The 72,089-nt window shown below is 35.5% G+C and overlaps 1 long non-coding RNA gene across 3 annotated transcripts; it reads right to left on the bottom strand.

Moving 5' to 3' along the window:
- Window positions 1-18,214: 18,214 nt before the first annotated feature.
- On the bottom strand, window positions 18,215-48,285 carry LOC131148710 (uncharacterized). Of its 3 annotated transcripts, none has more exons than XR_009135059.1 (5): window positions 47,798-48,285; window positions 47,461-47,548; window positions 41,793-41,979; window positions 41,625-41,714; window positions 18,215-18,460 (listed from the first exon to the last, which is right to left on the bottom strand). It is a non-coding gene; the product is annotated as an uncharacterized LOC131148710 (long non-coding RNA). The 3 variants fall into 3 exon arrangements; XR_009135058.1 differs by having other exon boundaries at window positions 18,215-18,454; XR_009135057.1 differs by lacking the exon at window positions 18,215-18,460 and adding an exon at window positions 38,524-39,091 and having other exon boundaries at window positions 47,798-48,268.
- Between the last annotated feature and the right edge of the window lie 23,804 nt (window positions 48,286-72,089).

Genomic DNA, 72,089 nt, shown 5'->3' with positions numbered 1-72,089 from the left:
ATTAAGAATTCCTAATCTGACTCGAATTCATTATTAATACGTTATTTATAATTCATACCACTGAGGAATTATAATTGCACTCCCTGTCATATTCGAAATTAAATTTCGAGCTGCTGTTATGAAATGCTTATTTATCTCTCCACGTAAAGATTACAGATACTCGTCTATTAAATTAAATTACTGACAATTTAATTAATTGACATATTAATTCCCTGAGACCTTCTAGTTAACTTATTTGATGTGTTGGATTCAAAATCCACCTACAGGGTTTGACACAATCAAAACTTATAAGCTTCCTCAAAGGGGTAACATCAATCCCGATACTGGGATGTGGATTCCATCAATAATTAATGTTCATCATACATATACTGTCATCACCCAACTCACTGACTTTTTTGACACAAAAAGAATCTCACCCTTCTATGAATCAATGTAATAAACACTATATGCTCATGTCCAATAATCATATCAGGATTAAGAGCATAAACACTCATAATAACCATGAGGTATTAATTATTTTATATAGTCAGTATAAAAATAATTACCCCAACACGATCATGTTCAATACACACAAAGTATACTAGTACAAGGAGTTGGAACAATACATTCCTAATAGTCAAGACAGACCTATTAAAACCTTGTGCTACAGTCCTACCAATGGTGTGTCCAATTTCATTTAATACTGTGAACAATAAACTTATATTTTATAAGAACTGATGATCTAATCTTCTGTGTATAAGTCGTACTCTACACACTAGATCACCTACTAAATAGAATAAAAAACACACATGCATAATCATTAAATAAATAATGTTAGGCAAGCATTGCTCATAAAGATTTTCATTAAAATGGAATAACTGAAGTTAATAATAAATACTAACACCGATTACATGAAGCATGTCTTTCAGTATAAATGCCTAACAGCTTAGTCATGTGCATCACATGTTTTTATCATTAAAAAATACTATACATTCAAATACGAGATATGTCCACCTTGTCAACCAAGTAAAGACATTATAAATGTTCATAAATTTGTATAAAACTATATCAAAATACAATGAGTTGAGAATGGAATGAAATAAAAAATTATATGACGGGCATTTAAAAAAATAAGTACATACGAATATGCATTTCAATTAATTTTTTTGTACCAAATGTCAAACTATAACTTTTTTAGTTATAGCTTTATTTTTCAGGTCTAGAAACCAAAGTTTTACTTTTTAAAAAAATTATTGTTGATGTTTGTTCAACTTGAACACGAGCAGCGAAAGCACACAATCAATCACGAACACCAAAAATCACTAGTGCAATCACTTAATGATGAAATACAGTTAAGAAGCAATCAAACAATAATAAGAAGAATCAAAAATACAACTATAACACACAAGATTTACGTGGTTTAGCAATAGCCTATGTCCATGGGAGCAGCACTTGGGTTTTCACTATGATCAATGTTTCTTGCCCCAATAGAATTACATAATGATATTTATATGACATCTAATGCATACATAAGTGTTCTAGTAAACCTAAACTACATTTGTAGTGATCTCCTAGAGGAAAATCCTCTAGATAAGCCCAATCTACAAGCCCTCGATTGGAAAATACGTAATCTCTACTGACGGAAATCATCGACGGTTTGGTGGTGAGCAAAGGTCGTCATGCATACTGCCTGAAACCTTTTCTTATGCAATTGTCCCTCGCTTCACATAGCTCTCTCTAGTACATGTGATCCTCTCTGAATATGAGTCACATCCCCATGTTGGCGAATATTCACCACTTTAGAAATCCGAAAGCATAACCGCTACTCCACTCAAGCCTATAGATCGGGACCTGACTCACTCTAAAATGAGCAGTGCGAAGGCTATCCCAAATATAGGAGTTCTGTCGCATAATAATTAGTCCAAAAGGTCTAATCTTCTCCTCAGGGAATGCAAATTAATTTCAAACCCGCGTTAAAACAAACAAGATAAAATAAAAAAAAAATTAACTAAACACAGTTCAGATTCAATTTCTTGGGTTTTTAAAAGTTTGTAACTAAATTAAAACCCATCGAAGCCTAAACAAAAATAAGGCTAAATAAAAATAAACTACACTTAAACAAAGGTTTAAACAAAACTAAACAAACTTAAACGAAGTCTTAAACAAAAATAAACTCAACCAAATGCTTAAAATAAATCCACATTAAAATGAGCATAAATGAAAATCAATCCAACAAAAATAATGTTGGAATTGGTGTATTCCCAAAAGGGGGGTAAATTGGGTATTTTAAAAATTTCTTCCTATATTAAATAAGATAACAACAGTATATCACAACCTAGGATCTGTCTAAGTGAATACAAATTATCCAACAAGAATTTAACTGAGCAAATAATCAAAGTAAGTATAACAAGCTCAGTATTTCCCAATCATTCACAATACTTATTCCCAAGAGGGGGGTGAATTGGGTATTTTAAAAATTTCTTCCTAGGTTAAATCAGATAACAACAGTATTTTACAACCTAGGGTTTGTCTAAGTGAATACCAATTACCCAACAAGAATTTAACTGAGCAAATAATCAAAGCAAGTATAGCAGGCTCAGTAGTTTCCAATCATTCACAATACTTAAACCATGCACACATTCATAATTGATTAAATATAAGCATACATGTGCAGGAAATTAAAGTGCGAGAATTTAAAAGCAGACATAAGATATGTTATTGGGGTTCAGCTAATGCTGCCTACATCCCCACCTTAAGCTCACAAGCAAGAGGATTCACTACCTTTGCTCACTTACGGGTGGAGCGACACTGTTTACAACACCCTTTCCTTACTAGGCAAGGAAATACCCCAGGTCACATTATAGGGCTGACCCCAACCTTTAAGACCTCTCCTTCACATGATGGAGTACCTAGTTCTCCTAACTCGCTCTGAACCAGTCCAATACTTTCTTAACTGGGTCTAAGCAATCTGGTGCACATTATAGGCCAATGCAATCTTCTTCCGACCACACGTCGGGAATACAAAAATAATAATAATAATAATAAACATTTGTACAAAGAAGTGCTTCTCAAACTAAGCAGGAATGTACAACATGAAGCTCAATGCACTCACACAAGATATGAAATAAAAGCTCAAAGTGAGTATATGCGACAACTCTCAAAGATATGTGTGTGTGTGTGTGTGTGTGTGTGTGAGAGAGAGAGAGAGAGAGAGAGAGAGAGAGAGAGAGTATTATGAGAATAATCTTTGAACCAAAATGTATAATAATCACTAAGTGTATTTTCAAAGATCTTGATAACCCAAATAATATCTCAACAAATTTTTTTTTTTTTCAAATTTTAAGTATATGAGATATTTGGGATAATGCTTGCAAAAAATATTTTTCAAATACCACAATGCAAGCCTTTGAATCTTGCAATGAATGTGCAAGATTCACAAGCTAAGAAGAGTTTTCCCACAAACATTTATCAAGGAAAATGATATGGGAATAACTCAAAGATTACTCTCAAAATGATTTTCAAAAACAAAAGCTTAAGTGAGAGTAAAATGCATTTTAAAGGGAAGAATGATTGCCCAAATGAAATGCTCTCTTAAAAGTGATTTTGAAATGAAAAGGAGTAAGAGAGTATAAATTTAAAGCTTTGAAGATGAAAAATAGTAAAAATATTTTCAGAGAATTTTTGGGCTAATAATCTTGCTAATTGCACTAATGAAGGGGCTATTTATAGATTTTGAGAAAAATATGACCATTAGGGACGCGCTCGTCATTTTAGAAAAGATTATGTGAAAAATTAATGATAATTAGCGCTTAAAAACTAAGCCAACCCAAGAGGTTCAGTCAACTGTCCTCTCACAACACATTTTTGAAACTCAAAAGGGTTCGATCTGCCGAGCAAGGGGTCGGTTGGCTGACCTAGGGTGATTTTCCTTTCCTTCATGATTTCGATCGCCTGGCCTAAGGTTCAATCTGCCGATCTTCACACACCAATTGGCTGAGGCAAATTAGAACTAAAAGTTCGATCGCCCAGGGATGGTAGAGAAGCCAAGTTCGAAGGTCGGTCGACCGTGGAAGCTACGTTCATTTTCTGGTCTATTGGCCAAGGCTTTTTAATTAAGCCTAAAAAATGCAACATCGGTTGAACTTTGTAAATTTAATTTTGGCCCTATTTTTTTTACCCTAAATAATTTTCCTAAAAATTTATTGGTCACCTATGGTTAGTTTATGGTCATTTTGAGCTTTCAATCACATCATGCATGTCATGCATTATTACAAACCAAATTATAAAATAAAATGCTTTTACAAGATAAAATATATGTCTTCTTTCTTGCTCCTTTGATCCATGGAATATGCCAAGTGTTTGATACGAGTTTTCTACGCTTCATGGCTTCCATTTCCCTTTGTCTTATGTGCGTGCCAAATTAAAAACATGTTCAAGCACTCAACGCACAGATGAGACACTTGTACTTTGATAGCATCAAAATAGGGATCAGACTCAAAAAGTCAACAATCTTCCCCTTTTTAATGATGACAAACACATAAGAGCAAAATGGGGTTTAGCTTGAAAAGGTTCCCCCTAAGGATATGTATGAATTAAAACATAAGCATTCAAGATTAAGCATATCAAGAAGACAAAAAAATGCATTTTGTTTTAGCAATAAGGCGCAAATACATCATGCATGCAACTCAGATATTTTCCCATTAAAAAAATTTCCCTTTTTTGTAATTAAAAATTTTCTCATTTTGCTCATAAAAAATCTCTCCCTTTTGTCATCAGCAAAAGGGCTAAGTTATAAAATCATATAAGCATTAAAATAATTCTCCGTTTTAATATAAGATTTGGGCATTTAAAAAAAACTCTTAGCTTGAAAAAAGATATTATATTGTCATTACACAAAAATTTAAACAGAATAGCACATGTCATGAATCATTGAAGCACACATGTAAGAAACAAGATATGTCTCATTTTAAAACCATTTCTTGCTATATATATATATATCCCCCTTATGATTCACAATAACTACTGGGGATGATACTAATGTTTGCTGAAAAAGAAACATTAATTTGAAGATCAGGCAAGCAATGATATTCTGGTTAGGCATTTAAGCACTCTTCATAATATAACCAAAAATACCAACCATATGGACCCTAGGGATATCAACATTTTTTAAATGGGGATCATATGGCGAAACAGATGATTGTGGCTAAAACAACATATAAAATCAATACATTTTAGCACAAATCATAGTGGATTAATTCTTAGCAAAATCTAAGCTAAAGAATTGTAGGTAAGCATTATATGATAGGAATTTATGTTTAGATGCTCCCCCTGAATGATAGCCTAGATGCTTCCAAGTGCTTATACATATCAAAAATTACTTTCATTTAATAGGCCAAGTAGTATAAGCGGTTATTTAAAATCTTTTAACATAACTATACTGGATATTAATTAATTCATTTCAATCATTGCAACCAATATAGTCTCCCTAGAGCCTTCAAATGCATTAGAAGATATATATTAAGGCATGAAATAATGTTCATAACCTAGAGCAATTCATATCTATTTATAGACTTTTAAAAGTTGGATATGATGTTCAAGGTTTTTCAGAAGAGCCTAAATATTCAAAAAGTTAAATGTGATGGATGTGAGACTTTTATGCTCTTTCTCTTGGGATGGAGCTTAGCTCCTCTAGATGTTCGATGATTATGTAAGGATGAAGCTTAATATTAATATGATTTTCACTCATCCTTTCAAAAATATTTTATCATTAATTTTATCATACTCATCAAGTACATGGTTTTACGCTGAGAAAAGTTTAACGAACTTTTAGCAGCATGTCATCTGTAAATTGGATATTTTTCCATAAAACCTATACATGAAATCTAGTTGTTTTCAATAAATAAAACATATTAAGCATGCAACAAATTAAAATCCACTACTAACATGCAATTCACATCACTAAATCTGCCATGCCGGAGGCATTCAACACAGACATGAAATTAGATAACTCAAATAATAGTTCATATGAAATATAAATTATCCATAAGAGAAATTTAATCATTTGGTACATGATAAGCCCCTAAAATGCATGATTTTAGGCACTCAATTACCTTTGTTTTGTCTCTTTTTATTATTTATATGCCCTTTGTTAACATAGTTTGGAGTTATGCAAGATTTGCTCATATTTTAGGAAAAAACAGGTTAAAACCAAGGAGTTAAGAATTACGAGAAGCCAAAGGAGTATTTGGGATACTTAAAGCTCAATTCAACTGCTCAGCCAAGCTCTAGAGCCTCAATGTATCGAAAGAGGAGAAAAGACTTTGTTTAACCATGTGGTACGACCAGCTACCACAGGGGGGACCAAGTCTCAAGTTACAGACTCTCGGGTTTAAACTGAAGAAGAAATGCTGCAAGGTTCGACTAAGTGATCAACCAAGTGGCCCTCAAGGGCGACCAAGTCGAGATACCAAAGCCTACTGAGCCCAAAAATACTAAGAATCTCGACCAAGAATTCAACTAGGGAGACCTTAAGGGGTGACCAGGTCAAGTTCCTGAAGCTGAACTGAAGTTGAGATACTGTAAGTCTCGACCAGCAGCTCAACCAGCAATACCTTGAGGGGCGACTAAATCTAGGTCTCGATCATCAGCTAGACCAGCAAGACCTATAGGGGTGACCAGGTCTAGATCTCGACTAGCAACCTTGACCAGGTCGCGACCAAGGAAAAATAGGGTGCGACCAGGTTGAAACTGACGATCTTCTACGCGATATTTTTTCCAGAACTTTCCTATTTTGAAATTCAAACCTTGTAAACCCTAATGGGTATAAATATTAGCTACGAATATGTTCTTAGGGTTCCTCTTTGGCCTCTCTTAAGTTAGTGATAGACTTAAGATGTCATTGAGAGCCATTGTAGATTAGTTAGAGTTGATTTCAATTCCTGTTTCAGTTTCTATGTGAAGTGTCCGACGGCCCATGACAACCAGCAGCGTTCATATGCTCTCCGTGTATATTACACGATCACTCTCGTGTACCTTCTGGCGTTAGTGACAGACGTTTTGAATACTAAAGGGATGATCTTTTTACTTGTTTTCTCCTTTACTGCTTTCAATTTAGTGATTTCCATTTACTTGCTTTGATTTATTGTTGTGTGTGTGATGAAAGGTTGCATATAAGGATAAGCACTACTACGTCTCCATTAAAGGGAAACAGTTGGCTACGGATCCACGGAGGTGTTCGTGATCTTTGAGATAGGGTATACTCTAGTTCCCGACTGTGCTCCGGACGATTGGTGCACCCTTGTTACTCTGTGCCCTCGAATGACCCTCTCCCGCTTTGGCCTGAGATTCTTGGGTTAATACTTCTATCGAAGTTTGAAGGAGTGTAGTCAGAGGCATGATGTCCAACATCTGATTCAGACCTCAACATCGCTTTGTAGGAGTAGGGTAACGTAGACTTTAATTGTTTTCTTGTAATTGGTTAGATTTCACCCATTGCAAAATATCACTTTTTTACTCTTTTTCACACAAGGCTACAATAAACTGATTTGAAAGTGGTTTGATAACTGCGCTTTAAGTCCCTGAGGATCGACACTTGACTTCCCCACTTTCTACTGAACTTGGGATTAAGTTAGGTTTTATAAATTTTATCTTTGGTAGTTAAGGACCCAAACCTTGGCAAGCCTACCAGTACATTATGGATAGTTTGCTGCATTTCTGATCTCATAATGCACATAATCATAAAATATAATTATGAGAGCATTTAATTTGTATAGTCATGAAAGTTAAATGTTCTCCCTGAGTTATGCACTATCACCACCTTATGCCTTTCTTCCATCTTCAAGGTTTTTAGCCAATAGTTATAAGATTTTCAATGATTCAAGCTTAGCTTTGAAAGCATTGGCTTAAAGGAGCAAAAAGTCTCAATAAATAATTCTTTCGGGTCATAAGCCTATGTTTGCCTCTTTTCTTATGAACATTAATGTGTGAGAGGCATAAGTTAAGAATGACTTTGGATTTTTACTATTTGTACGTAAGTTTCTATGAATTTTATTCCATCATCTAGATCAAAACCTATAGCAATTATATTAGTCATTTAACTTGTTTCTAAGGATATGAAGCTCTAAATGATTTAATTTAAAGTTTGAGAGCTTATGGAGCGAGAGAGAATAAATAAATACTCTTAACAATTTGATTGACTTCAAGTTCAGAAGAGTATTCATGAGGATTTATGAATGGACAATGTCCAAGATGTATTCGTGGAAGAGAACATGTCCAAACAGATTGGGTAAAGAACATTTATGAGTATATCAATGTTGTGAACAATGCTCTTTGGGGATTGGAAGGTATCCTTAGGTATGATCACAATTTAAAGTAAGGATGCAAACCAATGAAAAAGTGAATCTTTACCGAATGTGATCATGGTGTAGTAAAGATTTCCTATGAAGGTGATAGGTAAATCAAGATTAGAGGATTTATATTATAGACTCAAAGAGAATAATTTGATTTAATCAATAAAGCATGAATCCCTTAGTAGATAACTCTAATGTTGATTATGAAAAGAATGTCTTTTTAAATAAACACTTAACATATTAGGAGTTTAGTGCTTATACCTAGGGTGATGACTGAATTTTGATTAAGGCATTTAAGACAAACAAGTGAGTTTAGGATTAAGTGATATATAGTATAAGATGGATCCCCTAAACCACGAACTTGTGTTATGGACAAAATGTGTTTAACTTAAGATATCCATTTTTAGGCATGGGTTAAGCATAAAGGATTATTCACCTAGCAAAAATGTCACGTCCATTTGGAAGTGGATGTGTATACTAAGTTTTTACATTTTAAGCCCGAACCACTTCCAAAGTCTTTTAGTCACCACTACCCCTCTATAGCTAATCCTATGTTTTAAGGAAGAATATAATAATTAGTTAGTTTCTATTGGAACCCATCCTTCTTGTAGTCCTAAGGGGATTGCCTTCATGATAACCCATTTCATTTCCTTATCATTGCCTTTGGCACCTTTAATTGGACAAATGAATTGAATGTGCCAATTTTTTCTACAATGTAAGCAAGTATTGTATGTGAGTGAATAATTTTGCTTATACGTCCAATTTCTAATGGATGAGGCATAACAACGGGATTCATATGATGACCCTGAATCCTTTTTGAAAAGATTTTTATTTTTAATTCCTAAGGATTTATCATCACTTATTTCTTCCTCCTTGCAAATAATTTTCAATATTTTTTTTAATCTTATACCTCTTTAGGATAGCATGATATTTTTTTAATTCTTTTAATTACTTTGCCATCCTATTAGTTTCATTTTTCAGAAATGTTTTCTTCTTAAACATCACAACTAGAATCTTATGCATTTTAAATGATTCACTTTCTAGTACTCTATGTGAAGGCATGCTTTCATTGTAAGATTCAATACATGATTCATCACAAGATTTAACACAAGAATTATCATATGAATCAGTGTATGAATTATTAACAGTATTATCACCAAAAACAATAGATGATTCATCATATGGAATATTAACAAATTCAGCACAATAATCATCACATGCAGCGTACAATGAAGGAGATTAAGATACATGTACCTCCTTATCGACTACTGTAGTTAAGCAACAAGCTACTTTCTCTTGATCATTTGCAGCCAAACCAAGTAGAGAATTGTTCTCATTTTCTTTGGATCCTCCATATTTCCTATTCAGCTCTTCCAAACATCTCTCGCATATTTACATGTCATAATCTCATGAAAGATATTAGAATCTAAAGCATAGTAAAACATATCCATGGTATAAGAATTTTTCACATTAAAATCACTTTCATTGATCAGTGCACAACTTCCTTTAACAATCATCTGTCAGACCCTCCAATCCATAGATTTTAAAAGTATTTTCATTTTGATTTTCCAGGTGATGTAATCGACACCACAAAATAATGAGGACTGGTAAATGACTGTCTCTCACTAAATAGGGATACACCAACAAGAGTCATTATGATCTTTAACACAAGCCATTAAACTTTTTACAACAATGCTCTGATACCAATTGTTGAAATTGGTGTATTCCCAAAAGGATGATGAACTGGATATTTTAAAATTTTCTTTAAATAAGATAACAATAGTATATCGCAACCTAGGTCTATCTAAGCGAATACCAATTACCCAACAAGAATTTAACTGAGCAAATAATCAAAGCAAGTATAGCAGACTTAGTATTTCCTAATCATTCACAATACTTAAACCATGCACACATTCATAATTGATTAAATATATGCTTACATGCATGTGTAGGAAATTGAAGTGCAGGAATTTAAGAGCAGACACAAGATATGTTATCGGGGTTCAGCCAATACTACCTACGTCCTTGCCTCAGGCTCACAAAAAATAGGATTTACTACCTTTGCTCACTTATGGGTGGAGCGTCACCGTTTACAACACCTTTTCCTTTCCTTACTGGGCAAGGGAATACCTCAGGTCACATTACAGGGCTAACCCCAACCTTTACAACATCTCCTTCAAAGCATGGAGTACCTAGTTTTCCTAACCGGGTCTAAACCAATCCGGTGTTTTCTTAACCGAGTCTAAGCAATCCAATGCACGTTACAAGCTAGTGCAATCCTCTTCCGACCACACAACAACAACAACAACAACAATAATAATAATAATAATAATAATAATAATAATAATAATAATAATGATAACAATAATAAATATTTGTACAAATAAGTGCTTCTCAAACTAAGCAAGGATGTACAATATAGAGTTCAATGCACTCACACAAGATATGAAATAAAAGCTCAAAGTATATGTGACAACTCTCAAAGATGTGTGTGTGTGTGTGTGTGTGTGTGTGTGTGTGTGTGTGTGTGAGAGAGAGAGAGAGAGAGAGAGAGAGAGTATTATGAGAATGATCTTTGAACCAAAATGTATAATAATCACTAAGTGTATTTTCAAAGATCTTGATAACCCAAATAATATCTCAACAAAAATTATTTTTTCAAATTTGAAGTATATGAGATATGTGGGATAATGCTTGCCAAAAATATTTTTCAAATACCACAATGCAAGCCTTTGAATCTTGCAATGAATGTGCAAGATTCACAAGCTAAGAAGAGTTTTCCCGACAAACATTTATCAAGGAAAATAATATGGGAATAACTCAAAGATTACTCTCAAAAGGATTTTCAAAAACAAAAGCTTAAGTGAGAGTAAAATGTATTATAAAGAGAAGAATAACTACCCAAATGAAATGCTCTCTTAAAAGTGATTTTGAAATGAAAAGGAGTAAAAGAGTATAAATTTAAAGGCTTTGAAGATGAAAAATATTAAATATATTTTCAGAGAATTTTTGGGCTAATCATCTTACTAATTGCACTAATGAAGGGGCTATTCATAGATTCTGGAAAAAATATGACCGTTGGGGACACGCTCGTCATTTTAAAAAAGATTAAGTGAAAAATTAATGACAATTAGCACTTAAAAAACAAGTCAACCCGAGAGGTTTGGTCGGCTGACCCTCAGTGTCGGTTGACTGTCCTCTCAAAGCACATTTTTGAATTTCAAAAGGGTTCAATCTACCGAGCAAGGGGTCGATTGGCTGACCTAGGGCGATTTTCCTTTCCTTCGTGATTTCAGTCGCCTGGCCTAAGGTTTGGCTTGCCAATCTTCAAAGACTGATCGGCCGAGACAAATTTGAACTAAAATTTCGGTCGCCCGAGGACAGTAGAGAAGCCAAGTTTGAATGTCGATCGACCGTGGAAGCTATGTTCATTTTTTGGTCGATCGGCCGAGGCACGATCAACTATTTGACTTTTGGCCTTAAGTGTGTTTAGTTGACCGAGGTGATTTAAACAGGAAGGGTTCGGTTGGCCAAGACTTTTTAATTAAGCCTAAAAAATGCAATGTCGATCGACCTTTGTAAATTTAATTTTGACCCTATTTTTTTACCCTAAATGATTTTCCTGAAAATTTGTTAGTCCCCTATGGTCAATCTATGGTCAATTTGAGCTTTCAACCGCATAATGCATGACATGCATTATTACAGACCAAATTATAAAACAAAATGTTTTTACAAGATAAAATATATGTCTTCTTTCTTACTATTTGGATCCATGGAATACGCCAAGTGTGTGATATAAGCTTTCTGTGCTTCATGGCTTTCATTTCTATTTGTCTTATGTGCATGCCAAATTAAAAACCTATTCAAGCACTCAACGCACAAATAAAACACTTGTACTTTGTCAGCATCAAAACAAAAATCAGACTCAAAGAGTCAAAGAGTCAACAAATAAGCTCCACTAAATATTAAAATGACATTGAAGTTTAAACAAAATAATTAAATAAAGAAACAAGAGAGAGAGAGAGAGAGAGAAAGAGAGAGAGAGAGATATGAAGAGATGGTCGTAAGTCTTCCACACAGCAACAATAACTGCTGCCTTCCTCCTCTGCCACAGTGCAACTCCCACCAAAAAAAACCCTCAGCTGTTGTATTCGGCTGCCTCCAAAAGCACACACCAAAAAGTAAACCCTATTCTCTCTTTTTAATCTAGGTCAACATATGGGACTCTATTCGGCTTGGCCTACTTCAACACAGCCCAGCCTCCTTGTATTTCATGCATGGGCCTTACGTGGCCTATGACTTCCTTTTGAAGCAAATAATGCATAGGCCTTCTCCAATTTTATTTCCAGCTCATGGGCTCCCATGAAATCCATGTCCTCATTCTTTTAATTTCAGCGCCCATCTCTTTAATCCACTCATTGGCCGAATTCTCATTGCTTCACTGCCCACCTCCTTTATTTAATTTCAGCCCTACGGCCCATGCAAATCAAATTTTGGGCTTTCAAACTTCACCCATGCACAATTGATGAAACAGGCGTAGCAATTTTAAGCTCGATTTCGACCTTGATGCAGTCAGTATTTCTCAAAACTCAAAACAGGAAAGTTGTAGAACATTTTATTGGCGTTCTATATCATCTTGAATCATCTCAATCAAAGTTTGGATGAGAAAGTTATTCCCAAATTACAAAAAAATGTTGAAACTGTCCATAATTGCCCAATTAGCTTCGCTTTGCATTTAATGCCTCCATTTGCATCATTTTGCATGGCCCGCTTCACTTCTTTAATTCTAAAAATACCTTACAATAATTAAATACAAAAACTCATAAATTTAAGGCAAATATAGGATAAAAAATTTAAATATTATAAATTGAACTCAATATTGAAATATTGGACATAATTAGGCATCTAAGTGAAATTGCAATCTTTAATTCATGATTTTAAATATCTAATTACGCAACTGTGATGCGTAATTAGGACCCATATCTCCTATAACACTTGGAGACGTAAACCAAGTCCAAGCCACGCTTGAACTTGATTGCGAGAACTTCACCTAACTGAACACCCAACTCCTTGAACGATCTTTTGAACCACATTGCTACCTTGGTAGCCTTAGCCTCTGCCAAGAACTTCGATCCAGTTGTAACCAGCGCACCCTGAGATTGTACCCCGAACTTCTAACAATTAGGCCTTCCCACAACATACCCCGTTGCAAGCATCCTGTCATCCAAGCCCCCTGTGTAGTCTCCATATGCGAACTTCACAACTAACGGAACCCTTTGTTGCCCGCTGAAGTACCCAACAACACTAGCGTAGGAACCCTTTGACATGACCTGAACATCACAGTTTGTCCTCAAGTACTGAGCGGTAAGACTATTCACTTAGATTCGCCAAAGGTGTATTGGTGACAATTTAACACTAACCATACTAAACCTCACCAACACCCGATCCCCAAAACCAGCCTGAGATAACCACAATCTCCATGTAGTTCTGTCCATACAGCCGCCCTAAGATAACACCAATCTCCCTGCAGCTACAAAGTCATCCTAAGATAATCCAAATCTCCCTGTAACTTTACTCTTACGAATCCCCAACCCAAGAATAATCTTTGCAGCACCCAATATCTTCATGTCAACTTCCTTTCTCAGCAAAGTCCCTGACTGATTTACCTTAGTCAGAACATTTCCAACAATCGGCTTGTCAATCACATAAAACCATAGAATACTTGCCCATTCACATCATATCTCCCTTTCCCCCTCTAGGAGCACCACCAACCCTCCCTTTTTGATTCTTATATAGTACCTCCATCTCCTCCACCATGGCGCCTATCCACTTACCCTTCTTTTGGTTGTGCACTACCTCCTGAAAGGTAGTAGGATCCTTCCTAGTAGTAATGGTTGCATAAGAAATTATATCACACCTAGGTGCTGGCCTAATAGTGCCTCTGAACCCACTGTGATCCTGCTGGTCTCCCAAACTTGAACTCCCTCCATCATAACCAACGTCATCTCTACCTTGAGTCTGAAACTTCACCTACATCACAATCTACTTTCTGCTCCAGTTTATCCTGTGATACTATAAGTCTACTGAGTTAGAACTCCCCGCACTTCTACCATGAGTCTCCAACTCCACCTGCACAACATGTTCATTATTGCTACTGCAACTTTCTAGCACTCATTTCTCTTCATCTATCTGAATACGTTGTCTCATAGCTTTAACACCTAAAACCATGTCTCCACCAATCGCCACCCTATTTGCCATTGGATCACCCTGTTGGAACCCATCTTTCTTATATACCAGAAAGATGCATTGTCCGAATATAACTCTAAGCCTAGATCCCACCTCACTAGAAACGTGTAGAAATGGACCTCCAAAGTCTACCATATAACCAGTCCAAACCTCTACTGTAACTCTTCCATCTAATGATACCTTTGGCAAACTTCACCAAGAAGTCCCTTGCAAGCCTTGCAAATACTATGCCCTATTCACAAAACTCCTTGAATGTCAACGCACTCAGAACCAACATTTGACCTAGGGAACTCTTTTCTGATCTAGTACTCTACCTCAACCACAAGTTACACCTCAAACATCTCCAACTCGTGCCGCATGATATACCCCCAATCCTTTAGTGATAACCTCACGAAATACCCATGTCCAACCTATGATACTACCTTCATCAGTCCCCAAATATCCACACTAATGTAGTTAAGAATACCCACCATTTTGTGTGTTATACATTACACAAAACAATATTTCCTAACTCATAACTCTCAGCTGCAGCTCCACCTACAATTTTATTACCTTGCAGTGCATAGAGATTCTATGTTATCCTCTGTCCCTTCATCACCATCAATACACCATCACACACCATCATCGTCCTATATTTGTACTTGTAACTATACTCGTCACAATCCAAAGCACCCAATGATTTCATGTTCTTCCTTAGATCGGGTACATGCCTTACCCCACATAACGACCTTACGACACCGTCATACATCTTGATCCTGATATCCCCCATTCCGATAACATTACAAACCACACTATGTCCCATCAGATTGGAACCAAGACTCACCAATCTATAAGCAGTGAACTAGGCTTTGTTGGGCGTCATGTGAAAAAAACATTCTGAGTCTAAGATCTAAGAACCCGTGAGGCGTTTTGAGCCTAATGAAACAGTAAGCATCTCACCATCACTACTCCCCGAGTCTCTTTCTTCAACTACATTCAAGGATTTTGATGAACCCTCTTGAGCTTTTGCCTTTCCCTTCTCCCACTCTGGACATTCTGATTTTATATGCCCTAGTTTTCCGCACTTAAAACAACGAACATCATTATTCCTTCTGGACTAAGTTTTATTACCACTCGGTCCACTCCAAGATTTGCCTCTCCCACGATCCTGATTACCCTTCGCCATGAGTCCTTCACCCTGTGAACTGTCATCGCTAGCCTTCTTCCTTTGATGGAACCCCAACAATGCACTCGTGATGTCCTCCAACTCTAGGGTTTCTTTCTCTCAAGTCAGCGTCGTAACCATATTCTTGTAAGTAGGTGATGTAAGTAGGGAATTTAGCAGCATCAACGCCTTGTCCTCCTCGAACTTTACATCAACTCGACCCATATCACTAATGATCTTATTAAATATGTTGATGTGCTGAGTCAAGTCCGAACCCTCCTTAAGTCAATAAAGTTTTTTCTTAAGATACAGCTTGTTCGAAATCTACTTGGACATGCATCAACACTCTAGTTTCAGCCAAATGGCCACCGGCAAGTCCTCATCCATGACATGATACAACACATCATCGGCCAAACATAACTTGATCGTAGAAACTGCCTTTGGTTCAAGCTCCTTCCAACTTGCGCCGTTCATGTCGTCTAACTTCTTTTCATATAACGCCTTCGCCATCCTTTGCTACATTAGCAAGTCCTTCACCCTTCGTTGCCAAAGCCTGAAATTATCAAATCCATTGAACTTGTTCACATTGAATTTAATCAATGAGACCCCAGTCATTGTAGATCCAATAGCTTTGATACCACCTGTTGATGTTCGTTCAACTTGAACACATGTAACTAAAGCACACAATCACACACGAACACCAACAATCACTAATGCAATCACTTGATGATGAAATACACTCAAGAAGCAATCAACCAATAGTTAAAAGAATCAAAAACACAACTAGAACACACAAGATTTATGTGGTTCGACAATAGCCTATGTCCACAAGAGCAGTACTTGGGTTTTCACTATGATAAATGTCTCTCACCCCAATAGGGTTACATAATGATGTTTATATAACATCTAATGTGTACATAAGTGTTCTAGTAAACCTAAACTACATCTGTAGTGATCGCCCGGAGAAAAATCCTCCAAATAAACCCAATATACAAGCCTTCGATTTGAAAATACGTGATATGCGCTGACAGAAACCATCGATGGTTTGGTGCTGAACAAAGATCCTCCTACATACTGCCTGAAACCTCTTCTTATGCAATTGTCCCTCGCTTCACGAAACTCTCTCCAATACATGTGATCCGCTTTAAATTTGAGCCACATCCCCAAAAATTATGTTGATGGTTTATGTATTCCAAGTCAATTTAGTCCATTTGACTCCAAGCCAATAATGGAAAATACACCATGAGACGCTGGTTTTGATACAGACTTGATGTTGCAAAAGAAGTATTACATATATCTTCAAAGTCAACTTATTACTTCTGTCTCTGTATGTATATACACATTGTGTCTATGCTAAACAATTTTAACTTTTTATTTGAAAATTAAATTTTATTAAATTATTAAAATTTATTAAATTATTCATATGTCTATAATTTGTAAATATCATAATATATATATTTTTATATGATAATATCTCAAATTTGTTTGAACATTTACCAAGATAATGGATCCATTCCTTTTTTACCACTTAAATATCAAAGTTTTATTTTAATTGGAAAGCATAGTAGGCAAAGACTACCTTTTCTTGTCAATATTGTAATTATATGACAACTTATAAAGGTGAATGCATTTTAAGAATGATAAAAATTGATAATTGAAAGCTCCCCTCTTCACTTAATTAACATCTAGCCCTATGTTATTTTCAGTGTATGGAAATATTTTAAGAAGTTAAATGTCAAATTAATTTAACAATTATATATATATATATTAGAAGAGATGGAAAATGGTAGAGTAATTTTAAATTTTGTTTTCCCTAAAAATAAGGAATATTGTTTCTTTAAAAGAGGAAATAAATCTATAGATATGCCAATGTGCAACAACAATAAACCAAATCTTAAGTCCTACTAGATGAAGTAGGTTTCATAAATCTTTTCATCAATTTATATAAAAATTTATAAACTTACATATTTATTCTTATCTTGATGTCTTCATTATTATTTAAAAATATATATAATTTGATAGATATTGAATATTTTGCTCTTTCTTTTTCGTTTTTTTTTTTGGAAAGATCCATGAGTGAACTTTTTAAAGTTTGTTTAATTGTGCTCCACATCCTTAAATTTAGCAAATGAAGAATTTATGAGATGGGTAGTTTCTAAAAATGAATGAATTTTTCTATTATTAAACTTTTGGGAGGGTAAGAGATAAATGAGTGAATTTTTCTATTATTAAACTTTTGGGAGGGTAAGAGATAAATGAGTGGGAAAATGCAATAAGGTAAAATTTGTCACCTCTTCTCTTACTTCAATTTAAGGAAGTTGGGGGTTATAAAAAAGAGTAGTTTTTAAGAAATATTTGTGCTATGTTTGGAAGCAGATCTTGAATTTGAATTTGAATTTGGGTAGATTTTGAATAAATTTCAATACAATTTTATAATACTTATCAAAATTCAATACAACTCCAAATCTAAAGCATCTCCAAACATAGGTTTAGTTCACTATTTAACTATTATTAAACTTTTATTTTAAATAGTTGGGACACGTGCAAATTATTTTAAGTTAATGTCAATTTAAATATCAAACTTGCCTTATACAGGCCTAACATCCACATTTTTAAATATAACAAAAGTCTTTATAAAAATAATCTCAATAATTAAAAACAACTTCAACAATTATATTTGTTTCAATTATATACACGAATCATTCATTCTTTTCTCCACCTCCATCTGCAGCTCCTCCTACACCTCCAAAAAACAACATAAAGAATTAACACACAAATTAAGGCTTTGGCCGTTAATACATATACATTATATAGATACACATTATAGCATGCACGGATTTTAGATTTGAGACTCAAAGAATTAAGGAGAAATAAAATGCTCCTAGAAATATGAAAGGGTATTGTGGTTAAAATCTAATACAATTGAATGTTATTATATGTATAAAAGATGTTCCACTTGTTTCTTTAGATTGAACTTATTGGAGTAGGCCTTTGAATGATAGTTTCAGTGAGGAGAAGCGAACCCTAGTTACAGTCGGCGACGGCAACTGAACCTACAACGGCGACAAAGGTGACGGTGACGACGATGTATCCAACGGCGTCCTCGTTACGATGAATCGTCGGGAAGCTTCTGGGACAGCGACAACGACATAGCACGTCTACATATTCCAATAGAGGTTTCGGTTCTGCGAACCGACAGGAAGCTCTCGGTTTCTCTTCAAGAGTTAGGGCTGCAAAAGAGAACCTGAGACGACAATGACAAAGCTACGATGGTGAGTCTGCGACGACATACGGTGACAGCGACAACGTACTGTCCAACGACGTTATCGTTACTGTGAATCACCGAGAAAGGACACTGCACGCCAAGGAGTTTGCAAGCGCCATCGAAACTCAAGTTCCATTTTCTCTCCACAAAAGGTTGGTTTTTTATTTGTTGGTGTTCAATATGGAAAATAGGTAGCTGCTAGCCATGGCCGAGCCATCTCCGGTAGCTGTTACCAAAGGATTAAGGGGAGGTGTCGACAGTGGTTTACAGGTTGCAGGGAGTAGTTCGAGGGATGATACAATCGGAAAGAGGGAAGGTTTAGCTGGGGGAAAATCATTTGCAGAAGCATTGAAGAGGCTAATTCCTCTTCGAAATTCAAAATCCCTTTGAGGAAGCTGGAACTGATTAATGAGAAATTAGGTTTTATTTTCTCAGATGTGGAGATGGAAAAGACTGCTGAGGATCTGAAGTTTGCGTTGATACTTAAATTTCTTTCTGCAAAGTCGTTTATTGATGTCCTTCGGAGGCATATTATCCAATATTGGGATCTTTCTGAAGTTCCAATGATAAGTTTTATGAACAACTATCATATTTTGTTGCATTTGGTAAATGAAAAGGACTACATTCATGCATGGGCATGAGAAGAAAGATGAGTGGCAGGGTGTCAATTTCGGCTATTTAACTAGTCCGTGAATTTTCATGTCAACAAGGAGCCATCGATCACACTACAGTGGATTCTTTTACCAGGTTTGCCTTTACATTTATATAAACTGGACTGTTTACATTGTTTGACCACTAGATTTGGTAGATTTTTGGGTATGGATAATATCATATTATATAGAATACAAGCCACTAGTACAAGATTGTGTGTTAAAGTGGATTTGCAGAAGGATCCTGTGGAGGGTTTTCCATTGGTGGTAGGACAAAAGTAGAGTTGGCAAAGGGTAATATATGAGAAGAGGAGTTTCCATTGTAATAAATGTTGTAGGCAAGGTCACACTGATGTGGTATGCTGGTTTGGAGTAAAGCCTCAGGATAAAAGGAAGGTATGTATGAGGAAAGAGGGAGATGGGATGGTTTGGAAAGAAGTGGGTGAAAAAAAAAAAAAATGTGATAGTTGAAGAGGAAGGTCCTATTTTGCAGATTCAGGATTAGAGGGTGGAGGAGAAGAAGAATGGAGACGTAAGTGGTCCTTCGAATATAAATGAGAAAAATAAAGAAGTTGTGAATGAGGTTAGCAATGTGAGTACACATAAAGTGGATGAAGTAAACTTGGAAGAGAAGAATAGTGAAGAAAAAGCCGAATGCTCTCAAGATCATAAGTCATGGATGTTAGGAGTGCAGGTAGAACTGGGTGGTTGATCTAGGACTACCCAGGAAATTAGAGTTTTTGATGAAGGGGGGGAGAAGTTGAAAAGGATAAGGATGGGGAGGAGTCTCTGGTGGAGGAGGTGGATGAGAGAGAGAGAGAGAGAGGGACGAGGAGGGTGAGGTGTATAGGGATAATTATGATGTGTTATCTGAGGGAGATATGGAGGTTTGCATTGATACTCAAAAAAAATATTGCTCTAATCCAAGTAATGTGACAGTGGGTGGATCGGAAGGAATAATAAATAAAGAAGATGGGCAAGTGAGAAAGTCTAAAAGGGCTAAGACAGTGCCTTAAAAATTGAACTTATGATTGGTAAAGTTATGTTTTTGGAATATAAGAGGATTGGGCACGTCAAAGAGAAAATTGAAACAAATTGTGAAAGATCAGAAAGTTTTGATTTTGGCTATTTTTAAACCTTTTCAAGATGTGGAAAAGATACAAAGGTGGGCGGTGTATTTGCAATTTACTAATTTTTGTTCTAATGTAGAGGAAGGTGGAAAGATTTGGCTGTTCTGGAATGATGATGTTCAGGTTGATTGGGTGGGTGCTTTAAATCAATGTTTAACAGTTTTGTTAACAGAGAATAGAGGCTTTCTACTTTTTACCTTTGTATATACTAAATGATATCATATTCAAGGGATGTCGAGTTTTGAAGTGACTTGGGTTGTTATGTGAGATTTTAATGTAATTCGGTCAGATGAGGAAAGGGTGGGAGGTCAACCTTGCTTGGGTTCATCTATGGCCGAATTCAATGGTTGTATTAATAGATGTGGATTATTGGACCTCAGATTCAAAAGAAGTCAATTTTCCTAGTATAATGGCCATCGAGGATTAACGAGAAGTTGGGCGAAACTTGATAGGATGCTGATTAATATTGTTTTTTTCTGTAAAATACAATGAATCTAAGACATCATTGTTGAGAAAATATACTTCAGATCAATCTCCTATCATATTACAGCTAAGTGCGAGTATGGAGGGGTATGGGCTAGTGCCTTTTAGATTTTAGAACATGTGGACGTCGCATGAGGATTTTTTGAAAATGGTTGAATCATTTTGGAGAGAACATATTGTGACGGATTCAGGGTTTTGTAAATTGGCGGATAAATTGAAAAGGATAAAAAAAAAGCTTAGGGTGTGGAATAAACAGACTTTCGGTCGTGTTGGTGGTATCATTCAAGAGTTGAAGGAAAGGGTGGAGAAATATGAGATTTACTGCAGACAAAGTACTTAAAATCAGTTCAAGAAGAGATCCTTATTTCTAAGGCTAAATTGGAGGTATGGTATAGAAGGGAAAATACAAGGCTGGCGCAGCAAGCAAAGATGAAATGGTTGACTAAGGGTGATCAGAATTCAAAGTTTTTCCATGCGGTGATTGTGCAAAGGTGTAACTCTTGTGTGAACTCAATGGTGCTTCTTGATGGTTCAGTGCTGGAAAATATGCAGATGGTTCATGATGAGGTTGTGAATTATTTTGAGCAATTCTTGAGGTACAATAGTTCAGTGCAAAGATCAAATCTGGACAGTATTATCCAATTGGTGGTTCTTGAGGATTCTATAAGACAGTTGAAGGAAGAACTGACCAAGGAGGAAGTATTTGCAACTATTTCTTCTATTTTTGTGAACAGTAGCCTGGGTCCGGATGGTTTTGGGTCTTCTTTCTATATTATCTGTTGGAAGATTATTAAAAATGATATGATGAATGCAGTAAGGGAGTTCCTCAAAGGTGATATGTTGCCTCGGTACTTTTGTTCCTCTTATATAGTTCTTATTCCAAAAGTAAAAGATCTTCATTCTTTTGATAAATTTTGCCCGATAAGCTTTTGTAACGTAATCTATAAATTTTTCTCCAAAATCCTTATTGGCAAGCTATCGTTGGTGATTAGTGATTTAATATCTTTTGAGCAAAGTGTTTTTTTAAAAGGGATGAGTATTTTGAAAATATAATGATTTCTCAAGAAATGACAAAATTATTACATAGGCGGGTAAAAGGAGGTAATATGATGCTAAAACTTGACATGAGCAAAGCTTATAATCAAGTGGAGTGGTAGGTGGTAGATCAGATTTTCCATGCTCTTGGTTTTCTAGATTAGTTTTATAAGTTGACTCAGAATTGTATTTCTACTCTTTGGTATTCTGTTATGATGCATGGCACTTAGAGGAGTTTTTTCAAGTCAAAAAGGGGCTTGAGGTAGGGGGATCCGTTGTCCCCGTATATTTTCATCATCATGAAAGAAGTTTTTTCTAAATTAATTCAAAAAAAGTTGACAGAAGCGTATTTTACCGTTTGCGCATTCGAGTGGTGCACCTATTATATCGCAATTAATGTACACGGATAATGTTATATTTGTTAATGCTGGTAAAAAAATCTGTTAGACAGTTAATAGAGGTGATCAAAGAGTATGAAAGCTAAACTAGTCAAAGGGTGAATAAAGATAAATCAGCTATTTTTTTTCTTAAAAAAATTGGGTACTCAGAGAATGGGAAAAATTCTACAAGAGACTAGTTTTATTGAAGGTAAAATTTCCTTCTACGTATTTGGGAGTGCTGACCGTAGATGGTAAATTGAAGGGCTATCATTTTGACCCTTTAATTTAAAAAATTTGTAAGAAAATTGAGAGCTGAAAAAGTAGACTGTTATCTCAAGGAGGTCGTCTAGTTTTGTTGAGACATGTGCTTTCGAGCATGTCATTGCATCTGTTAGTTGTTCTAAATGCCCCGAAACTGGTGATAAAAAAGATACAAGGTATGTTTGCCTCTTTTTTCTGAGGATTTAAGGATGGAAAAGAAAAAATGAAATGGAAGGCTTGGAAGAAATTGTGTGATCCTATGGAGGAAGGGGGGCATAGGAGTAAGAGATATTTCGGAAGTGCAACGGTCATTATTTATTAAGTTTGGTTGGCAGTTATTAACACAAAATTCTTTATGGGCTAGATTTTTTAAAGCTAAATATGTTAAAGGATAACATATTGCTCTTGACAGGCCACATGAATCGAATTCTTCTTTTTGGAGAAAATTTCTGCAGTATATGCCTGAACTGTTAAGTAAATATAAGTGGAAGGTTAGAGAAGGAAATGTAAAATTGTAGTATGATAAGTTTCTAGATTCGGGACCTCTATTTTTAGAATGTCCAGATGGTGCACATTCACATAATAGATTAAAAGATTTGGTTATTAATAATGTGTGAGATGTGGAAAATTTGTAAAGGAATCTAGGATTTAAAAAAATGAAAAAAGTGATGGAAAGAGTTAGAAAACTTAGAAACTCTTCGGACATACTGTTATGGCTCTCCAAAAAGAATGATTTCTTTAATACAAAGTTGGCATGAGATGCTATCAGAGTTAGAGCTCCAAAGTTTGATTGAGCAAAATGAGTTTGGAACAAATGGTTACCGAAAAAAATTATTATATGTATGTGGAAAACTGCTTTTGAGTGCTTAAGCGTTGATGAAAAGGTGAGAAGGGTGGGGGTATCACTTGCTTTGACATATGATTGTTGTGAGATGAGGCAATCAGAAGATGTGGAGCATGTTTTAAATAAAGGAGATCTTGCTGCTGATGTATGGAGGAAGGTTCCGGTGGAGATAGGTGTACCTTTCCTTAGGCACCAAAGCTGAAAAGAAAGAGTCCAAATGTGGTTTAATAGGGCTTCCGGATACTCTCAATTGGGAACATTAATGGATTTGATTCCTTTTTAGTAGTTTGGAGGTTGTGCAGAAGGAGATGTGTGGCTAGAATGGAGGAGAAATTGGAAAGTAGTACAGATGTGTGACTGTCTATTAAGAATTGGGTGGGGGTTTTGAGTATGAACATGACAGTTATAGCTCAGTTAAAGGATGCTGATGTTCGGATATTGCAAAATATGAAAGTGCAAATTGTGAATAAAAGGAATAAAAATAAGCAATGTGAAATGGCTAAAACCAAGACAAGGGAGGTTGAAACTGAATTTGGATGGGAGCAGCTTGGGGAACCCATGGCCGGCAGGTGGTGGTGGCATCCTTAGAGACCATACAAGTTATTTTATTTTTGGTTTTTCAAAATATTTTGATTCGTGTTCTAATAATGAAACTGAATTGAGAGAAGTGGTGGAAGGAATAAAGTTTTTACAAACAATTGGGTCATACCAGTATTGACATTGAATGTGATTCGAAGAGTGTAGTAAATTGGATAAGATCCAGTAAATGCTCCTTGTGATATTTGTGGGATTTTTGTGAGCAGTTTATTGGTTTATTAGAGGGAGTAGACTTTTCTATAAATCACTTGTATAGAGAAGGGAATAAAGTGGCAGATGTTTTGACTCGACAAGATGCTATGGGAAGGAATAGTTTGTTTACAAATAACAATCAACTTCCTAGAATTATCAAAGGTTTATATAAACTGGATAAGATAGGTACGACTTATATGAGGTATGTTTAGTTGGTTTCCTTTTCTTTGATTTGATGCGTGGGGTGTGTTTATTGGTTGTTATGTTCTAGTTTAGCTTTGTTTGGATTGGTAATCCTATTTTGGTTGGATCTTGGTGTTGTTTTTTTGGGAGGCCTTTAATTTTTTATATTTGTAATCTCTCAATACTTGTCTTGTAACCACGGTATTCTTCCGCCAAAAGTAAGAGTATATCAATAAATAAATGGAGGTGCCGCCCTCCTTTAAAAAAAATGTATAAAAGATGTTGGAAAAATGAAGGGGTAAGACTATTGAAATTAATACTAAATGAATGTTATTATAGGAAAAAAATCTATTGAGAAAATGAAAGGGTAGATAGTTGAAATCTAACATAAAATGAATGTCATTATTGGAAAAAGAAAAAAAAAATGTCATTGATAAAATAGAGGGGTGTTACAAATGAAACCTAATAAAAATAAATGTTATTATAGGTCAAAAAGTTGCTATTAAGCAAATGAAAGGCTTTTTTTTTTTTTTTTTGAAAGAGCCGGAAGTCATTCACATAGCGGCCCCGTCCTAAGTTTATTAATAACCTTCACTTATGGCGAAGGAATACCATGGAAACAAAAGGACACTTGGGGTTTACATAATAACCAATAAAACACCTCATGCATCAAACCAAACAAAAGAAGAAAACAAACTTATACCAAAACTAATAGAAAACCAACTAAATATACTTCATATAAGTCGTACTCATCCTATCCAAACTATACAAACATTTGATAACTGTAAGAAGTTGACTATTATTTGTAAACAAATTATTCCTCCCCATAGCACCTTGTCGAGTCAAAGTATCTGCCACTTTATTCATTTCTCTATACAAATAATTTATAGAAAAATCTACTCCCTCCAATAAATCAATAAGTTGCTCCCAAAAATCTCACAAATACCATAAAGAGCATTTACTGGATCTTATCCAATTTACTACAATATTCGAATCATATTTAATGTCAATACTGGTATAACCCAATTGTTTGCAAAGCTTTATTTCATTATCACTGCTCTCAATTCAGCTTCATTATTAGAACAAGAACCAAAATATTTTGAAAAACCAACAATAAAAGAACATGTACAGTCTCTAACGATGCCACCACCACCCGCTGGCCCTGAGTTCCCTAAATTGCTCCCATCGAAATTTAGTTTTAACCTCCCTTACCTCAGTTTTAGCCATCTCACACCTTACATAACTTTATTCTTTTTATTCACAATCTGCACTTCCAGATTCTGTAATATCTGAACATCAACATCATTTAAATGAGTCATAATTGTCATGTTCTTACTCAAAACCCCTACCCAATTCTCAATGGACAACCACACATCTGTACTACTTTCCAATTTTTCCTCCATTCTAACCACACATCTCCTTCTTCACAACCTCCAAACTACTAAACAAGGAATCAAACCACTCAATGTTCTCAATTGAGAGTATCGGGAAATCCTATTAAACCACATTTAGACCCTTTCTTTCCAACTTTGGTGCCTAAGGAAAGGTACACCTACTTCCACCGAAACCTTACTCGATACATCAGTAGCAAGATCTCCCTTATTCAAAACATGATTCACATCTTCTGATTGCCTCATCTCACAATAATCACATGCCGAAGCAAGTGATACCCCCACCATTCTCACCTTTTCATCAACACTTAAGCACTCAAAAGCAGCCTTCCACATACATATAGCAATTTTCATTGGTAATCATTTGTTCCAAACCCACTTTACCCAATCAAACTTTGGAACTCTAACTTTGATAACATCTCATGCCGACTTTATATTTCTGGGAGCCATATCAGGATGTTCGAAGAGTTTCTAAGTTTTCCAACTCTTTCCATCACTTCTTCCGCTTTATTAAAACCCAAAATCCTTTGCAAATTTTTCACATCCCACACATTATTAATAACTAAATATTTTAATCTGATATGTGAATGTACACCATCTGAAAATTCTGAAAACAAAGGTCCTGAATTCAGAAACTTATCATATCACAATTTTACATCTCCTTCTATAACCTTCCACTTAGATTGACTTAACAGCTCAGGCATATACTGCAGAATTTTCCTCCAAAAAGAAGAATTCGATCCATGTGGCTTGCAAAGAACAATACGTCCTCCTTTAACATATTTAGTTTTAAAAATTTTAGCCCATAAAGAATTTTATGTTAATAACTGTCAACCAAACTTTATAAATAACGACCGTTGCACTTCCGAAATGTCCCTTACTCCTATACTCCCCCTGCTCCATAGGAACACAATTTTTTCCAAGCCCTCGATTTCATTTTTTCTTTCCCATCTTTAAATTCCCATAAAAAAGAGGCAAACATACCTTGTATCTTTTTTTATTACCAATTTCGAGGCATTTAGAACAGCTAACAGATACAATGACATGCTTGAAAACACATGTCTCAACAAAACTAGATGACCTCCTTGAGACAACAGTCTACTTTTCCAACCCTCAATTTTCTTACTGATTTTTTGAATTGAATGGTCAAAATGACACCCTTCAATTTACCATCCACAATCGACACTCCCAAATACATAAAAAGAAATTTACCTTCAATAAAACTAGTCTCTTGTAAAATTTCTCCCTTCCTCTGAGCACCCAACTTCTTTAAGAAAAAAAATAACTGATTTATCTTTATTCACTCTTTGGCCAGTCCAGCTTTCATACTCCTTGATCACCTCCATTAACTGTCTAACAGATTTTTTACTAGCATTAGCAAATATAACAACATCATCCGCGTACATTAAATGTGATATAATAGGAGTACCACTCGGATGCGCAAACAATAAAATCTGCTTCTCAGTCATCTTTTTTTGAATTAATCTAGAAAGAACTTCTTCTATGATGATGAAAATATACGGGGACAACGGATCCCCCTGTCTCAAACCCCTTTCTGACTTGAAAAAACCTTTGTAAGTATCATGCATCATAATAGAAAACCATGGAATAGAAATACAATTCTGAATCAACTTACAAAAACAATCTGGAAAACCAAGAGCATGGAAAATCTAATCTACCACCTGCTACTCCACTCGATCATACCCTTTGCTCATGTCAAGTTTTAACATCATATTACTTCCTCTCACCCGCCTATGTAATAATTTTATCATCTCTTAAGCAAGCGTTATATTTTCAAAAATACTTCTCCCTTTCAAAAATACTTCTCCCTTTCACAAAAGCACCTTACTCAAGTGATATTAAATCACTCATCACCAACAATAGCTTGTCAACAAGGATTTTGGAGAACATTTTATAAATTACGTTACACAGGCTAATTATCGGGCAAAATTTATCAAAATACTAATGATCCTTTACTTTTGGAATAAGAACTATATAAGAGGAACAAAAATAGCGAGGCAACATATCACCTTTGAAGAACGCCCTTACCGCTTCCATCACATTATTTTTAATAATCTTCCAGCAAACAAGATAGAAATAAGACCCAAAACCATCCGGTCTCAGGCTACTGTCCACAAAAATAAAAGAAATAGCTGTATATACCTCATCCTCAGTCGGTTCTTCCTTCAGTTGTCTTATAGAATCCTCAGAAACCACCAATTGGATAATATTATCCAGATTTGGCCTTTGCACTGAACTATTTTGCCCCCAAGAATTGCTCAAAATAATTCACAGCCTAATCATGAACCATCTGCATATTTTCCAGTACCGAACTATTAGGAAGCACTATTGAATTCACACAAGAATTATGTCTTCTTTGCGCAATCACCGCATGGAAAAACTTTGAATTTTGGTCACTATCAGTTAGTCATTTCTTCTTTGCTTGCTGCGCCTTGTCTCTTCCCTTCTATACCATATCTCCAATTCAACCTTAGAAACAAGGAACTCTTCTTCAACTGATTCTAAGTACTCTACCTATCGTAAATTCTCATATTTTTTACCCTTTCCTCCTACTCTTGTATGATACCACCAACACGACCATAAGTCTGTTTATTCCACACCCTAAGCCTTTGTTTTAACCTTTTCAATTTACATGTCAATTTACAAAACCATAAATACGCTACTATATGTTCTCTCCAAGATGTTTCAACCATTTTCAAAAAATCTCCATGCGACGTCCATATGTTCTATAAATCTAAAGGGCACTAGCCCATACCTCTTCATACTCACACCCAACTGTAATATAATAGGAAAATGATCTGAAGTATTTCTTTTCAACAATGATGTCTTAGTTTCACCGTATTTTACAGAAAAAACATTATTGATCATCACCATGTCAAGTTTCGTCCAACTTCTCGTCAATCATAGATGGCCATTACACTAGAAAAATTGACTTCCTTCAAATATGAGATCAAATAAACCACATCTATTAATACAACCATTGAATTCAGCCATAGACGAACCCAAGCTAGGTCGACCTCCCACCTTTTTCCTCATCTGACTGAATTACATTAAAATCTCTCATAACAACCCAAGCCACATCAAAACTCGAAATCCCCTTAAGTTGTTTCCATAATTATCCTCTCTCAATATGATAACATTTAGCATACACAAAGGTAAAAAGCAAATAACCTCTATCCTTTGTTAATAAAACTGTCAAACATTGATTTGAATCACCCACCCAATTAACCTCAACATCATCTTTCCAAAACAGCTAAATCTTCCCACCTTCCTCTACATTAAAACAAAAATTAGTAAATTGCAAATACACCGTCCACCTTCATATCTTCTCCACATCTTGAAAAGGTTCAGAAATAGTCCAAATCGAAACTTTCTGATCTTTCACAATTTGTTTTAATCTTCTCTTCGACGTGCACAACCCTCTTATATTCCAAAACATAACTTTATCAATTATAAGTTTAATTTTGGAGGCACTACCTTAGCCCCCTTAAACTTTCTCACTTGCACATCTTCTTTATTTCTTCCTTTCAATACATCCACTAGCACATTACCTAGATCAGAACAATATTCTTTTCGAGTATCAATGCAAACCTCCATATCTTCCTCAGATAACACATCATAATTATCCCTACACACCACACCCTCCTCTTTCGCCTCTCTCTCATCCACCTCCTCCACAATAAACTCCTCCTCATCCTTATCATTTTCAACTCCCCCTCCCCTTCATCAAAAACTCTGATTTCTTGGGAGTCCTAGAACAACCACCTACTTCTACCTACACCCCTAACTTTTGAAAAAATTCGGTTTTCTCTCCACTATTCTTCTCTATCAAGTTCACTTCATCCTCTTTTTGTGTACCTGCATTACTAACCTCATCCACAATTCTTTATTTTTCTCATTCACATTCAAAGGATCACTTACATCTTCATTATTTTTTTCCTCCACCCTCTGATCTTGAATCCGCAAAACAGAACCTTCTTTTTCTACTATCACATTTCCTTTTCTATCCACTTCTTTCCAAACCATCTCATCTCCCTCCTTCCTCATACCTACCTTCCTTTTATCCTTAGGCTTTACTCCAAACTAGCATACCACATCAGTGTGACCTTGTCTCCTAAGTTTTTCATTTCATGTATTAATTGCTAAAAATAAAAAATAAGTCTAAGTAATTTGGTAAAGATTTTGTATATACATCCAAAACACGCGCGCGCACACATAATAGAATGGTTACGATCTAACGATTCTAGCATGATTCTATTATGAAACTATATATTAATTTCACTTATTCTATTACAATCCTACTATATATCATCCTATCAATTTATTTTATTTTACGTATGATCGGGATCATTTTGGTTTAATTCAGGAATATATGTAAAAGCTATAGGATCCAAAAGTTATTAAAATGACCTAATATTGAACTTACATTACAAAAAAAAACTGGTTTTTAATGACTAAAGAGTATTAGTGACAATTTTTAACTAATACTGCACTTTTAGCGACGCAAATCAAAGCGTCACTAATACTTTCATCACTAAAAACCAGTTTTCTCGCTCAAACTATCACAGGAAACCACTTTTCGCACCCAAACTATCGCGGGAAAATATTAGCAACGTTTCTTGAGGTATTAGTAACAATTTCAAAGTGTCACTAATAGTGTATTATTAGAAATAGTTCTGATAAACCATCACTAATAATCTTGTATTAGTAACGATTTATAGAACCGACACTAATAATGTATTTGTTAACTGAGAAAAATATCAAAAATAATAGCGACGGTTCTCATAAACCATGACTAATAGTCTTGTATTAGTAACGGTTTAGAAAAACTATAACTAATAATCTTGTATTAATCACGGTTTGTAGAACCATCACTAATAATGCATTTGTTGACAAGGAAAAATGTCATGAATATTAGCGACGGTTCTCATGAACCGTGACTAATAGTCTTGTATTTGTAACGGTTTAGAAATATCATCTCTAATAGTCACTAATAGTCTTGGAGTGCATAGGGGATTGCCGTATTAGTAGCCAAGCACAGATCAAATGTATTAAAATGCCTAAATCAGCTTGCTTTCTCAGTAGGATGAGTCCTTTTCCCGATTAGTTCCTGCTTTTGTTTCATATTTGCTCAACTGAAGAACGAGTTTATTAAAGCTTGCCCCTTCATCAATTCATTCATCTATTCCTTAAGGATCTTAAGATCTTGACTAATCTCTTTTTTACTTTACTCTATCTTAGCCAAAAGATCTTTAATATGATCTCCCGTGATCTTTACTAAGTATTCTCCAATGACGAGGAATGACTTAATTGGCCAATATCCGAGGCAAACTGAACCAACTTCAAGAGAACCAATGGATTAGATGAACATGCATGCAAATGATAGGTATATGAAATGTATGTAAAATGACCAAGATTCTTAGACAAAGGTAAGCTAATTCATAGAGCGTGAATATCCTTATAGGCAAATGAGATGCACTCACAAATGAAACCTCCTAGAGAGCTTGGTAAGGGCTATAATTCTACTATGCACATGAATGATCACACAAGTGGGTGAATGAATGCCCGAATGCTTTCATGCAGAATGATTAGAAATTAAATAAGTACGCTTACATATTTGCATGAATAAAGGAAATATCTTCACATAACATGAGGAGAGGAATGTTGAGGAAGCCTATAAAGGGATGGGAGGTCAAGCCAAGGTCTATTCAAACCCATATATGGACAAATGGGCAAAGGGTCATACTTTGAATAGGCTTTCTCGAAAATGAATAGTAATAAAAGGATGTATGATGCCAAATGATGCAACTAGGTAATGCTTATCTACTCGATGAATGAGTGGCCAAAAGCTTTTAAGTAGAGCCTCGAGGCAATTTAAGGAGATTCTTGGAATTTAGGCCCACTTGTAAGGTGACGACAAGAGGTTTCCAAAATGAATGTTAGTTGGAATGTATACCACAGAATGGACAAGTATTTAAAGGCCCTTACACCAAAAAAGCAATGGTGATTGGATCAAATGAGAGCAAAGGGAGAAATTCACTCACATTGAAGGAAAGAATACCTTGATGATGGAGTTATTGATAGGCCCCCAAGATTGACGATGATTCCCGACCTAGAACTATCAGTAGACAGTAGGAATAAAACCACTTGTACAAACTAATAAGCAATCAAGGAGACTGAGTTTTGGACCTTATCCAGGGAGATGGGATAAAATGCAAGAAAAATGACTATGCCTGCCTTATTATAACATGCACAAATTGAAAAAACAAATGGCAAAAACTATACAACAATGAACTACATGATATACTATATAGAGGGATCTGGCAAGAAGGATGGAGCTCATGTCCCAGGTGCGTTTATTGATTATCCTAGGAGAGGAAACTAGAGTTAAGTATGTGTGGGCTAGGCTACATTCCTATCAACAAAAGGTCCCTAGAATGTCATCAATTCTTCCCCTTATATGGGTTAGAAAAAGACACAAACTGAGCAAAATGATTCGGGCGCCCCAAAAGACTCATCTCATAGAAGTTAACGCTACTACACCTGTATCTAATCCTAGGAGGGTAGAGTTCGGGTATAAGGCTTGTGAAAGTGTGTGTTTAGTGCAAATGAATAAATAAATGCAAATAAATAATGCAGGAAAATACGATAACTTTACTAAATAAAGGAATGGTCGACCTTAAAAAGGGGAACATACATAAATGCATAACAATAACGCATATATTTTACAAAATTCATAAGACATACAAAGCTAATGAAATAAATGTAATTATTCTCAACGAAAAAGTAGGAAGGCAACACATACAAGCAGCTTGACTCTCTTACATCCCCAGCGGAATTGCCAAGTTGTTGACACCGAGTTCTACCCAAGGTACCAACGAAGAGGCAATGGCGATTCCCAAACAAGAAGATGTTTCAATGAAAAAGGGTAAAATAGTTTTATACATATATATGAAAAAATAAAAACAGAGTCGTCGCCTTTTTTTTAACTCTGGGAAGAAAAAGAAAAATCCTACAAAAGGTCTACGAAAGTCAAAAAATGAGTTCGAGAGCACATCGTACAAGGGGAAGGTATTAGCATCTCTTACAACACCCGTTTATAAAATGGTTACCGCAATTACGTAGATACTACTTTCAAAAAGAAAAGAAAATTCAAGGGAGAAAAATCCCTTTTGGTCATCAATGACAAAATCATTGTCCAAGCACTCCAAGATGGCTTCATGAAGCTCCAAGTATTGCTCTAAAAGGGATTGGCCTCAAGACCCCTAGTTTTAGTGAAAGCGAGATGGTGGTGATGATGATGACTAATAAATACATTAAAACAATTGGTTTTGAAAATCTCAGACTTATATCGCTGACCTGGAAAACCAAAGCTTTAGAAAATGAAAACTAAACTTGTATTACCAATAAATGAAAGGGTGAATGAAATAATTGAGTTTTGAAAAGTGTTATTTGAAAAATGTGGTGAGATGCATTATTTAAAATCGAGAAAAATGCTACAAAAACACATTTTTGAGATTTTTCTACGATTTTACTTTTTATTTTTTGAATTTTCAATAAAAGCGAGATAAAATACACAGTAATACACACATACTAAAACACATAACACATACATACACTAATATATATTACTATACATACACATACTTGTATACATACACATTACTATATATATACTAACATACCAAATATGCCACAAACTATACACACACACACACACACACACACACACAAACAACATAACACACATGCAACATATAAAGTACAAACACAAATTAAAAAGTTGGCACATATTCATGCAATTCATGCAAATCATGCAATGGATAAGCCACACAACTCCTAAAAAAAGCCCAAAATTAAGTAAAAAAGGTCTCAAAATTTTTTAGAATTTTTCCTTTTTTTTGGGGGCCCGGGGGGGGGGGGGGGGGGTTAGTCATTTTAAAGAACTTTTCTTACTTTCTATTGATTTATTTTTTTTCTTTTTTTTTTTTTAGGATTTTACTTTTTTCCTTATAATTTCTCTTCTAATTCTTCTAATTTATGCTTTAAACCTTGAATTGATTTTCAAATCCCAAAAAATTCTGGACTCAAATATGATTTTCCATTGTGAGTCGATTTTTCTAACCCGAAATCAATTTTCAATTGCAAACTAGATGCTAGATCCAAAATTGTTTTTCAAACTAATTCCCAATCTCACAATCAATGCACCTATCGGGTTCCAAAGGATATTTTGAACCTACACTAATGTTGATCTTCAACACAAATAATTTTCCAACCCAATGCAATTTCAAATGATTTAAACATGAACTAATTTTCAACTTGGTTTGATTTTTAAGTGACAATAACATTTTCAGTATTCAGCCCAAGCTGTGTTCTCAAATGATTTAATTCATGTGATCCAACCAAATTGGTTTTTATGGATTAATATTGTAAATCTAAACACCCAAATTTCAACTAGAACTCTTTTCACAGACCAAGTCCAAATATGCTCTTAATCAACTAATTAATTTTGCAATAGAGTTTCTCAATATGTTACTCAAAATTTCAATCTAACAAAGCATTTTCAACTATAGAGGAGTGATTTAAGCTATACTGGAAACATTCAATTAAGAGTACAACAAACTGAACATCATTGTAGAGGTGATACCTACCTTCTGGATGAGGGAACCCAAGCTATTGCATCCTTCTTCTTCTATTGTAACTGGATCTCTCTTCTGAAATTAAGCAACCTCCATTTGATCCCCCTTTAATCTTCAACTCCTTCTCTTTTCATCTTTGTTTATGCTTCTTTTTTCTTCCTGCTCTTTCTGCTTCTTCTTCCTTCTCTGTCTCTCAGCAGCCCCTTGCTACTTCTTTCTTCTCTGAGAAACTTTTACTACTTGCTTCTTCTTTTCCTAACAGAGTTCTACCTATTTCTTTCAATCTCTCTACCCCACTTTTCTGTCTCTCTTTCTCAATACGAGAAATCAATCTTTCTTCCTTCCCCATGTCTCTTTTAGAAGCTCCTATTGATAGGCATGGGGGTAGAGCCAATTGGGGGGCAATTAATTTAATTGATTAGTCAATTGAGAATGATTGGTTTAATTGATTGATTGATTTCTTAACCAATTGAGAATGATTGGTTAGTTGATTGATTGATTGATTGATTGATTGATTTCTTAACCAATGTATTTTTTTTATTTTTTATTTCATTCATTATTCCTTCCCACCAATAATTGAAAATTTTTCCCTTTTCTTTTGTGCATGCAGGTAGAGACTTTGGGAGACTAGCCCACCAGAACTCTAGGGCCCCTAAAGCTACTTTTTTTTTTTCATGTATTCATTATTTATTTTTTATTGTGTTAATGAAAAATTATTATAAAATGATCTAATGTGTGCATGCTTGAACCAAGTGGTGAGGATGAGCGAAGCAAAAGACCGCGCCTAGGAGAAGACCTTAGAGGGCGTCAAAATTAAACCAAAAATAACTGAACAAAAAGAATCCTAAAGTTTTGCTATATAAAGTCTCAAACAAAATGGGGCATCTACCAGCACCACAGAGCTTTCCTACCCTTTCCGTTGCCAAATCGCATATAATAGTATAAAAATCCTTCAAGGCGGAGGGGCAAATTCAGTTTTCACCAAAAAGACCAAATGAGTTATTCCAATGAAATTAAGGGGCAATGAAGAAACAAATGTAAGCAAATGACTCCTCAAACAAAGGACACAACATCAGGGCCTCATTAGGCCTTCTCTGCTGAAACAAATCAGTGGTGTTGATTTTTTTAAGGATCACTATCCAAATAAAGGCTTTTATTTTTTAGTTTTAGATTTACAATGGAAGAATACAAGTCATTCCCCAAGTAGACAGTAAAATACTCGAGCAAACACTCAAGCAAACGGTCAGAAAGCCCAACAATCTGACTGTTTTAGCTTTTAAGAATGTATGAAAATTAGTAGCAACCATTCTAGAAAATGTTAATGTGAAAATTAGTTTACTGCTATTTTTTATGAATTATGTTCAGATATTTAAAGTGAAAATTCACAGAAATTTGGCAGAGCTGCTGATAACAATAAAAAGAACTGTGATATGCCTCTGAAAAATGCCTTATAATCATTTTTCCATGGGTTAATGACGAACTGATGGAGAGATAAATCAGGGAGAAGAAAAGAAAACAAGAGAAGAAAAAGAAAGCAAGGATACCTAATGATCTTACACGATCCAATTTATGTGGATGGTAAACAAACGAGAACTATTATTATCATTTCAACCTGATAAGAAAAGGAACTATTATGATCATTTCAATTTTAACTATAAATTTCCTAGTTTTTCGTTATTTTAAAAAACTTATTTAAGTTATTTGCATATTTTAATCTAAATATTAAAACTCTCTTCAAGGTTTCTGCCTAACATCTTATGGCTGATGATTTGCCTCAAGGTTAAAACGTCATGCCTTGCATTTTCACCTTTAGAACATTGACAGATGCAAACCAAAATGCATTACCTTTGACATTTTCTTAACCTTTGCATTACCTCACCATCTCCTATGCATTTCCAGACTTCAACAGATATGACATCTAGCCCCCAAAGCTTTTAACAAACACAAACCAGGCATCTTATATGCCTGTATCCAATGCTACCTCAATGGTTGTCCTATCCTTCTTCTAGTCCACCCTTTCAAGAGTGATGCCTTGAAGTAAGATCAATTTATTGTTTAGAGTAATGGAAAAGATTAGTCCTGCCTTAGAGGTTCTACTATTTTGCCACCCTTTTCCCATTTTTTTACTGAACTTTAATTTAAAAGGGGGATAGTTTAAGGTATTTCATATAAGAAAATATTAAAGAAAGCATGAAGAGAAAAATGAAGGAAAATGGATGAAAGAAAACCCATGTTACGATGTAAAAAAAATTCATTTTATAATGAAAACTTCACCCAAGCAATGCTGAACAAAAACAGAGACACCTCAACCTTTTAAAAAGAACCTAGATAAATGGCAAAGTCGCATCAAATTTCACCACTTTTGAAGACTGCAGTGATGGAATTTTTGGATACATGCTCATGTCTTTCAACAATCATAAGCTCAATTCTTGCTTGGCTGGGGAACAGTTTATTTTTAGATACAATTTACATGCTAATAGTAGTAGCATGTTTCTTAATAAGTAAAATGTCAAGCAGTCCCTGAGTAGTACCCACAATCTACAGAAAATCCAACTCAATCAATCTTATTAAATGTTAAAACAAACTTTAATTCATATAAAGATGACTATCACGACATTATTGGCAGCTTCATGCATATCAAATTGACCAAAACATTATATAAATGTCTGATGTTACATCGTGGTCGTAATTTTCCATTAAATGAAAAAAAACAAAAAACTATAGAGCATGCACATACAACAACAATGGATACAAAAATTAAGCATCTCCAACGGCTAGGATTCCAACCAAAAAGAGACCACCTCTAGAGAATGAATTTAGCTTCTCTATATCTAAGTGAATTTTAAGTGTATACAATCAGTCAGAGGATGAAAAGAACTAAAACGACCCACTACTGCCTGGTCATAAAAGAGACCAAAGTTTCAAACATTCCTAGTCTAAAAGCAGTGCAGGAGTATGTGATCAGTAGATTCAGCATTATGAAAACAGGGGAAGCACCTATCAACAAGGGACAGCCCCTAACTTTGATTTGTAATAGCATTTCCACATTGAACTTAACATAAGTGGGCATCAAGCATTCTAAAAAATATAAGAATGACATCAAGCATCCTATTTAAACATTTGCTTTAGACTTTAAATGATCAAAGATGTTCCATATTGTTTTCAAGAGAGAAGACCAGTTGAGATGAGATGACTCATTAGAATTCAGAAAATGGGACGTCATGCATGCTACAAAACATTGTTTAAGACTTTAAGTATAAAGGACATTTACTGTGGAACGTGGCTGGTTTTGTTGTTATATTTGTGCAAATTGTCATATCATCAATGTCATGCTCACTTCATACTCCTTCAAATGATCAGTTACGCTTAGCTTTCAACTTAATAGCCTCGTCTTTGAGAGCTGGACATAGGACACCTCTTACTCACTTTATAGCACAAACCTTTACAACAAAAATAACCTAATCTTTTTCAAAGTGCCTCATGTAGCATGTCATCTAAAGATGGATGGTATTTATTTTCCCCAACTGGACAATTCTCAATACAAATTAAATCATTCTATAAAAAAATAATGGAAAAAATAATAATTACGTATTATATACTAATAAGAACAAATAGAAGTTAAGTTTCATGTCTCACATGCATAAACCCTCTCAGATTCCAAATCATGCCATTTTTTCTAACCTTCATCTGTCACAAATTCATGTTCTACCATCCAAAGTTCAGGCACAGTCGGCATTTGACCTAACTCCTCATTGATCTATGACAATGAACATGTTGTCACAACTACATAATAATATAACATTAAATTACTTATTTATAATTATTTATTACTTATACATTCAAATTTACAATATTATATTCGACTTGAGAAAATGGAATGGGACCAATTGATGCTATAATCTTTTGATGTCCTCAATTTTCTGTATTTTTTTCACGCTCATAGCCTATAATATATGGGCATAGTAAATAAGTTATTTAATTAAGGAAAAAATAAGAAATTATTCATTGCGATAATGATAGGTACTACCAAAAAATCTTCATTCCTATAGACATCTAACATAGCCCTCTAGTAATCTAATGATAGCCCCACAGGAACATGTTGCAAGCCTTCTTCATCAATATCCCACTTGGAGTACTCATTGTGGAGGTGGTGCCTTCACTTCTAATACAAAACTCTCATCTCAAAGAAATAGTAATAATTGAACTTGTACTATTTCATCTCCGATGTATCTGGTTCAACGAGACTAGCTTCTTCTCTTAACTTCCATTTTAGAGGGATCTCATGACTAACCACAAAGTAATCCTATACAGAAGGAAAAAAAAAAAAAACAGAGATTTTCATGAAAATCTAATTTTAAATATCTAATTACAATATGAAATAAAACATTAAACTGATTAAAATTGTTGGCCTAACATGGCTCTCAAATCTTGCTTTGATGACAACAAATAAAGGATGATTTAATATGTGTTCGTTAGAATGATGATGTTTTAGGAAAGACAAAGTTCAAAAGAAAAGTAATGGGAAGCTCAAGATCACTAAGGACTCAAAAGCCTCATTTATATGTAGAGTGATCCAAAAGAAGCTCAAGCAACACCAACATGAGTAAAGCATATGTGAAAACTTAAAGCTAACTCAAGCTCAAGTCATAAGGGATATAAAGCAAAATACCATGGAAGACTTAAAGATTAGAGTTTTTAGGCTTTAAGATCAATGATGTAAGTACTTCATATCAAAATATCTTATGAAATATTTTGAAGCTCTTTAGAGGTTAATTATAAACTTAGAAACTTTATTTTAAACCCCGGAAAATGTTTATAAGTAATCAAAGTAAAAAAGTAAAAAGAATTTTTGAAAACTAAACTAAAAAATCAGAAAATGGACTGCCCAGACGACTGAAGTTTCACTTCAGAAGACTGGAGAAAAAGTTCAGTTTGCTGAAGAATTTCCTATTGAAAAACAGAAGAGGCAGTACACCCTCAGAAGACTGAAGTGGTCGGCCCAGTCAACTGAACCTGTTTCTAGTTCAAATTTTATGTGTTTTAAAGTACTTCAGAAGACTGAACCCGACACTTCAATCTACTGAACACTGTTAATGGCTAATTTTTTAAATGTTTTAAAATTTAGATTAAGGTTTCTTGTGCCCCAAATTTTATGAAAACTTGAGAAATACTCCAAGTAATCTTGGGCAACACGAAAATACTTTTAAGAACCTATAAATACATGTTTTTAGCAAATTAAACTCACCAATAAATTTAAAATCTGTTCATAAGTTGAAAGTCATCTTGCTCTCTCAAAAACTCTCTTGCTCACTCATTGCAAAACTGATTTGCTGAGAATACTGAAGTGCTGAAACATCTTACTCTGAGTTCTAATTGTTGATTCTCATCTGGAGAAGGAACTTGGTGAAATTATTCTTGAGCTTCAATCTATTTCAATTCGATATTTGAATATTGAAGTATATTAGTGCTTTTAAATTGTACTAATCAACTCTGTTGTGAGAGTGTATTTGTACACCATATTGTTTCTTGTCTTCTTGCAGTTCTTTGATGATTCCAGGTTATTGGATCGTTGGACCAAGTGTGGGGTATCGCTTGGAGAGGCGTTGCTCTAGCCTATTGGAGGAGTGACTAAGCGTGAGGTATCACTTGTAAAGGTTTGCTCCGCTCAGAAAGGAGTGTTCTAGTGGAATCCTTAAGTAATATTGGCCTAAGGCTCTCATAAGCTGAGGATAAGCCGAACCTCATAAAAATCTCAGTGTCTCTCTTTCCCTTCTATTTACTTTCAGCATACATACATACATATATATATATTGTGTGGAGTTTATGCAAAGTGCAGGTTGCTGAAAAACAAAACCGAGAATAAGAAGACTCTTAATATAAGAAAGTACGTTTTGATTAAACTTTTACGGAAACCCAAAAGGGAGTACATTGTTTAATCGTTTGCGGAAATCTTAGCTAAGAGAGTGCAAACAATTTCATTCAATACAGGGCTTATATATATTCACAGGGCCACAAACAAGCAAATATCTTGAGTTCTTGTAAAAGCTGAAATTTCCAAAGAGTTGCATACTATATCTTTGTTTGGTATTTTGTTGATTGATTACTTTGGTTGTATGATTGTTTGAGTTTTGTTTATTTGTGTTGTGATTGGTTGGTGGATTGATTAAAAAGCTTTGTTGTGTGTTTGATAAATTAACAAGAGGCTAAAGATTCTTGAAAAGAATACTAAGAAAATTTTAATAACCCAATTCACCCCCTCTTGGGCTAACTCCTTAACTTTCAAAAATGTATATTACCATTATCATATTCAATGAAGTAACAAAAAATCATTCTCGAACAAAATCCCATGGATGTAGAGGTGCTTTCATAATGGGCCTAATGCAATAGCTAGCCCAAGATGCTAATTTCCTATGGTTATCCCCAACAGGACGTCAATGTTTCTGGGTGGAAAATTGATAACCAACTTATTCCTCTTTCCATTGGTCAGCTTTTCTAAGTCAATGCCCTTATAAAGTCCTCTGCCTTAAGCATCAAGCTTTCTTATGGCTAAAAGAAACAACATGGTGAAATATGAAAATATAATACAGTTTAAAATATACAACCAGTTGTTAAATTAGTATATTTTAAGCACCTCGTCTATTTGATCAACTTGAGTGCTCACGGGACTGCTTTTCAAATTGAGATATGCTACCAATGCTTTCATTGGTTCCTACATGTGTTCTGTGTATACAAATTTATAGAGGAAACCAAAATGAATGGATACATTACTATGTTTGTATAAATTTAACAGCATACTACAGCATGCACAACTAACCATCTATGTTATTAATTATTACCTTGTGGAATTGCTCGATTAATCTGAACCATTTCTTCACTTTCATTTCGGCCCCTTGTTATGCTAGGGTTCGACCCTCCTATATTAGCTCCTACAACAAAATATATGCAATAAATAACTAAGATGGAAGGCTAAACAACAAAAAATAAAAGTAAAAAATAGCAGTTACCTTGTAAAATTGGTCCATTTTCAACTCTTTCTTCTTGATGTGTTCCACTTGAGTTGGAATGACCCTATGGAATCAAGTCCTCATAGGGTTGCTCTAATGAACTGCAGCAATTACCATTATCCCTCCTTAACATAGGAGGAACAAGTCTACATCGGGCTTTCTCTTTACCTGTACCTTAACCTGCCATCTAGCGAAAGAAATTAACAAGCAACATTAGTTAAAATCATCATGATATCATTACATAAAATTAGATGAAATTATGCAACTTCCGTGTCATTTTATTCCTATTAGCCACATAGTATATGTGATGCATTCATGCAACTTAGTGACCTACAAGCTCAAAACCAAATATTATTTTCATTTGATTTATCATCATTTAATACAATTGAATAATGCTTAGATATTTAAAGTAATTTATGACAAGCATACTCGCTCATAGAACTAAGGAGGTTTGAATTATATCACTATATGAACTCAATTTGACTAACTCTTGGAAAATAATTTCTATATTGCCAGTAAAAATAATCATGCAATCAATAAAATTTTAACAAGGCTCAAATTTCTTAAGTGAAAATACAATGAATGTAGTTATAATTAAGAAGCACTTACTCAACAAATAGTCATACTTCCTCACAATTATTAAGCACATATATATAGGTCTTCAGCCTCCATTCCTCGGTCAATGATTTATAATCACTCTTTCCTAACGGACGACCAATTCTTTCAAGTACTTCTAAACCATCATCACCCGTAGAAGAATCATCACAGTTGTCATCAATTGCGTGGGGTTTGATTGAATTTTGTATCAATCCCCTCCAAGTATCTTGAACAAAATGTTAAACACTCATCATCAATGTAAGCCTCTGCAATTGACCCTTTTGATCGTGCCTTGTTATAAAAACATATGACTCAAGATTTTGCAAAAACCTTTCAATTGGATACATCCATCTATATTGTACTGGTCAGCAATTCTGGCTTCTTGAGGTAAATGAACTAACAAGTGAACCATTATGTTAGAGAATGATGGTGGGAATATCATCTCCAACTTGCACAGTGTTAATATAATTTGACTTTCAAAGTGGTCCATTTCAGTTGAATTTGGAGTCTTACAGCACAAGTCCCTTAGGAAGGCTGATAATTTAATCAAGGGCTCACATATATCGTTTGGTAAGAAACTGTGTATTGCAAGAGGTAGAAGTCATTGTATGAATACATGGCGATCATGATTTCTTAATCTTCGATATATTGCACTCCTAGATATGTACAATCTTGATATTTTTGACAAGTATCTTTAAATCAACCAACATCTTACACAAGCCTTCCTTTTCCTTGTTAGATAGTGTGTAATGAGCAACTAAAATTGACACTTTGTTGCCATTTGGAAATGGGTAAAGCTCAAGTCATATTCCTTGTTGACCAAACCATATCAGGTATTTAAGGTGTCATTGGTCTTGCCCTTGATATTCATTATGGTTCCCAAAACATTGTCACAAACAATTTTCTCAATATGCATAACATCCAAATTGTGACGAACAAGAAGTGTTCTCCAATAATGTAGCTCAAATAGTATGTTTTTCTTCCTCCGATTGTCAAGATTATTTAATGAGTCATATCTCCTTTTAACACCCCTACCAAATGGCGTTTGAGTAAATTATGAAAGCTCCTTTAAAACATCATCCCCCGACAGTGTAATTGGCTTTTTCTTCATTTCTTTGGTACCATCAAAATGACTTGGTATTTCTATGCCATTTATGCTTCATACAAAAAAACCTACCATGGCCCATGTAACAAATTTTCCTCAAAGTTGGTAAATGTCTTGAGCTAGCATGCTTGTGACAAGAAGGACAATCTTTATAGCCTTCTGTTGATCACCCTAATAAATTAGCATATGCTGAGAAATCATTAAGGGTCCATAAAATAGTTGCATGTAATATGAAGTTCCTTTTTGCATAGGCATCATATATCTCTGTTCCCACCTCCCACAATTTCTCCAATTCTTCAATTAAAGGTAATATGTCGATACCCATTCCTAGACTATGTTAATCTAGTATAATCATTGACATAATCAAATATGGTTGTTTCATACACATCCATGGTGGCATGTTATAAGGAATAAGGATGATTGGCCAAATACTGTGTTGTGAACTTTGATTTCCAAAAGGTTGGAACCCAACAATTTCCAAACCAAGCCAAACATTTTGAGAGTCACTAGAAAATGATACATGTTGCTTGTCAAATGACTTTTATGCAAGTCCTGCCACATTATCCCATCATCTACTCTTTTCTCCATATGCCATCCCATGCCTAAGGCTACCTTGGTGGACATAAAAAGTCTTTGCAATCTAGGTTTTAAGGGAAAATATGGAAGCACATTGTGTAAAATACTTTTGCCCCTCTCGAACCCATCAACATTATCCCACCTACATAAGCCACAGATTCAGCTAGATGTAGCCTCGAAATTTGATCCCCAATACAGTGTACAATTGTTCTTGAAAACATCATACTTCACATAATCAAGCCCTAACTCAATAATGTATTTGCAAGCATTATTATGAGTCTAGTGGAAATTGCTTCCTGTTAGGAATAAGCTCTCTTAATAATGGCATCAATGCATCAAATGACTTGTTAGTCCAATGGTAAAAAATTTTCAAATGAAGCAATTTAACAATAATTTCCAACTTTGAGTGCTCACAGCCTTCATACATATTTTCCTTTGCCGCCTGTAACCGATGATAAAAAATGGCAGCTTCTTCGTTAGGTTCCTCTTCAATTGTTTCCTGACTTACACCACAAATATCATTAATCAACCCAATCATATCATCATATGGAGGCTCTTCACCATCATCATTACCATCACCATCTTCAACGTTGTTTTCTTCTCCAACCAACTCATCCCAAGTTTCCCTATGGAAATACCAGATGGTATAACTTTTAACAATTCCATTCTTCAATAAATGGCATTTAATCTCAGGTGCCTTCTTATAATTAACATTCCTACATTTTCTACATGGACACCGAAACATGTCTCCTTTTTCTGAATACTTAAATGCATATTCAATAAAACTATCAATCCCTTGTATATAATCAAGTCTCCGCCTATCCTCAACCTCCATCCAACACTTATCTAGAGTCATTTCCTGTAATTATCGCAAAACAAAAAATAAAGACTTAAGTTTGTTGAATTCCTAGATAAATAGAAATATTTAGAAAGCACCCAACTAGTAGGAGTAGTTATGGGAGTGTGCTCAGAAACAGAGCTCAACGTACTTGCTCAAACTACGGTAAATATCATCTTTTGCCATAACTAGGAAATGTGGCATCTACAATACCCACCCGCATATTTGACTCACATGCATAGAGCAAAAATCATTTAGGGAATTTTAACCATCTAAACTACCCATTGATTTTGAAAATTTGTAGATGAAAGAGGATATAAGTAAATGAAATATGTACTATTAATGCAAAAAGATGAATGCCCTTTATATTCACCTGTACATTGCTGACATGAATGAGTTAACAATGGCAAATGAAACATTTTTTAGATTTCTTATTCAGGAGAAATGCCTTTTTGGTGTTCCATCTTGCAGTACAATTGAATTGCCTCTGCTGCAAGTAGGCTTTAAGGAGGGCTTATGTTGAAGTTTTAGTGGCAAGTGACCAGAGCACCCAGTTGCATTGGACCATACCGCCAGGTATGTAAAATTCCAGATTTTTTATTCTTTAGTCAAGATGCTTGTGTCTTGTTTTTGAAAATTTCGATACATACAAGGATATAATGTGCTGCCATACCCACATCCAAATGAAAAATAAAAGTAAAATAGCAAACATAGAGAGTGGGAAATGAATTAGCAAACAACTAGAGATAAGGACAAGTTGAAGTTTAATAATTAATTTTGATATGGGCAATATGAAATTTTGTTTTTGTTGAATATTAATTTCTTATAGGGACAAATAGAGGTAGAAGTAGTTCGAGGATTGGCAAAAAGGATTGCAGCACCAGAACATCATCATTCTATTTCTTATTTAAGTTCTCTATTCTTTTTGGGCAACAAACAAGTCTTGATTTAAAAGCAGAGATCTCAGCAAAACTAGGGGTGGTTCAATTAGCACAAAATACCTAGCCAGTTGAGGAAAATACATTGTGCATCCCAGACTTAGAAACAAAATAAATGAAATTTGAGTTGCTAACTAATTAAATTAATTACGTCATTCACATGAGTGGGAATTATAAGCTAATACTTTGAAAGCTAGATATAGGATGAGGAAACATTGTCAAGAATTTCATAGAACACATAAATGGTCTGCCACTCGTTCTAACTTCTGAAAAACCCAACACTCAATTACAAAGAATTGATAATAAATCTTAATGATCATTGGTATAAAGATTTGATACTTCAGTATCCAGACAAGTCAGAAAACATATTCAATTGTCTGACACAAATAACATAATCGCAGCATGCTCAGATTATCTAAGGCAAGAACAAAATTTACGCAGAAAATGTGGCAGTTTCTGGAGCATGGCAACAAGGGCATGACAGCTACAACTATAAGATAGCTGCCATGTAAAGGATGCATAAGCTGGAAGCATCAGGCAATTACAAGGCATCTTGTAGCGCAAGGTGCTGGCTGAAATTAAGCATGCCTTGCAGTAAGATGCACCATTGTTTTATCAGCATACACAAAGCATTAGGGTATCAAGATATGCCATGGTACAATCAAAATATAATGGCCATGAGAGAAAAATAAGTTATAACTTCATTTTTAGCTTGTCACTCAAGTGACCAAGCATTAGAATTAAATGGTGGAAGCTTAAAGAAGGTTGCAGAAATTCTAATTTCAAAGAAAATAAATACATTCCAACCCATTAGTGGCATTATAGTCTGAAATAATGTGAAATATAAGTTATTAAAAATGCGGCATTACAACATCGTAAGAAAATCATTAGGGCAAAGAAGTACCTCGACAAAGAAATTCGAAATCTAAAAATTGATAGCTATCCATGCAAGAGACTTAACTATTTGCTTGGAACATAGAAATGTAATCAAATTTTTCATATTCTTGGTATTCTATATTTAATTTTTTATTCCATTCCGCCCAGACCAAACATGGTGAACTCCCTAGAAAAGGATGAGACACTCCACATTCTACATACCCAATGTTGCTCTTTGAGGTTTCAATAGTGTATGAAAATATTAGTTTTGGATTAATACAGCTTGGATTCTACTTTAGTTTGTGTTACCCCTAAGACCTGGCATTTATGGAGTCATTGAATTTTACTAATGGCCAAATCTTGTAAATATATTCAATTTCTCTTGAACAGAATCAAAATATCACTGCTGAGTTGGTTATTCTCACTAGCACTAGCATTCATCAATTTCCACGGGTAGATTTGAATTTGCAGCCAGTCACAAAAGGAAACATAAATGGGAAGTGAATGAGAATGAACAACAAACAAAAATCCAACCACAAAACATGAATGGGAGGTGAGAACGAACACCAAATGAACCTGAAAATTCAATCTGAACAAACTAAACCGTGTTATTGAAGTGAGAACGAACCTGAACAAATAGCACACAAAATTTATTTGTGTTCTTGAACCTCTAACCCAATGACCAACTAACATTTAAATTAAACTGACTTTTAATATGTAGAACTTAGGGCATCGCACCGTGGGGGCAGAGCCAGCACCACTGCAGGTATCCCCTTCAGAGTGTCACAGCTGGTAGGTTGCAGCGTCAGAGGGGTTGGCTAGGGGGCTTTACATGAAAAAAAAAAGGAAAAATTACAAAACATAGGGCTTCAATGGGGAGCTTTTTAATAGGACAGAAACTTTCTACTGAACACAATATAAATGCAAGAACGTTAACTAAAATAAAAAATACAACATAGAATTTTATTTAACAGGATTTATAGAGAAAAAAATTTAATAAAAAGTTTTAAAATTTTACAGAGAAAAAATTTTTATTCTGCCCAAACAGAGAGAGAGAGAGAGAGAGAGAGATTACCAGCGCTCGAGAGAGCTTTAGGTCGCTGGAGTGGACAGATTTGCGTGAGCAAGCACCGAAGCACACGTACAAATAATCGCAGCTGCGAAAATCCACCACTGTGTATAGCTCCCACTCACCGGCAGCATCGTGGCACCCGTACAACCAGCTCCTATGCTCACTTAAAGTTATCTTAAGCCGTCGAACCTCCCCGGAGTCCCACCACTAGCAGCTAAACTTCCCCGCTCAAATGGCTTTGCAGAAAACCTCCAACCTAGCGACGAACCTGAACCTCCAACCTAGCGATGAACAACAACCAGCCCGGTCGAAACCCTGGACACTTCAATCTGAAACGGTAGAAACCTCAATATGATTGCTGATTGGAAGTAAGAATATCGTCTGAGTAAGGGAAGAACTTTAAAAATGTTGGAGGGAAATTTTCAACACGGGGCACTCGATCAATTTCCAGTGCGAATTGAAAATGTCGTCCCCTAAAATTGTCTTAATATGAATTTGGGGGAGTCATTCCATATAATTCCATATAAATTGTACGACTTATAAGTTTAGGGATCTATTTTAATCATCGCTATTATTTTTTTTTTTATTAAATAGAAACTCCAACCACCAATGAACCCTTTGGACCCTATAACACAGCATCAAACCTGCGAATTAGCATCCTCCACCCCCAAATCTCGCTGATCAAGATAAAATCCAGATGCGGACATGACTTCTATGCATGAGTTAGACGTTCGACCAACCCGAATCTCATGACACATCTTCATTACCATCCACGGTTCCTGTTGGCTCACATAAAACTTTTACCATCCATGATCCCCACTAACTCACGGAGAGAACTCTCATCATACGATCCCCACTGGCTCACAGAGTAAACTTTCACTATCTTATCTACCTGAAATTGAACATCCGATACTCTTCTTAGTTGACAATATCTTTCCACCGCGTCATGCCTTGGGGCTTAATCATCGCTATTTTTGCTCTTGCTCAACATGGTCTCCTATGACCAATACAAGTAGTTGTCCCCTTGCTCCTCCCTAAATCCTCTTTTTTTATAGTGTTCTCAACTTTGTGATCACAAAATTTTGTCGTAGGACTATGCATAGTTAATTTCGTTATGAGACTGTTATTAATATATTATGATAATACTGTTATTGTTAGCTTTTCTCGAAACAACAAGAATTCTTATCGGTCGAAGTATATAAATTTCAAGTGCTTGTTTAATAGAGAAGAAATTAGGGATAGACAGACTCATTCAATATTAGGGATAGCAAATGATTGTAGATCTACTGATTAAGGCATTGACCTTAAACTTTTTAAAGATAGCAAATGATTGCAGAAATACTGATTAAGGCATTGACCTTAAAATTTTTAAAGATCATGTGACTAGCATGGGTATTGTTAAAACGCTTTGCTAATTTTAACTAGTAGGAGTGCATTATAATTATAGATGCTAATTATATATTTTTTGTTAATTACATTATTCTTTAGAATTATGTGAGTTGATTAATTTAATTGTTGCTTATTATAATGTGTGCACACTTATGTAAACTTTGATTATGACTTTTTATGAATTGTATATGTTGAAGCATTTTGTTTGGTCTCGTTTATAAAATTTTAAGATTTTTGTCTCATTTTGTTGCATTTAGAGACATTCTGATATAAATCTCAATTGATATTTTGATGTAGTCTCATTTGTGAAACGTAAAGACATTATGATTTAGTCTTATCATGGTATGTTTCAGAGAAATTTTGGTATTGGTCTCGATTGTCATATGTAAGAAGCATATGCATCATAATGGATGTTATTGACCTAAACAAGGCTTACACTCTTAATTTTGATGATAATAAAGTAAGGTTATTTAATATTCTTCAAAGTTGTGATATTTCAAGTAAAATAGATATTAAAGCCTAGCATACTTCATATGATCAAGGAACATCTTTTGAAAGCTCATATAAAATTCAAGTGATCAATATTGAAAGTTCAAGGATCAATGAAGCTCAGAATCAAAGATACCTTAAAGCAATAAAGATTTGAAATTCAGAAACAAAGAGAACTCAAAACAGTACTTTCAAGATTTCAAAGAGTTCAAGAAATGAAGAAAGTCAATAGGGCATATATTGTAAGTACTTCAAGTAGATTCATATATGAAATTTCTTTTTGAAGCTCATTAGGTATAAAGAGACTTAGAGACCTTATTTTAAAACTTGGAAGAGAAGCAAAGAGAGTGAATACAAAAATATTTTAAAAACCATATTTTTACCAAACAGGAGCCTGACTGAATCTTGTCAATTGGCTGCCAACTTAAGAGTTTTTAAAATACACAGACAGAAGGTCGTTAGGCTATTGTTTGGACCTTGACAGGCGCCTAATGGTGCAAAATGAGAAGCCTGATCAGGTTTCATCAGGCTATTGTCATCCTTCTGCCCATTTTTTTAAAAATACATAACTTCAGTGACAGGCGCCTGACCACAAGGTGACAGGCGACTGCCACCCTCCTGCATATGAAAATTAAATATGTAATTCATTGACAGGAGACTAACTAAAATCCCTTAGGCTACTACCACGCGGCAGATTTTAAATTTTATAACGGACATACTTTTGAAAAATAGATTGTTTGGGGCTCAAACTTGTTCAAAACTTGGACACACTCCAAGTAAACTTGGGGATCAAGTTAAATGCTTTTCTAACTCTATAAATACACCCAAGATAAATTAATTCATATACCAAGAATCAAATTCAACATTTAAACTCTCCCAATTGCTCTTAATACTCAAAGGCTCTCTCACACTCATCTTTTGCACAAAACCTACTGAAGTACTGCTGTCTTTCATCACTGAAATTGTGCATCAAGTTCTAAATCTTCTGTCCATTGAAAGAACCATTTGGTGATATACTCTTGGAGCTTCAATCTGAATTTCATATTTGAATTGCTTTGAAGTATATAGATTGAATTTGAACTAATCAGCTCTTTTGAGAGCATCTCGTACACCTTCTCTTAAATCTTGTCTTGTAGATTAATTGACGGTTCAGGTGCTTGAATTGTTGGACCGAATAAGGGGATATCGTTTGAAGAAGCGCGCTCTAGCCTAATTGAAGGAGTGACTGAGTGAGGGGTATCACTTGGAGAGGCGGGCTCTAGCCTACTGAAGGAGTGTGTAATGGTGTTATTCCGCCCGAAAAAAAAAAAACTAATATAGTGGAATCCTTTGGTGGTTTGCCAAAGGCGAGGACATAGGTTGGGGATAAGTTGAACCTCATAAAAACCCGATGTCTCTCTCCTTTCCTTACTCTCTTTTCTTTCAACATACATATAAACTGCGTGGATGTTTTAAATTTCTAATCATAAATACTACAGATTTTGGAAATTAAATAAATTTAAGTTTAAATTATTTTTGGGATTGCGAAAACCAAAAGAGAGTACGTTGGTTTATCCATACTTTGCGGAAACTGTAAGGAAGTACGTTGATTGGTTAAACACCCAAAGACTCTTTAACTAAAAGTTTATTTAAAGTCTAAAACTTTTGGAAAGAGTATTGAATTTTATATTGCACTTCATTTTGAGAAAGCAAAATCATATATACAGGGTTACAAACAAACAAAAGTTGAATCTCATATTATGGTTGATTGGTTGTTTACTTTATTGATTAAATAATTGTGTGACTGTGAATTGTGTCAAGGCTTAAGTTTTTGTTGTGTATTGAATAAATTAACAAGAAGTCAAGAATTCATTAAAAGAAGTAAAAGAGGTTAAGGAGTCTTAAAAGGAATTAAAAGAAAATTTTAAATCCAATTCAACCCCCTCTTGAGACTACACCTTAGTTTTCAGATGTTGAGGCTATTGGATACATTTTGGCCCAATCTAATTATGTGGTGTACCGAGACATTTTTTGTTTAGTCTCGATGAGCTTCTTTGAAGCTTTAGCATCTTAATCAAATGCTTAGACATTTGCAAAACAGACATATTGATCACATTTTGCCATGTTATTTTGACCACACTCCCATGTTACACAAACAGTCAAGGGATTGCAAATATTTTAATAGTGTAATGTTAGTACCCTTTTGGGTATGTATACTTACCTAGTTGGGTATGCATAATTTCATTATGAACCTATTGTTGGCCTAATAAGGCTTAATCTCGTTTTGAAGATAACAAATCAAGGTTACTAAATGTGTTTTTAAGTTAAGTTTCAGGACTCAAGTGCTTTATGAAGTCAAGTGATTATACTTGAAGAGGCTTGTTGAAACTTAAACTTAAAGCTACAAGTCATGAGGAACATGAAGTATATTGAAGACTTGATCAAAAGCTCACACAATTATTGAAGTTATAAAACATGAAGACTTAGGAACTTAGATGGTTTTATCTTGTTAAGTCTCATGTAAGTACTTCTGTTTTCAATATTACATTTGAAGCTCTTAGGATTCATTCTCGACTTAGAGACCTGATTTAGTACATGGAAAATATTTTTGTAAGGTCTAAATATGTTTTCCAAGTTAACAAAAACAAGTTTTGGAATTAAAATTTGAGAAACACTGAGTGGTATAGTGGTCAAGCGACTGATGGTTTTCTATTAGACGACTGATATGCTACTGCTAGTATTAATGAAAGAATAGAATAGAATCAAGCGGCTAAACCCTCGGGATTAGGCGACTCACTTGCTATTGCCTATTTTGGTGCGCTATTTGGAATAAGTTCAAGTGACTGACCTCATGGATCAGGCGACTAAAGTCGATGTTTTAAAATTCTAACAACGTGGATTTTCTTTCTAAATTTGAATGTTTGAGTTTCCAAACTTGGGAAAAATGGTAAGAAATTATTCTACTCTATATAAAGCTAATCTTTTTCTCAAATTAAGGCAACTAAAGTCTCACATACAATTCAAATTCGTGTTATACTCTTGCCATACCTTTTGAAAATCCGCTGAGAGTCTTTGCTGAAATCCCTAAGCTTATATTCTGATTAGTTTTTATTGAATATTCATTATACAATCAGAACACTTTAGATTTCTTGTGAGGTTTAATTTTATATTGATTATCTGAGTATATTGTGCTTTATTTTGTACAAATTCTACTCTAACTAAGAGTTATTATCTTGTACAAAATGTATATTGTTGTTTTGCAATTTTTTACGGTTCAGGATTGTTGAATCGTTGTCTAGCGAGAGGGTGTTATTGTTAGAGAGGGGTCTCCACCTTCCAACAGAGAGAGGGTTGCTTCACCTATTCAATGAAGTGGTAAAGGAAATCCTTACAGCGAGTTGCTTGAGGCAAGGACGTAGGCTGCTAGCCGAACCTTGTAAAAAAATCTTGTGTTCTACTATTCTTCCCTATCTCTTTAATTCTCGCAAATTATAATCTACGCGTATGATTTTAAATTCATTAGGGAACTTGCTTAATATTGAGATTTGATTGTGGTTTAATCAAGTTACTCTATTGAGTGCTGGTTTATGATATTGGATGAAAAATCAAACAAGTTTTGATATCTAAATTTAGTTGTGTTTGGTTGAGGTTAAGTTGGTGTGATTGATTATTTAATTGAAGCATAACCATTAAGATAACCTAAGTTGTATTACTGAATTTGTGTTTTGAGAATATCATTGATTATTGCTGAAAATCAGATTTGATATTTAACTAACTAAATATTGAATTAATTGAAGTTTAAAGTTGGTTTGTAATTTCAGCATTCATATTTATATCTAGGATTGTTGATTGGTATAGTACGGTCACTGATTAGATTATTGTGATTGATATTAGAATGTGGTTGTGGTGATTTAAATTAAAACATAAACTGAATTTCTGTAAAGTAATTTTTAAATACCCAATTCACCCCCCTCTTTGGATTACATCTTTAGTTTCACTTATGTGTATGATCACGAGGTTATGTTTTTTTATCATACAATGTTATTATCCCCATCAAATATGACTTTTAGTTGGGTGTGCATGATCTCATTCTGGATGATTATGTTGGAGGGTTCTTGCTCATATTCAATATTCTTTGTTATGCTATACCTTATGTATTTTAGTCTAGAGAATTTTTTGTTTTCTTTATAAAACTTTAGTTATGTAGTAGAAGTGGGAGAATTGTTAGAATTTTGTTGACTTGCATGGTTTTTATTTTTACAAAATTCGAATGAATATCAGACATTTTGATAGCATGTTGTTGTGTAAAATCGAATGCACAATGGAATAACACAAACATATAACACAACATTCAACGGTAAAAATACAGAACAGCACAATCACGCAGATTATATAAAAGCAACAACAAAAGACACAAAGGATTACATGGTTCGGCAATGCCTACATCCACGAGAGCAATCGACAGTATTTTCTTACTATCTTGCGTCAAAGACACCAACTCTGTTACAAATATATCATAATCAACGTATATATAAAGTTCTTAGAGGCTTTCCCTCCAAACCCCAACCAACAAAACGTCCTTATTCAAAATTTGAAAAATCTGCGTTGGGTTCTCGAGCCAAACCATCGACAGTTTGAAGACATACCATCGATGGTTTCAGATAGAGAGCAAACTCTCTCTGAAATTGGGTCAAACCATCGACGGTTACAGGACTACTGTCGACGATTTCCCCTAAAAATACCAGCATCTTAATTTCCACCATGTCTTCTCTTTGTTCATGCCTTCCACTCACAATATAAGCCACATATCACGACACATGTTATTAATGGGTCTTATGGTAAGTGATCACCATATTATGGTTATAAAACTAAAGTATGAATCCATGGTATTTTAGTATGTAAGGACCTTATTTGAAAAAAAGAGCCCATGATAGGTAAGATTTTTGTATGCTAGTATACATAAGCAACAATGAGAGGTCCTGCCTTTACCCTAGTTTTCAGTGTGGTTCCCCATCAAGTCGCATATATAGGAAAGGAAAAGGGTAGTAACTTCTCCTTAAACTCTACATACTCTTCGAACCTCAATAATAAAATCCATAATGCAACATACGTATTATGAAATCATTACCTATTTCATGTTCATATGCCTGTAATTGATTTGTATGATTGTTTTATTGTTCTAGTTTATTATTGAAAATTGAGAGGGTTCTTGTATTGATCTTGTAATTTGCACAAGAAGATAATGAATCCTTGTCGTTTGCTTCCGTGGATGTAGGCATTGCCAAACCACGTAATTCCTTGTGTCCTTGTGATTGTTTTTACTTTCATTAATTTGATGTGGTTGTGGATTGTTCTAGATTTTTCATCATTAAAGTTTTGCATTGTTTGTTTGATCCTTTTACACAAATATATTTTGTTGTGTTGTTTAGGGGTTTTACACAACAAATTGGTATCAGAGCATCACTGTAATGGCCTCTAGAACTTCATCTATAAAATTTGATGTTGTCAAATTTGATGAAACCGAAAACTTCGGTTTATGGCAAAGAATGGTGAAGGATTCTTGGTGCAGCAAGGCATGGTAAAGGCCTTATATGGAATACCAAAAAGACATGGATGAAGCAAGTTGGAATGAATTGGGAGCAACGAAAGTATCAACCGTCCGACGTTGTTTGGCTGAGGACATGTTGTATCATGTCATTGATGAGGATTCTCTGACATCAGTTTGGCGAAAATTGGAAAGCCGATATATGTCTATGGGTCCATCAAAATCTATAATGTAGTGGAAGGAGACTCAAATTGAAGTGATGGTGATATGTTATGTGTTTCATCAGGTTCAGAGTGCCTCACAGATGATTCTTGGATCCTAGATATTTGATGCTCTTATCACATGACAACAAATAGAAAATGGTTCAACACCTACAGGTCAGTTAATACTAGTTGTGTTTAAATGGGAAATGGTATTTCATGCAAAATAATTGGTATTGGAAATGTCAAAATTAAAATGTATGATGGTGTTATGAGAACTGTATATGATGTAAGGCATGTACCAAACCTAAGGAAGAACGTAATTTCATTAGGCACCTTAGATTGTAACGAATATAGTTACAAGTCTGAAGGTGGGGGAATGGAAGTGTGTGAAGGCGACTCAATTGTAATGAAAGGAGAAAAGGTAGCGGGAAATATCTATGCACTACAAGGTAATATGGTTGTAGGTGAGTTGCAACTGTTGAATTTGAGTCAGATGTTCTCTGTCATATGTGGTTAAGGCATATGGGTGACTACATGTATTCAAATATTTAGGGACCGGTGAGGATAGCATCACAGGGCAAACATATATTTTTCATGGGTGTATCACGAAAGGTATTGGTTTATCTCATGTGGTACAAGCTTGAAGTGTTTACCAAGTTTAACTTGTGGTTAAAGTGGAGAACCAGATCAAGAGAGAGATCCTAAGGTTAGACATTGGGACTGAGTATATGGGTTTTTTTTTAAGGAGTTTTGTGAACAGGGCAGGTTATATATAGGGCTTGCAAGGAACTTCTTGGTGAAGTCTGTGAGTATGGTGCATTTCTTATGTGACCGATTGCTGAAGGTATCACTAGATGGGAGAGTTGCAAGTGAATTATGGGTAGATTTTGCGGTAGACTACTCGGATGTGAGTGGATGTCCACTGGTGCACTATTCTAGTGATGGAAGATCTAGCTTTGGTGTTATGTTTGGACAGTACATCTTTCTAGGGTATAAGGAAGGTGGGTGCAAGATGGGTGATCCTGTGGCAAACAAAAAGGTGATCGAGGACATGACTTTTTGTGAGAAAGCCATGAGGCAACGTACTTAAGTAAAGGAAGATAAATAAATGCCAAAAGAAACTGCAGCAGTAGCAATAAACATGTTGTTTAGGTGGAGTTAGATACTCGAGGCAGAAATGTAGGGAGTTCTATCTCGGGTCAATAGTATCACAATAGAAATGGGCATGTGATGTAGATGGAGCTACAGACTCAGGGTAAAGATGAAATTGTTTCTATTGCAGGGAGTTTCAGCTCAGGAGACCAGTAGGATCACGGTGGGCCTAGGTGCATTATCAAACCACCACTCAGGTATAAATTTGACATTCTCGTGTTTTATACATTTATTACTACCAGTAGCAAGATTCCTACTATTTTTCAAGTTACAGTGCACAACAAAGGGAAAAATAGATGGACAAATGTTATGGTGGAAGAAATGAAAGTATTGCATAAGAGCTAGGTGTAGGAGTTGGTGAGGCTTCTAGTGGGGAAGAGGGTGATAGAATACAAGGGAGTGATGTATATGTTGTTTTTTAATGACATGTTATTGGCTGAGAAGGCTTTGACTGAGGCTAATTAGTTGGGAACTTCATTGAAAGGTTTTGACATGAAGGTTTTGGGTACGACCAAGAAGGGTCTTGGTTTGAAGATTCGCATACACAGAGCAATAGGGATATTAATGTTATCTCAGGGTGGCTTTGTGGACAAGGCTACAAGGAGATTGGTATTATCTTATGGTGGTTTTGTGGACAGAATTGCAAGGAGACTTGGTTTTCCATCTCAGGGGGGGGGGGGGGGGGGGTTCTATAGAGAATCAATATAAAATGTCTACTGCTCGGTACCCAAGGTTGGACGATGATGTTTGGGATATGTCAAAGGTCCCCCATGATAGTGCAATGGGGTGTTTCAGTAGGCAATAGAGTGGGCCGTCAATTGTGATATTTGTTGAAGACTGTACAGGGGGCTTTGGTGATAAAAGGTTTACAACAGCTTTTGTATTTACTATTGTGGGAAGACCTTGTTTGGAAGCCTAGGTTGAGTCTTCGGGTGTAACATCTACACCTGAATCGGGGTTCATGGCAGAATCCGAAGCTACCATAGGCAAGTTCAAGCCTTGCTTGGACTTGGTGTTTGTATCCAGTTGCTAGGTGGGAGGCGGTCTCAACCTAATGTCCCAAGGTCAAGGTGGGGCAGCGGGTTCATGTTTTCAGTTTCTTTTAAGAGGTATATGTTTGCCAAGGTGGAGATTGTTGTGAATTGTGGCTCACATTCTAAAGGAAAATCATAAAAGAAATCAAGGTGCAGCAATGTAAACTGTCGACAGTAGCCCTGTAACCATCGAAGGTTTGGGGCAATGTCTAAATGAATTTATATTCTGTCTGAAACCGCTAACGATTTGGCTCAGGATGCCCAGCGCAAATTTCAAATTTTAAAAGTTGGACGTTAATATGGTTGGGGTTTGGAGGGAAAACCTCCAGAAACTTTATATATATATGTTGTCTTAGATGCATATGTAAGGTTGGTTAAGAGTTGGTTGATGTTGGTTGTAAGAATTGAGAGGGTTCTTGTATTGCTCTTGTAATTTACACAGGAAGATAGTGAATCCTAGTCATTTGCTCCCATAGATGTAGGCATTGCCAAATCACGTAATTCCTTGTGTCCTTGTGATTGTTATTGTTTTCATTAATTTGTCGTGGTTGTGGATTGTTCTGTATTTTTCATCATTAAAGCGTTGCATTGTGTGTTTAATCCTTTTACACAAATATATTCCATTGTACTGTTTGTGGGGTTTACACAACAATTGTGTTTTGAAAAATTATTCTTGTATGGAGTCTAAGAAACTAAGGCACTCAAACCCAATCTCATCAACATGAAATGTTCACCATCATTGAGATCTAGGCAAGCAACTAATAAGGGTGATTCTTGGATACACATGTATCCTTTGAAGGCATTACAAGAATAGACTAAGATAACCTCCAAGGAGTCTTCTGCTACGAAATAAGGCCCACCACGTGCAAGAGTGGGAGGGAGACCATTGTAACCTTCAAGCAATAATTGAAAAGCAAGAAAGCGAAAAATAAGAAAGGGCACGTAATTGAGGTGGAAAAAAGGATTCATTTGAACCTTGCCTTGTATCAATTCTTTCCAAACAACTTTTATTGACTTAAAATTTGAAATGTGTTTTCTTGAAATCCCATTTTTAGTCAACCAACTATGTTTTGTAAGCAAGCCGCAACATAATCATTTGGTATCTTAATGCATAGGATACAAAAACAACTTCAACAAAACTGTAAGAATCGTTTGTCCTCTTTGTGAAAAAAGGAATATTTAATATGAGCTTGGGCTCTCATTTTGGACAAATTTCATCTTTAACTAAAAGTTGGACCTAACACATTTGGTAAAATAATATTTTAGCATATAAAAAGCTAACTTTCAATTTTATGAGAAATTTTTGAATGTTAAAAATTTATAACTTTAAAAGATTTAAAGCTAGGTTTAATTTGTTCAAATATCACAAAATTATCTTTGTATTAATTATATTTTTTTAAGTGACATCTCTTTTGGCCATTTTAACAATTCAACACTATTAACGTTCATTATCAAAACTTTTTTTTTTATTTTTTGCTTTAGGAGGAAAAAATAATTTTTACAATCTAAATTAGCTTTTTTTATTTTAACCATTTTTTTTTAAAAATTTCTTTTCATTAGTTATAGTAGGACCAAAATAAGTATCAGGAGAAACGTTAGTCATGAAAATTTAGCAAAGTGGAAATTGTAAGGTAGTTAAAATGTTTAAAGTAATTAGAATGACTTTAAGAAACTAATGTATAGATAATTTTATAATCTTCTTTAAAGAAAAATGTAAGAGCACACTTAAAATAGAATTATTTGATTAAAAAGAAACAAGTTATATTTTTTTAAAAGTGAAAAATGTTTTGAAAAATGTGTATGTCACCCCATCTTCCACCACTTCGGTTTTTCCACCCCAATAAATGCCTTGTTATCCATATTTCCCTATAAAAGGGCACCCTACCCCTCATATTTGGAACACACATCTTTGCATACTTGTGTACACATTGCATGCTTGTATACTCACTTACATGCTCGAAGTAAGTAGGGTATGTAGAAAGAAGAGGAGAGATAAAGAGAAGAGAGATATTTTGTACAAGGCTAGTTCCGATATTTTGTACAAGGCCAGTTCCAAATCATCTTGCAATTCCACCCATGATAGTAAATTTTTTAATCCCATCTACCCATGGAGTAGGCATAGTCAACTACGCAAATTTCTATTTCATCTTTATTTATTTTCATGCATCTTTTATAACACACTATCAGCACGAGACTCTAACCAAGTGAGTTGTTTCTTTAATTCTTATTTTATTTATTTATTTCTCAAAAGTTTTACTTGATGAGTCTCTAAAATGCACTTTTTTAGGTCTCCATTTACCTTTGTTTTGTCTTCATTTATATTTTAATTACCATTTGTTATCATAGTTCAGAATTATGCAAGGTTTGTTTATGTTTCAGGAAAAATAAGTTAAAACTGAGGAGTTAAGCATTACAAGAAGCCAAGGGAGTATTTGAGATACTTAAAGCTTAAATCAAATGCTCAACCAAATCCCTAGAACCTCAACTCATCAGAGGAGAAAAGACCATATTCGACCATGTGGTGCAACCAGCAATACACAGGGGCAAACAGGTCTCAAGCTGCAGACTCCAAGGTTCAGACTGAAGAAGAATTGCTGCAAGGTTCGACCAAGTGACCCTTAAGGGGGACAAGTCGAGATACTAAGCTGACTGAGCCAAAGATACTGAGAGTCTTAACCAAGTGTTCTACTAGGAAGACCTTGAGGGGCGACCAAATCGAGTTCTTGAACTTTCTTGAAGATCAAGATCTTGCAAGTCTCGACCAGTAGCTCGTCCATCAAGACCCATTGGCATGACTAGGTCGAGTATGCTAAAGTTTGAATCCCTGATTTATCGTGAGTCTTGACCAAGGCGCGACTAAAGGAAAGCATGGGTGCGACTTGGTCGATAGCGACAATCTTCTATGTGAGATTTTGGTAGAACTTTCCTATTTTGAATTTCAAACCTTGTAAACCCTATTGGGTATAAATAATAGTTCTGACTATGTGCTTAGGGTTCCTCTTTGGACCCTTTTGGGTTAGTGACATACCTAGAAAGCCATTGAGAACCAAAGTAGAATAGATTTACTGCTTTTGATTTACATTCTTATTCTAATTCATGCTTGGTTTCATGAAAGCCTGTGACAACCTTCTCATTCCTTGTGTTGCCAAGTAGATTAGGGTTTTCAGTCGTATGCTTGATTGTTAGTGACAGACTATTAAGTTTGTAATTGAAGTCATCTTTACATGCTTTTCTTTATTACTTTCCTTTACATGCTTTCATTTAAATACCATGCAAGTTTACATCTTTGAGAATGATGATACCCTAGGAGATAGGTGTAACGACCCATTTCTTTTACTAGGAACTCTTCCACTTTAGCCTCCCTAACAGTAGTTGGAAAATATCTGTCAAAAAATAATTCTTTAAATAGGTCCCACGTTATGGCTATCGGTATCGTCCTTTATTGCTCCAGAAGTCTCACAGTAGTCCACCACCTCTCGGCCTCCCCTGTCAGTTTATAGGTGGCGAAGAGGACCCTCTGTTCCTACGTGCACTGTAATACAGCCAAAACTTTCTTGATCTCCTGCGTCGGTAGCTGCGTGATCAATCCCTCCTGAGAATGCCGGATGATTAATTTTAGTAAACTTCTCTATTGTGCACCCATGACCTACAGATGGACCTCCCTGCTCTCTAGAGTTCCTAGCAATCTCAGTCATAACATGTTGAACCACGCTACGTAGTATTGCATCAGAATCGGTCCCACCTGCACTCGAAGGCACTACTTGATCACCGCCACTCGCATGGGCACTACCTTCTCCTGGATCCATCCTGAAAAACAATAAATGTAACATAGAAACCCTATACTTATAATTTACATGCCTAACATAGTTCCTTATCTTAACTTCCTCAGCTCATTCCTAACTCCAGTCCTACATTCTAGGAACACAACCTGACAATAGTTTACTATGGTTTTCTTGAAATCGTCACCCGAGAAAAAACACAAAAACCACCACTAAAGTCCTGCTTCTAGACTGTAGAACAAAACCTTAAATCATTTTCCTATACTCTGGTGTCATTCTTGCTGCATTCTAAAGTCTATAAAACCTAGCAACCTAGGCTTTGATACCAAACTGTATTGACCTGTTTCTTTTACCATTTTTTTCCCATGATAATAAAACCAATAAACCTGGCAAATCGTAATCAACCTAAACCCATGGGTACCAGAGACATACCCAAAATACAATACAGAAGTCTAAGCAGTAGGAAATGTAAAATCATATACATACCAAAACACCAAAACAGTACAATATCAGAGTTTACTACATACATCATAAAAGTACAAATAACCCAAAAATGTCCAAAAGTGGCCTAGGGTCACCACCCACAAATCCATCAAACCCTAGCATCAAACTTACCCTTCAAACAGGGTAAAACGATTAAACTCTAATGTTGCGGAGCTTTATCTACTCTCCTACCTGGGGCTCCTGAAATATTTGTATAATTTGGGGCGAGACACCTCTCAGTAAGGAAAAATAAACTAATATCATTGTGTGGCAACATAAGTATTCCCGTGTTATAAATAAAATGGTATATAAACATATTTGGTAAAATTGTCTGTATCATATCGGGGAAAAACATGTATATAATCATTTCATGGTAGAACATACTGGATTTCCATAAACATAAATCATCTCATATAACAATAATACAAAAAAACCCTGGAAGGTTAGCTAGTTGTTGTCATGTCTTACTCCCACATGATTGGGTTGTATGACCTGAAGGCGGGACCTTACAATGGTTGGTTGACCACTATCAAGTCAAAGTAAAGTCTTTAAGTACGATAGGTCTGCTAGATCTAGTCCGTACACTAGGGGCGCCAACACTACAATAAACCACATCGACTATCCTTCCTCACGCTGCCCCGTACGACAGCGATAACACAACATCATAATGATCATGATCATATAGCCACGGTACCGTGCTCGTGTAAGCCTAAAACAGGCCAATCAGGTTTTGATAACATACAATATCTTTTCAAATTGTGATACATTGCTATTTCACAATAATAAGTGTCAAATCAATATCATCATATCATTTCATAACATAATATCAAAATCTTCGGCCCTTACGTTGGCATTTCATATTTTATCATTCACAGATCGTATGCCGTCATAACATATAAAAGGCTTGGCCCGTACGCCGGCATATCATTTAGAAGAACCCTCGGCCCGTACGCTAGTATATCATATAAAACTCTCGGCCCGTATGCAGATATATCATATAAAATTTTCGACCCGTACGCCGGTATATCATATAAAACTTTCAGCCCATACATCGTCATATCATATAAAAACTCAATTTGAAAAACTCTTGTATTATCATAACATTTCCATAATAAATTTTACTCATGCCACAAAAAATAGGTATCACACATATTTAAAACATATCATCATTTACAACAATATTTTCCCAAACATAATTCTAATATATATATTTATTTTCTTGAAATTAAATGCTGTAAAATTATACATACATTTTTTATGAAAACAACTAACTTAGTTTATCCCCTTACCTAATTTCTGATAAGCCCCTACAATAACTAGTCCTGCACCCATAGGGTTTCCCGTTCAACACCCTGAAAACAACATTTCCCAGAGCAGAAATTTAGTATTTCTACGCGTACTACGTTTTTTACAACTGTAGGGAAGGCCAGATACTAAATAAAAGCATTACCCTAAATTTGGGATGGAAATCAAACTAGCCCCACCAACGATCCACTCCTGCAGATTTGAAAAAAACTCTCCCAGGAGTGTCGTGGTGACCTCAGATCGTCGAACCGGCAAAAATCCGACTCAGAGAGGGAGTGGAAACCGAAGAGGAGAGAGAATGAGAGATTTGTGAGTGCATTTTCAACCAAAAATGAAGTTTAGGCCTATTTATATGCTGACCTTCGTCGACGAGCCACATCTCTTCGTCGACGAGGTCAAGAAGTATATTCTTCGACGAATGCTTACTCCTCGTCGAAAAAATTCAAAACTACAATAAAATCCTTTCGATATTTTCTCGTCGACGAGACACATCCCCGTCGACGAGCCCCTCATGTGTTCTCGTCGATGAATCCCCTGTGTTAGTCAATGAATCCCTGTTTAAATATTAAAATTAAATTCCTTTTTCCACCCTTCTTTCATTATTTAAATATCATAATTTCTCCAGGTCATTACATTCTCCCCTTTTTATAAAATTTTGTCCTTGAAATTTGCTATTCATATGATTCATTCTCCTTTAGAGGCAAAACAATCTACTTATTTTATTACTTACCCTCACTTATGGCAGAGGAATACCATGGTTACATTCCAAGTCCTAGGAGATTACATATATAAAATAAAATTCTCTCAAAACTAAAAAGCTACTTACTAACTAAACTACTACATATACCTACAAAAGAAATATTACCTATCTACTTACATTTTACCCGGTTATAACTAAACCTCTTGGAACAATTGTGGATATTTCTGTCTTATCTGTTCCTTGAGTTCCCAAGAAGCTTCTTCTATTGCATGATTTCTCCACAGGACTTTCACTAGAGGGATCTTCTTATTTCGTAATTCTTGTTCCTTTTTATACAGAATCTGTACAGTCACCTTCTCATAAACAAGTGAATCACTGAGCTCTAATTCACCATAACTGATTACATGAAAAGGGTCTATAATATATTTCCTCAGTATAGAAATGTGGAATACGTCATGTTTCCTAGACAATACGGGTGGTAAAGCTAACCTATAAGCAACTGGCCCCACTTTCTCTAGAACCTCAAATGGGCCAATAAACCTTGGGCTAGGTTTACCTTTTCTCCCAAATCTCATAACCCAATTTAACGGAACTATCTTCAAAAACACATGGTCGCCAATATCAAACTTTAACTTCCTACGGCAGTTATCAGTGTAACTCTTTTGTCGGCTCTAAGCTGCACTGATTCTATTTCTGATGAGTCGAACCTTATCATATGCTTATTGTACCAACTCTAGCCCTACAACTCACCATTCACCCATCTCATCCCAATATAAAGGAGAACGACATCTCCTACCATAGAGTGCCTCAAACGGTGTCATGCCAATGCTGGCCTGATAACTGTTATTGTATGCAAATTCCACCAGCAGCATAAGTTGGGTCCAACTACTCCCAAAATCCAGCACAAATGCTTGAAGCATATCCTCTAATATCTAAATCGTCCTCTCAGTCTGCCTGGCTAACTTAGGATGGAATGTCATGCTAAAAGATAGCTGAGACCCTAGAGCTTCCTACAAGCTTCTCCAAAATCGTGACATGAAATGCGAGTCTCGATCTGACACTATAGACATAGGCATCCCATGAGAACGGACTATCTCTTGAATATAAATCTCTACTAAACGGTTAAGGGAGTAGCTAATCTTGATAGGAAGAAAATGGGCGGTCTTAGTCAAACAGTCCACAATCACTCAAATAGCATTTTGGCCATGCAACGCTAATGGCAGCCCTGATACAAAATCCATTGATATGTGATCTCATTTCCACTTTGGAATAAAAAGTGGCTGCAACTGGCCCGCCGGTCTCTGGTGCTCAGCCTTAACTTGTTGGCACGTCAAACACTGAGCTACATACTTGGCAATCTCCTTCTTCATACCACTCCACCAATAAAACTCACAAATCCCTATACATTTTCGTGCTGCCGGGATGTATAGTATATAAAGATCTGTGAGCCTTCTCTAGGATGGTCCTTCTGATATCAGCATCAGCCGGAACACATAATCTAGAACAGAACCGCAAAGCTCCATAATCTACAATACAAAATTCCTCTCCCTACCCACTTTGTACTTTGATCATTACCTCTGCTAATTCTGGATCATCTTTCTGAGCAGTTTTAATCCTATCCTATAGCATAGGCTGCACCACTAAACTAGCAATACAAGCCCAAGAGCCACTCTCAACCATCTCTATGCCGAGTCTCTCCAGATCCATTATAATCGGATACTGGATCTCCATAACTACAAACGTTTGTCCCCCACCAACTTCCTGCTTAATGCATCAGCGACCACGTTTTCTTTCCCTTGGTGGTAACCAATGGTATAATCAAAATAACTTCAACCACCTTCTCTGCCTCATGTTTAGTTCCTTCTCGATGAAAAAAATACTTTAGACTCTTATAGTCGAAGAAAATTTCACATCGCTTGCCATACAGATAATGCCTCCAAATCTTCAATGCATGTACCATTGCAGCCAATTCAAGATCGTGGGTAGGGTAGTTCTTTTTATATTCCTTCAACTGCCTGGAAGCATACACTACTACTTTGCCATGCTGCATTAGTACACAACCAAGTCCTTTCAAGGACGCATCACTGTAAATAACATAACCCTCACCCCCTTACGGGATGATCAATACTGGTGCTGTAACAAGCCTTTACTTCAATTCTTGAAAACTCTGCTTATAGCTATCGTTCCATTCAAATCTGGAGTTCTTCCTGGTCAGTCATGTCAGTGGTCCTAATAGTGCTGAGAATCCCTCAACGAAATGACGGTAATATCCAGCTAACCCCAAAAAACTCCTGATCTCCTGGACGTTCCTCAATCTAGCCTAATTCACTACAACATCAATCTTACTAGGATCCACAGAAATTCCATCCCCTGAGATGACGTGCCCTAAAAACACAACCTTCTCGAGCCAGAATTCACACTTACTGAACTTGGAGTATAACTTCTTTTCCTTGAGCATTTGTAAAACCAACCTCAAATGCGTCTCGTGCTCCTCATAATTTCTTAAATAAACCAATACATCATTAATGAACACAACAACAAACTGGTCTAAATATGGATGGAAGATCATATTCATTAAATCTATGAATATTATAGGAGCATTTATTAAACCAAACGGCATAACAAGGAACTCATAATGTCCATACCTAGTCCTGAAGGTCATCTTCGATACATCTTATGCTTTCACTTACACCTAATGATAGCCTGATCTGAGGTCAATCTTAGAATACACTCGTATACCCTGGAGTTGGTCAAATAAATCATCTATACGAGGTAGAGGATACTTGTTCTTGATTTTCACCTTATTAATCTTCCTATAGTCTATACACATCCTCAGAGTCTCGTCTTTCTTCTTCACAAATAGAATTGGAGCTCCCTATGGAGATACACTAGGTTGTATAAAGCCGTTATAAAGCAAATCTTGCAACTGATTCTTTATTTCTGCCAACTCTATTGGCGCCATTCAGTAAGGTACTTTAAAAATCAACTCTGTACCTAGAAGCAGATCTATAGGAAAATCTACCTCCCAATCGGGTGGCAAGCCAGGCAACTCATCTAGAAAGACATCTGTAAACTCCTTTACTACTAGCGTACTAGTGAGCCTCAATTCATTCCCTACCATTTCCTTCACAAATGCCACAAATCCCTGACACCCATTTAGGAGCAGTCTCCTCACCCGAATAACTGAAACTAACTGAAGCGAAGATTGCACTCGCGATCTTATAAATTTGAATTCTGATTTTCTCGGAAGTCTAAATATCACTTTTCATGAATGACAATCTATATTGGAAAGTTAGCTGCTAACCAATCAATACCGAATATTACATCAAACCCATGCATATCCAACACTATTAAATCAGAAGACAAGACTTCCCTTGGATATCAAGTGGACAACCTCGGAGCACCCTACTACACCTTACTGCTGATCCAATCAGTGTAGTCACTAATAATTCAGTATCTAACAGCAGTGTTTCTGCCCCACACAATTTAATACATCCCATAGACACGAACGAATGTGTGGCTCTTGAATTAAACAACATAATAACTTTAAAAGAAAACATACTAACTATACTTGTTACCACGTCGTCGGCTGTCTCAGCATCACTCGACATCAGAGCCAAAACTCTGGTTGGCGCTACATTCCTCTATTAACCTCCATATGGCGCCTGATAGCCTCCAGGGTATGATCTAGGAGTAGGAGCAACATGTGGTGGGGTAGGGAAATCTCGCACCAAATGTCCCTGTCTACCACAGCGGTAGCAGACAACTCTCCCTACTCGACACTGTCCCCAGTGCCTCCTCCAATAAGTTTGACAGACATGAGGATCTGCACTGTCTAGACCTCACGATCCCTAGTCTCCGGTCTCTGCCCTCTGCCATAGTTTCCTATCCTCCACTGACCCTGCCTAGGATCTTGCTGGTAGCCTAAAAATACAGATCTCTTCTTTTGTCCCTATTCCTCTGTATCCATCCCCTTACTAACCTCTGTCAAGGCTGATCTATCGACTAACTCAATAAAATCTTGAATCTTTAGTACCACCACCTACTTGTATACACCTCTCCTCAATCCTCTTTCAAACTGCCTCACCTTCTTTATCTCATCAGGAACAATATACAGAGCGAAGTGAGATAGTTCTATAAATCGCGTCGCATACAGCTGGACCGACAACTGTCCCTGCTTCAGACTCAGGAACTCTTCCACTTTAGCCTTCCTGACAGTAGTTGGAAAATATCTGTCAAAAAATAATTCTTTAAATCGGTCCCACGTTATGGCTATCGGTATCGTCCTCTATTGCTCCAGAAGTATCACAGCAGTCCACCACCTCTCGGCCTCCCCTATCAGTTTATAGGTGGCAAAGAGGACCCTCTGTTCCTATGTTCATTGTAATACAGCCAGAACTTTCTCGATCTCCTGCATCCAATTCTCAGTACCTGCAGGATCAATCCCTCCTGAGATTGCAGGAGGATTCATTTTAGCAAACTTCTCCATTGTGTACCCATGACCTGCAGACGGACCTTCCTGCTCTCTAGAGCTCAAAGCGATCTCAACCATAACTTGTTGAGCCACGCTGCGTAATACCACATCAGAATCGGTCCCACCTGCACTCGAGGGCCCTACTCTATCACTGCCACTCGCATGGGCACTACCTCCTCCTAGATCCATCCTGAAAATAATAAACATAACTTAGAAACCCGATACTTATAATTTACATGCCTAACATAGTTCCTTTTCCTAACTTCCTCAGCTCATTCCTAACTCCAGTCCTATATTCTAGGAACACAACCCAACAATAGTTTACTATGATTTTCCTGAAATCTTCACCCCAGGAAAAACAAAGAAACCACCATAGAAGTCCTACTTCTAGACTATAGAACAAAACTTTAAATCATTTTCCTATACTCTAGTATTGTTCCTGCCGCATTCTAAAGTCTATAGAACCTAACAACCTAGGCTTTGATACCATACTGTAACTACCTATTTCTTTTACCATTTTTTTCCCATGATAATAAAACCAATAAACTTGGAAAATCGTAATCAACTTATACCCATGGGTACCAGGGACATACCCAAAATACAATACGGAAGCCTAAGCAGCAGGAAATGTAAAATCATATACATACCAAAATACCAAAACAGTACAATACCAGAGTTTACTACATACATCATAAAAATACATATAACCCAAAAATGTCCAAAAGTGGCCTAGGGTTGCCACCCACAAATCTGTCAGACCCTAGCATCATACTTGCCCTTCAAACAGGGTAAAACGATTGAACTCTAATGCTGTGGAGTTTTATCCCCTCTCCCACCGAGGGCTCATGAAATGTTTGTATAATTTGGGGTAATACACCTCTCAGTAAGGGAAAATAAACTAAAATCAGTGTGTTGCAACATGAGTATTCTCGTGTTATAAATATAACAGTATATAAACATATTTGGTAAAATTGTTTGTATCATATCTGGGAAAAACATGTATATAATCATTTCATGGTAGAACATACTGGATTTCCATAAACATAATTCATCTCATATAATAATAATACAAAATAACCCTGGAAGGTTAGTTGGTTGTTGTCATGTCTTACCCCCACATAATTGGGTTGTGTGGCCTAAAGGCGGGACCTGACAATGGCTGGTTGACCACTACCAAGTCAAAGTAAAGTTTGTAAGTAAGATGGGATGACCAGACTTGGTCTATACACTAGGGGCACCAACACTACAATAAACCACATCGACTATCTATCCTTATGCTACCCCGTACGATAGCGATGACACAACATCATATTGATCATGATCACATAACTACGGTATCGTGCTCGTGTAAGCCTAAACCAAGCTAACCAGGTTCTGATAACATATAACATATTTTCAAATTGTGATACATAGCTATTTCATAATAATAATTTTCAAATCAATATCCTCATATCATTTCATAACATAATATGAAAATCTTCGGCCCTTACGCCGGCATTTCATATTTTATCATTCACGGCCCATACACCGTCATTACATATAAAAGGCTCAGCCCGTATGCCGGCATATCATTTAGAAGAACCCTCGGCCCGTACACCGATATATCATATAAAACTCTCGGCCCATACGTCGATATATCATATAAAACTCTCCACCCATACACTGGTATATCATATAAAACTTTTGGCCCGTACGCCGTCATATCATATAAAAACTCAATTTGAAAAACCCTTGTATTATCATAACATTTCCATAATAAATTTTACTCATGCCACACAAAATGGGTATCACACATATTTAAAACATATCATCATTTACAATAATATTTTACCAAACATAATTCTAATGTGTATATATATATATATATTTCTGAAATTAAATGCTGTAAAATTATACATACATTTTCATGAAAACAACTAACTTAATTTATCCCCTTACCTAATTTTTGAAAAACCCCTACAACAACTAGTCCTGCACCCATAGGATTCCCCGTTCAACACCCTAAAAACAACATTTCCTAGAACAGAAATTTAGTATTTCTACGTGTAATACGTTTTCTACAACTGTAGGGAAGGCCAAATACTGAATAAAAGTCTTACCTTAAATTTGGGATGGAATTAAAACTAGCCCCACCAATGATCCACTCTTGCGGATTTGAAGAGAACTCTTCTAGGAATGACGTGGTGGCCTCAGATCGTCGAACCGATGAAAATCTGGCCCAGAAACTTAGAGAGAAGGAGTGGAAAAAAAAGGGGAGAGGGAATGAGAGATTTGTGCATGCATTTTCAGCCAAAAATGAAGTTTAGGCCTATTTATACACTGACCTTCGTCGACGAGCCATGTCACTTCGTCGACGAGGTCAAGAAGTATATTCGTCGATGAATGCTTACTCCTCGTCGACGAAATTCAGAATTGCGATAAAATCCTCTCGGTATTTTCTTGTTGACAAGACACGTCCCCGTTGACGAGCCCCTCATGTGTTCTCATCGACGAATCACGTGTGTTCGTCAACGAATCCCTGTTTAAATATTAAAATTAAATTCCTTTTCCCCCCTTTCTTTCATTATTTAAATTTCATAATTTCTCCAGGTCATTACAATAGGATAGCCTAGTTAGGGATTCAGTCATCTATATGGATTAGGCTACGGTTCATATACGAGGGTGGATTCTTGATTGTTGAGATAAAGTATATCATAGTTCTTGATCGTACTCTAGATGATTGGTGCACCTTCGCTACTCTATGCCCTCAAATGGTTCACTTAGTCGTTAGCCTAAGATGGATAGTTTACTGAACATAACTTGTGCCAAACAGCAGTCTAGGTATGATTTATGATCTTAGATCTGCTTTGTAGGAGTAGTGATAATTTTAAATTTACATTTAGTAGGTTGTTAGAAAAACCCCATCAAAATCTCTTCTATTTACCTTTTTACACAAAGTTAGAGTAAACTAGATTGGAAGTGGTGAATAACTACACCAGAGTCCTTGAGGATCGACACCCGACTTACTCATTGTTTTATTGAACTTGGGAGTAGTTAGGTTTATAAATTTTAATTTTGGTAGTTGAGGACCTAAGCCTTGGTGTGCCTACCATTACTCCACAAGAATATAATATTCTCTAAAAGAGAATGTCTTTTAAAGTTTAAAGAGTACCAATCTCCAGAAGAGATGGTAAGATAGTCCTTCTGAAAAGGCTATATATTTAAATCTATCGAAGATATAGTCCTCCTGAAGAGGAAATATATTTAAATTTCTAGTCTAAATATTTAATCTCCTAAAGAAATTGACCTCCTGAAGTGACAATATATTTAAATCTTTCATCTACATATTTAATCTCCCAAAGAGATAGATCTCCTGAAAAGGCTATATATCTAATCTCCAGAAGAGATGATAAATATTACCTCCAGAAGAGGGTATATTTTTAACCTCCCAAAGAAATGTTCAAATCGACCTCCTAAAGAGGTGCAACGTTTATCCTCTAGATGAGGTAGTATATTTAACCTCTAGAAGAGGTGGTAAATGATTACCCAATTTAATATTGTAAATTGGAATCATACTCCTAAAGAGTACAAATTGAGAAAAATAAAATAATATTCTTGAAGAAACATATTTAAGTACCCCAGAAGGGTTTAAATAATATTATATTATTATCTCTGTTTTATTTCAGTTTTTACATTTTATTTTCTAAATTGTCTTATTATTGTTACTTTATTCAAAGGCCGAACCTAAGCAAAGTAGAATTTTTTCCCCTTGATATCAAAGGCA

This window comes from Malania oleifera, chromosome 2 (assembly GCF_029873635.1).
Source record: "Malania oleifera isolate guangnan ecotype guangnan chromosome 2, ASM2987363v1, whole genome shotgun sequence".
Lineage (NCBI taxonomy): Eukaryota > Viridiplantae > Streptophyta > Magnoliopsida > Santalales > Ximeniaceae > Malania > Malania oleifera.
Note: the sequence above shows the minus strand (reverse complement) of the source record. Positions and strands in the feature narration are given on the sequence as shown.